This window comes from Eubalaena glacialis, chromosome 15 (assembly GCF_028564815.1).
Source record: "Eubalaena glacialis isolate mEubGla1 chromosome 15, mEubGla1.1.hap2.+ XY, whole genome shotgun sequence".
Taxonomy (NCBI): Eukaryota; Metazoa; Chordata; class Mammalia; order Artiodactyla; family Balaenidae; genus Eubalaena; species Eubalaena glacialis.
This window is the reverse complement of record NC_083730.1, coordinates 72,214,508-72,266,289: the sequence shown is the minus strand read 5'-3', so window position 1 is coordinate 72,266,289 and position 51,782 is coordinate 72,214,508. Positions and strand designations below refer to the sequence as shown.

Sequence of the window (51,782 nt, the reverse complement as noted above, 5' to 3'; positions counted from 1 at the left end):
AATGGATGTGATGCCAGAAGAAAAAAACATGGAGTTACTGGCACTTTTTTTTCTGTCCCTTCCATATCACTGGATGTTCAGTTTGCCTGAAAAAATGATGCCAATAAAGGGAAGCATTCAGTGTTCTGACACAGCTTGCAGTATTCAGCTGCAGAATTCCTCCTGGACTTGAGATTATGACTGAGTAGGTTAAGGAAGGAGGTGGAAGCCTGGGATCCTAAAGAACCCAGGTACCATACTTGTTTTTTCCAAGAGGTGGAACCATACCTGCTCTCCGCCCACCTTCCATTCTCTCTGCAAAAGCAAGAAAGGAGCTAAGGGGGGACAGTGGGCGTGGCTACAGCCAGGCTGTTCCTTGGCAGAGTCTTGCGGCTGGGGGCGTGGCCCCGGGCCCGGCTTCCCGGCGGTAGTTGGCTTCGGGGGCGGGGCCGGGCCGAGGCTTCCTGTCTGCGCCTGCGGAATCTCAGTTTGACCCCGGAAGTGCCGGCGCTGAGGGAGCTGTCATCGTGGATCGCGGCGGCTGTGGCGGCGGCGGTACAGCGCCGGCAGGGGAGCCGCCGAGGTGAGTGCGTGGCTGGGCCCTGCCAGATGTGGGGCATCGGGCCTGGGAAGGGCCGTAGCCGTGCCTTACGCGGCCTCGGGCCTCCCTGCCTACACGGCAGGGCCAAGGGTTACGCTGCCCCAGGGGCCGCGAGTCGCCCCGTTCCTCCTACCCCTCCACCGCCCCCCGCCCAATTAGGCCGCCAGAGCTTAGAGTCTCGGATTCGAGGATCGGCCCGAGAGTGACCTTGGCCTTGGACGAGTCACGATCCTCCCACTTCACCTCGAGCTTCAGTTTCCTCAGCGTTCATTAATTCGTTCAACAAATATATGTCCAGCGCCTTCTATGTGCCGGGCACAGATCTAGGCACTGGGGATACAAACAGAGCAAGACAGACAAGGCTCCCGCCCTCATGGAGCTTACAGTCTAATGGGCGGAGACAGTCAACGACAAATAAATGCGCTAGGTAATTAAAGATATGACAGTAACTAGGGGAGTGAATACTTTAGATAGGGCAGTCTGGTAAGGTCTCTGAGAAGAGTAATATTGAATTGAGACCAGAAGGGTGAAGACAGAAACTGAGGCAGCAGTATCCCTGGGGATGCTCCCAGGACTTATTGAAATTGGTCAATATGGGGCCCTTTCCTACTAATTTTTGGCATCTACTGCCCTGCTTGGCACTGAGGATGCATTGGTGGGGCACAGATATCATCATGATCATTGTCCTTATCCTTTTGGAACTTAGAGTCCAGTCGTTGCCTAGTTAATTTCTACTCATACTTGAGATGAAAACTCAAAACTTCCTTGACATCCTCTCTCCCTCAAGTTAGTTCTCTCTGTTAAATGCTGTCATAGTCCCAAGGGCCTTACCTGCATAGCATACTCACGGTGTTGAGTTTTACTTGTTTGTATGGCTGTCTGGTTCATATCTGTCTTAACCATCAAGACTGTAAACTCTATGAAGGGCAGAATCAGGTCTGTTACTTGCCCGCCTTAGGATTCTCCAGGCAGGCTTCAGTGCCTGGCACATAGTAGGTACTCAAAAACTCTTTGAATGGCCTATTAACACAGTTAATTAACACAGTTTTTGCTCTCCAGTGGTTCATAGAAGGCCCCTCCTGCACCAGGTTATTATCTTCTCTTTCTGATGGTGTCTCTCCTCTACTTAAATGACGCCTCACTGCCTTCAAATGAAAGGCCAAAATCTTCAGCATAGCATTTGAGGCTCTTTTTAAAATGGCTCCATCTTTCCTATCCAACCTCTTCTCTCCACTTCTGTCACCCCCTCTCTGACCTGTGTTTTCAGCCATCCCAAATGTCTCCCTCTTCCTTCAAAGCCACAGGCTCTGAGCCTTTACTCATGCTTGCTCTTTGCTTGGAATGTCCTTCCTTTTCATCTTTTCCTCCTATCCTTCAACAGCCAGGTTGTAAGTCATCTTCTTTGTGACATCCTTCCTTTCTCTGCTGTGCTTGTTCTGGAAATTTCCAGTTACAGCTCTAACAACACGGAATGATAGTCATTTACATGCCCAGGACCCAGAATGTATTCAGTTAGTGTTTGTCGAGTAACTGAGGAAGCCCAAAGTGCTCTGCTTATGATTGGGACTTGAATAATAACAACAAGTGAACTTTACTGAGTGCTTGTTATGTGCCAAGTACTATCCTGATGACTTAGTACTGGTTACTTCTCATGTCAACCCTGAGAGCTTATGAGATTATGTACTGTTATCCCAATTTTACAGATGAGGAAATCAAGGCTTAGAGGAGTTAAGGAACTGTCTCAAGGTTTCAACATGGGTAGGATGGAGCCAGGATTTGAACCCAGGCTGTAGAACTATAAACTTCTCTTTCAACCATCACACCAGCCTGGGTCTGAACTACCCTTACAGGCACTGGCTTGTAGGAGTAGATTTCTTCCAAAAGCAGGTGCTGTCTCTACCTGTCTAGGCCTGAACTATGGGGCCTAGAATTATAAGGGTGGAGAGCCGCCTCCTCCTTATGACTCTTTCCCCACCCTAGGTCCCCACACTGGACACTCCCATTACTGTCTTTGGAAGGTGAGTATGGAAAGGACTGGGCTTGTGACTTCTGCACTGGTGAGCCGACCACTGATGTTTCTAGCTGCCCTCCCAGCATCGCTGAGGGGTTAGGAAAGAAGTATTTTTAGCATATTCAGCACAAGAGACCCAGGTGCCTAGGCACAAGAGCTGGGCTTCAGTTTCAACTTGGCCACTCATGTATTTACCTGAGCAAATCAGGGCCCCTCTTTGGACATCTGAGCATAATAATCCTTGTTGTTCTTATCTGGGTTATTGCAAAAGGCTAGTAAGATAGTAACTGATTAGAAGTAATGTATATACAACAGATGGTGTTATCTACATTTTGCAAAGGTGAAAGATGAAAGCTCAGACACGGGGACCATGTGTCTGATCCACTATCCACTGAGATCCTAGAGCTGGAGCAAGCCTCGAGGACTAGACAGACTGGACCTCTCTCTTTGCATCCCATGTGAAGATGGATATCTTCACAGTCTTTAAAGCAGCCCCTGAACCAAGGTTCCTTGTATACCAAGCTGCTTCCTACCTCCTTACCTTTGCTCCTGCCGTTTCCTCTGCCTGGGACACCCTTCTTCCCTGGCCAGTCTCCACTCTCAAGACTCAACTCAGGTTCTCCTGAGCCTTCAGGCACTCCTCTAGAAATGCTTCTCCGACAGCCACAGCCCCCACCAGCTCAAGTGCACTAGACTCAGTACAGCGAATGGTTAAGAGCCAGCCTGCTTCACCAGCCACTAACTCTGAGACCTAGGGCAAGTTTCTTATCTTCTCCAAGCCTCTGTTACCTCATTGATAAAATGAAGGTAATAATAGTACCAACCTTAGAGTTGTTACCAGCATTAATACATGTAAAGCAACTTAAGGTGTATAAAGCGAGTTCATGCTGAGAAAAGCACTGAGAAGAGCACCAGCACATGAGAAGCATGTTTCCGCTGCTGCTATTGTCATTATTATTATTGGATCAGAAGCTCCCCCAGGGCAGAGACCCTGCTTTATCAGTCTGTCTTCATAACACCAGGGTCAGGCCTAATATCTGAGATCTGGGACTCCAGTAACTCATGGCTGACCGTGCCCCTCAGCTCCTCTGTGAGGGTTCAGGAGGTGATGATTTCCTCATCCCAGCCTTGATATGTCTTCATGTCATCATTGAGACTGTGCTGGCCTTTTGTGGCATGTCTGAGGCCTGAGTCACTTCTGTGCCATGATTCAGCCAATACGCATGTCCTTCCGCAGGTCAGGCCAAGTTGTATTGAGAAAAGAGCATTGGATGGGAAGACAGGAGACGTGGTGTCTGCTGCTCACTGACTCTGAGGCCAGTTTGTGCCTCTCTAGAAAGGAGCTTGCTCTGGCAGTTTTCTGTGAATTCTGTTGACCTCCCTGGTCCTCCTGTTTATCCATGTCCTTCTTCCCTGAAGACTAGAAAGGTTGTAAACTCTTAACTCCCTCTGCAAGTGAAGAAAGGCCCATGGCTCCAACCCCCAAAAGACTTAAAATCTGGTTAGAGTGGTAAGAAAAGTATCCTCATATTCAATTGTTCATGAAATATTTGATGAAGCCACCTCTGTATCAGGCCTATGCTTGTCACAGGAAAGGTAGCAAGAGAAGGAGAGCCCAGGTACTGTCTTCACAGAGTTCACAGGCCAAGGAGGGCACGGACCTGGAGCCATAACAAAGATAATCTAGGTACTTTTAACCAGTACTTCTCAAATTGGGTGGGAATATATCAGGAGTCACCTGGGGAGTGTTTTCCTCCTCAGCTGATAACTGCTGCTTTAGGCAAAAAAGTCACTTTGGTCTAGATTAGTAGGTACAGGAACCAGGCCTTTGAAGCCTTTGAGGCCAGAGGTTGAAGCTTCTCTCCTGGCTCTGGGATCAGCCCCAAAGCAGGCCCCTGCCCCCAGGAGCCTCTGTGTCTGCTGTCTTCTTCCCATCCATATTCCTTTCAGGCGGGTCAATGCAGCACAATGCCAGCTCTGCCCCTGGACCAACTCCAGATCACCCACAAGGACCTGAAGACAGGGAAGCTGAGGACTTCACCAGCGCTGGTGAGCCGGTGCCTTGAGGCCGTTCAGCCTGATATTATCATTCTTGCAATTTCAGAAGCAAAAAGTAAATTCCTTCTTTATCTGTTCTAGAATGACCCAAGGGCCACAGTCTGTAATTCAGTAGTCGGACGCTATTAGGTCCTTCCAGGCCCAGTGTAGAAGTTTCCTTTCCGAGCAGCTTGAATTTGAGTGGTATTTTCCATGTCACCACCCCACACCTTGCCCGCAAAGCATTTCATTTTGAATCAAAGTCTGATGGCAGTTCTGACTCAGCCTGAGTTGGCCTAGCAGTGGGGCTGGCCCAAAGCTGGGTCTGGGGATTGGACCCTGTGGGAGGTGCTCAGGTTTCGGATGGGCCTTTTTCAGAGCTGTCCCAGCTGCTATCCACTTTGGCGGGGCACACTGATTTCAGAGGTCAGTTCTGAACGGGCTGAGAAGCGCCACACACAGACCTGGCAGGGCTTGTGAGACTGAAAATTAAGGAGGCTGTGAGCATGCCGATTACCAGCTGCGGGGAGAGATTAGAGCCGCAGAGAGGTGCCAGGGTGCTGGAGAAGGAGACAGACGCGGGGACTGGAGTTCCCATACCCCCTTGCTGTTTTCCCAAGAATATGAGCTTACTTGAACAAGGTGGGAGGAAGTATTTTCTGGGAGCTTGAGTAAAATTGTGGGAAACAAGAGCTTGGTGTTTTATTTCCTGCTTTCTGGATGGCTTCCTATTATTTCCTAACTACTCTCTAATAATAGTACTTAATATTTATAGAGCACTCGCTCTGGGCCAAACCTTTCACCTGGCATGTAAGCCAAACCACAGCCCTCTGAGTAGGCATTTTGGTTGTCCCCATTTTACAGATGAGGAAACTAAAAGTTCAGGGTCATAAAACTGGAAAATTAGGGGAGCCAGGATGGGAACACAGCTAGGCTGCCCCTAGAGCCCATACCCTTAACCTTTCTGCTATAAAGCCTCTTGTTTCTTTTTTATAACTTTTTTTTTAATTGAAGTAGAGTCGATGTCCAACATCATATGTTTCAGGTGTATAACGTAGTGATTCACAATTTTAAAGGTTATATTCCATTTATAGTTATTATAAAATGTTGGCTGTGTTCCCTGTGTTGTGCAATATATCCTTGTATTCATAATCTTTTTATGTAAGGGGGTTATTGATCAGAAAATCGAGAACTGTTCTGTCCAATATGTTAGCTGTTCACCACGTGTGGTGCTTGAGCTCTTGAAATTGTGGCTAGTTCAACGGAGGAACTGGATTTTTAATTTAGTTTTAGTTCATTTAAGTTAAAATAGTCCCATGTGGTGAGAGCCTACTGTATTGGCCAGCACGGACCAGGTCTAGAGCAGTTCCGTCACTGCAGAGGTTCTGTTGGACGGCGCCGGTGGAGACAGGTTCCTTGGGTCTGATTTCCCACCTCAGTCCTTCCCCGTGTACTGGACACCTGGGCTGCTAGACTGTGGGCTCCGTGGGAGCAGGGACCGGGCCCTTCCCTTTGTTCTGGTTTTCCAGTGCCAGGCACGTAGTAGCTCTCAGGAGACATTCAGTAAATGAGTCAAGGACCCTAGCCACGCTTTGTGACAGGCACTGGAGCTACAAAGAGAAAAGACGTGGTTCCTGCCCTTGAGGGGAGAAAGCAGACTGGTAGTTCTCTGCAGCATGATCAGGATTTGATGGAAGGAAGTCCAGGCTGCTGGTCCAGACCAGCGGGGTGTATGGGTACGGGGAGGTCTTAGGGTGGTGGGAGAGCACACACTGCCAGGGACTCCTTCCAGAAAGAGGGGGATCCTGAACTGGGTATTGAAGGGTGAATAAGCACTAGCCGGGCAGAGCAATGGGAGGAGGGTGGACCTGGCAGGAGGACCTGAGTCTATTGGCCTGGACTCCTGAGAGCCTGACTCCTACACCAACCACCTGGGGTGGAAGCAGAGTTAAGGAGCCCGGCTTTGTGTTTAATGTCACACAGACTTGGCCCTGTGACTTTGGGCAAGTTACTTAACATCTCTAAGCCTCAGGATCCAAAAAAGGGTAACAGTAGAACCAGCCTTGCGGGGGTGGTTGTGAGGATTAAATGAGATGCCTGTGAATTAGCACTGAACCTAGGACATAGTGAGCACTCAATGAAGACGGTGATGACAGCTGTGACGGTGACAGCGGCATTGTGAATGGGGTGTAGGGTGGGAAGAGAGACGAGCTAAGGAAGACAGCTGCTTGATTGAGGAGCAGTCTTTTGGCTGTGCTGCAGGCCACCAGAAGCTCCTGAAAGATTGTCCTCAGAGATGTACCCACCCTGTATTTGTCTCTTTAGTCCCAACTTGGGAGAAGAAGATCTCCAGCAAAGGGACAGCAATCATGCTGCCTCTGCAGAGTGATAGCTGAAGCTAATGTTTATTGAGTAGTTACCGTGCAGATGCACATACTTACTATTGAAGATCCAAAAGAAATCAAGTCTTGGGCCAAAGTGGGTGAATGAGCTCTTGAGAAAGACAAGACTCATATAAGTGGAGCATTTGGAGAACAGTCCAAAACAGTTTCTTATCAAGATAAACAGAGCAGAAGTTTGATGGGCAGAGAATGTTCAGAAAGCTTCATGGAGCAAGTGGGACCTAAGCCAGGCCTAAAGAGTGGAAGATACAGTTGGAGCCTGCTGCTCCTCGCCCTGGAATCTTCCATGCCCCCTACTCTTTTTTTTTTTTTTTTTCTTTTTCGGCTGCACCATGCGGCATGTCGGATCTTAGTTCCCTGACCAGGGATCGAACCCATGCCCCCTGCATTGGGAGCATGGAGTCTTAACCACTGGACCGCCAGGGAAGCCCCCAATGGCCCCTACTCTTTTTTTTTTTTTTTTTTTAATTTTAAGGAGAGTTTTTATCATGGATGGATGTTGAATTTTGTCAAATGCTTTTTCTATTGTCTATTGAGATGGTCATGGGATTTTTTTAAAAATTAATTAATTAATTTATTTATGGCTGTGTTGTGTCTTCGTTTCTGTGCGAGGGCTTTCTCTAGTTGTGGCAAGCGGGGGCCACTCTTCATCATGGTGCGCGGGCCTCTCACTATCGCGGCCTCTCTTGTTGCGGAGCACAGGCTCCAGACGTGCAGGCTCAGTAATTGTGGCTCACGGGCCCAGTTGCTCCGCGGCATGTGGGATCTTCCCAGACCAGGGCTCGAACCCGTGTCCCCTGCATTGGCAGGCGGATTCTTAACTGCTGCACCACCAGGGAAGACCCATGGCCCCTACTCTTGAGCGTGGCATTGAAGGTCCTTCAGAGACCCTGGCAGGATCTGGTCCTTCATTACCTCCATGCATTCCTTTGTTCAATCAGCAAATGTATGTGGAGAGTCTGCTCGATGCCAGGCACTGTTCTAGGGGTTGGGACTGCTGTGGTGAGCAAGACTCAGACTCCCTCCAGAGACCTGCAGGGTAGTGGGGGAGAAGGAGAAGGCAGGCCCTCCCTTTTATATCACTTTATTGAGGTATCATTGGAGGACAATAAACTGCATGTATTTATTTAAAGTATACGATTTGATTGGTTTTGACATCTGCATACACCCATGAAACCATCACCATAATCAAGATAATGAACATTTCTGGACTTCCATGGTGGTCCAGTGGTTAAGACTCTGCACTTCCACTTCAGGGGGCATGGGTTCGATCCCTGGTACCCCTGGTCGGGGAAGTTCCACATGCTGTGTGGTGCGGCCAGAAAAAAAAAGATAATGAACATTTCTACTACTCCCGAAGGTGTCCTGGTGCCCCCCCTATAATCTATCCCTTCCTCTGTCCCCTTCCACAGCAAGCACGGATCTGCAAGCACTTCTGATACAATTTAACAAGTGCTACAGTCGGGGAAGCACAGAGTGCAGGTGTTGGGGAGCCCGGGTGAAACCCCTAACCTAGTCAGGGTGGGACTTGGGAGACTTCCTGGAGGAGGTGAGGTCAGAGCTGGGGTGAGAAGGATGAGCAGTGAGACCAGGGTGACACGTGGTACCTTAGGTCATTTAGTAGGTCTGCAGTGTCAGGTTTGGTTCAAATACTGCCTCAATTGCTTCCTTAGCCCTGTGACCTTGGCAAAGTTCCTGAATCTGACTGAGTCTTGGTTTCCTCCTCTGTAAAATGGGGAGAATACTGTCTCCCTTTGAAATAGTTGTTGTAGGTAAAAAAGAAATGGGCTGGGGGACAGGCCTACTCAGCAGCCGACACAGGGCAGGTCCTTCGTGAGTGATGGCTTTTATTATCCTTCTAGCATCTCTCCCTCCAAATCCATCTCCCACTGCCTGGTGCAATCTGTGCCCTTCTTTTTTTTTTAAAAGGCCCATTTTTATGCTTCCATAAAAATACTGTGTTTTCCACCTAAAAATCCTTCTCATCCTCCAAGGGCCAGCTCAGATGCTGCCAGCCCTGGGAAGCGGCCCCTCGTCCTCCAGGCGCAGTTAATCTCACAGTCCCTCTGCCGGGTTTGAGCTGTCTGTGTTGTGCTCATTTGATAGCTTAGATGTGCATCTTCCCCTCTGCAGAGTGGGCTCTGGAAGCACGCGGATGCCTTTCTTCATGTGCGCAGCAGGGTGCCAGTAAATGTGTAGGATTGTAGGGAGGTAGACTCTCAGGGGTGTGTGTATGTGTGTGTCTGCTGGGCGAGTGGGGTGAGTAGCCTGGCCTGAGAAGTGACCTAAGAGGTGAGATGTCAACAGACAAAGGCAGGAGGGGAACTCGAAAACCAAGGAGATGAAATTAGGGCCTAGAGAGTAGTTTTGAACTTGTTTCAGGCTGCAGGATTCCTTTTGTATAAATTCTGATTTAAATGGGAGGGGTCCTGAAGACCCACCTGGCAGGTGACCCCCAAGGAATTCTGCGGGACTCAAAGACTCCAGTTTGCAAACTTGCGTTAGGCAGTTGGGAGGTGTAGGTGGTTCTCAAGGAGACTGACCAATCAGCTGTGGTTTTCCTGTCCCCCCCCTGGATTGACAAACCTGGAAGTGGGTGGATTGTGGTTGATAATAGCTGAGACGCAGCCCAGCCTTCTTCCTGTTATCACCTCCCCCCCAGAGAAAGCAGCCCTTATGTAGTCAGAAGAGAAAACTGAGCTCATCTTCTCTTCTTTATGGTGAACAAAGTAAGATTTGTTCATGGCAAGGTAAGGGTTGGAAGAGAGAGCTTGTGATGCTAAGCTGAGACCTGCAATTACCTGATTAGCATCTTTGAAAAAAAAATTACTGAGGTTTTTTTCTGATTATACAAAGGGTATAGCACAGTGATATGTACAGTATGATACTGTTTGTGTCAGAAAGATGAAAATGGGCCCAAACAAATGCCTCATATGGGCACATTTTAATGTAAATACTTAGAAAAGGTCTGTGAGGATGCTCAGGGAATGGTTACCTCTGGGTTGACACAGGGGCTGGGGGTATGGGCCAGGTGACTCACCTTTCTGTACTATTGTGAGTTTTTGAAAGAAAAGATGCTCATGCCTCACTTGTATGATTTAAAAAAATAATTTAAAAAATAATACATGTTCGTTTTTTTAATGGGAGAATATAGTCAAGTCATAATCCCTTCCACTAGAGATAGCCACTGTTAGCTTTGGGGGGTTGCCACCCCCCCGCACACACTTTTTAAAAAAATCTGTACCAGTGTGTGAATGTGTTAAATATGTGTACTTTTTTTTTACTCCCCAAACTGGTTATAAAATAGAGAGGTTTGTGTCCTGCTTTTTCTTCCCTTAACCTTTCCCCATGTCATTAAATATTCTCCAAAAAACATGGTATTTAATGCCCGCCTGGTGTTCCCTGGCTGCAACCAAGCCCCCTTTGTCAGAGACACTCAGTTCTTTATGCTTGAGAGTCACCGGTTGGAACAGCCCAGTGTTGTCATTGCTGTGGGTTGGCAAATGGGCCCTCACTGACTAACCTCTGCCACGTTAACACGTGGTTTTTGGATCCGTAGCACCCCGAGCAGAAGGCAGACCGGTATTTTGTGTTATACAAACCGCCCCCTAAAGACAACATTCCCGCCCTAGTGGAGGAGTACCTGGAACGCGCCACCTTCGTAGCCAATGACCTCGACTGGCTCCTGGCCCTGCCTCACGATAAATTCTGGTGCCAGGTAACATTCTATCAAAATTCACGCTAAGACAAAGCACATGACATGCCATTGGTTGGGTGCTGTTGTTTTTCTCTCCCAGGAGATGCTTTTTTTCTCTACTTCTTACACTGGATCCTTAACAGCAAATTGTGGTTTGGATTGCTCTGACTTGTATCACAGTCTTAATGATGTTTACACAACGCCTTCCAACACGTCATTTTTAGAAACTCGTGTTTAGCCCTCGGCTCATTTATACCTCTTCGGTCCCTTGGGGTTGGAGTGTTTGCCACAGTCCAGGGCTGATGGGCCGTGAGCCCTGCACAGTCTACCCACACGCCCTTGGGCCTCAGTGACGAGCCCTTGCTGTCCTCTGTCGCCTGGCTTAGGTTGTCTTCGACGAGACTCTGCAGAAGTGCCTGGACTCCTACCTGCACTATGTCCCCCGAAAGTTCGACGAGTGGGTGGCCCCGGCCCCTGACGTCGTTGACATGGAGAAGCGCCTCCACCGAAGTGTTTTTCTCACCTTCCTTCGCATGTCCACTCACAAGGAATCCAAAGTAAGCCGCGGATCCCGTGACAGGTCACCACCGCCACCTGACACCTCTGTGCCAGGCTCTCACCCCTGGGAAGGAAGGCTCTGGAAGTATCATGTTTCCTCTGTCTCCCCTCTGCTTTTATTCCCACCATTGGGGAAGAAATCTGTGCCACCTCCCTTATCCTCTCAGTCACCGGGTCGCCTGTGTTACACCCAATGTTTTCATCGATGGGGAGCCGAGGGCCCTGTGCCAGGAGGCGCGTGACTGTGCCCTTGTGCGTCAGAGGGCGAAAACATTGATTCTGAGTTTTTAGAGGAACTCGTATGTGCTTTTTAAAAACCTTTACTTTTTTTCCCCCGATTTTAAAAATAATAATACTGTCTCTAAACAACTCAAACATAACAGAAATATTTTGTAGATAATGAAAGTCATCCACAAAATCCCCTCCCCTCAAAATGACCACTGTCAAGGTGCATGTTCCTTCAGGAAACTTTTTTCCTTTCAATGTGTGTGTGTGCGTGCATATTTATTTTAAAAATAGTATCTTGCTTTTTTGTTTTTTTAACTTGTTAGCATGGAAATTTTCAAATATACACAAAAGTATAATGACTCCCACGTACCCATTACCTGGGTTCAACAGGTATCAACATCTTGTTTGCTCCCTCCCCCTGAGTTTTCTGTTTTTCTTGGAGTATTTTAAACAATCCCAGACATCATGGTGATTCACACATAAATATTTTAGAATGATTCCCCAGCTGATGGTTTTATAGTGAGCTGTTGCTTCTGTTTACATTAAGATGAAGTGTGACCACTGCTCCAGGTCAGTCCACGAGGCTCAGACATATCCGTGGTGTGGACAGAGCTTCTTCTGTTAGCCAGGCCCCTGCTGATGGACCTGAAGGTTGTTTCTTGTGAGCTTGCTATTACCCTGCAATGCACGTGTTTTTGGAAAGTCTCTCATCCTTTCTGCACTGTTCCTTAGGATCACTTCATTTCCCCCTCTGCTTTTGGAGAAATCCTCTACAACAACTTCCTGTTTGACGTCCCAAAGATCCTGGACCTCTGCGTGCTCTTTGGAAAAGGCAACTCCCCGCTGCTGCAGAAGATGATAGGTGAGTAGGGCCTGTGGCCTGGGGGCGGCAGGGCGGGGGGGCACAGAGATGGCCCCCACATTCCAAAGGCGGGCGCCCGGATGAGCACAGGGGGATTCAGAGCAGCAGCAGTGGGTGGTGCTTGGAAATGTCTTAGTGGACGTGTGTGTCAACTCTGAAAGAAGTGACTAAGTGGCGGTGGGAGAGTGGAGACAAAAATTGGCATCACGCAGCTGCTCCAGGATCTTGGAGTCCTAGCATTAGGCCATATGTCAAACAGTCGAAGGAGTCGGGGAGTTTGCTTCAGCAATGAGAGTAAGAACGGTGGCGACAGCTAACGGTTATTTGAGTGCTCACTGGCGACTCTGCCGACACTCCTCATATGTCATCTCAGTTGATCCTCCCAGTCGCCCTGTGATGTCAGTGGTGTCATCATCCCCATTTACAGTTAAGGAAACTGAGGTTAAATGTAAGGGACTTGCCTGAGAGGCCGTGACTAATGAGTGGCCAGGCTGGGATTGTCACTTGGGCCTGACTCTCAAGCTCTTGCCCTTGGCCACTCCCTGCCTCAGGGGTGATGGGGCTGCCTCAGAAATGTCGAGATTTGCATTGCTGCTAAGAACAGATTGGGGCAGAGTTCAGGGAGGACCCTTTGGGGTTGTGAAGGGAACAGACATCAGCAGTTGGATCCCATCAGGAGGCCACGGGTTGGAAGTTTCACTCAGAGGCGGAAGCTTTGTTGGGAAGTTACAGAGGGAACAGTGCCACAGTGGACTCGTCTTTGAATAGCCACTCATGGCATTGGACTGGCACGGAGAGCTACTCACCCTGGACACCCCTGTCAGCACTCCTCACCCTGAGATTGTAGGATAGAGACTTCCAAATGCCCAGTTACAGAGCTCAGTTATCCCTAGAAATGTCTTCTTCCCTTCCTTCCTTCCTCCCCTCCGCCGCAATAATAAAGGTAATATATGTTAATTTAGAAAATTTTGAAAGAATATAAAATGTAAAGAAACAGGAAAGCAATTACTAAATTCCTGCAACCAGAGACAATGATTTGGTGATTATTCCCTTCTAGTCTTTTCTCTTTGTATTTTTTTTAAAACATATTAGAGCATAATGTGTATGAAATATCACATCCAGCTTTTTCATTGGAACAACCTCTGGTTTCTCATTCAAATCTAATTATTGCCTGATCATCAGTTAATTTCTTTTATTTTCCCTGGGAAAGACCCTTAATAATTATACTCTAGACAGAGGTTGGGGTGAGTGCACAAAAGCAGGCACGATTAGTTAGAGAAACAATTATTAGGCCGGTTTGGTTGGAGTGGAGCATTCTGGGAGGGCAGCGCAGGAGCCAGGGGAGGAAGCTGGGGCCAGATCAAGGAGGGCTCCATGCCAGGCTTTGGCACTTGGGGAGCAGTATCACTTGGTGGCTAAGAAGGCAGGTTCTAGAGTTGAACTGCCCAATCCACAGCTTTAGTCCCGGCTATGTCACCTTGACCAAGTCAGTTAGCCACTCTAAGCCTGAGTTTTCTCACCTGAAGAAAGGGAAGACCAACTTGTAGGATGGTTGTGGGGATTAAATATGAGGTGGTGCTCAGCACAGAGCCTGGCACGTTACAGGCACTTGGTAAGTGTGGGCTCTTACTGTGACGAGGCTGTGGGAGCCTCTAGGAGCTTGGAGCAGGGCGGGGAGCCATCTGGCGACAAGGTTAATCTGGCAACATGCAGGTGGGGAGGGTGGTGACGGGAAGCCATGGAGGAGGCCAGGGCTTCAGTATGGGTTTGAAGGTGAGAGCCTGCTTGGGCTGCTGGGGCAGAAAAGGACACATCTGGGAGTAAAGTGGGGCTTAGTGAGGTCAGCTGGAGGGAGGAGTCTTAACGACTCTGGAGAAAACGTGAGGTGGGGGAGCGGGTTGTAAGTAGAGGCAAGGGCAGCATTAGGTCCGTGGGCTGTAGACGGCTGTGAGGGTCCAGGCAGAGGTGCTCTCTGGCCGCATTTCCAGACAAGCGAGGGTGGTGTGAGAGAGCTCCGCCTGTTGCCGGGGTTCCTAATCTTTTGGGTCACTGACTCCTTTGAGAATCAGATGAAAGCTTGTCTCCAGGAAAACATACCCCCTCATAGAGTTTGAGCTGTTTTAGAATATTCTCATCCCCAGATTGAGAACCCTAAATTGGCTTATTAAGGAGAGCCCTTTCTTTGGCTCACAGAAGCTGGTTCACAGAAAAGAGGGCAGGATCAGGCATCAGGAGCCCCTTCATATTGTGTATGTCTGTCTGTCTGTCTGCCTCTCCGTCTGCAGGCCCCTTTTCCACACCCTTCAACACGTGTGCGCGCACGTGCGCGCACACACACACACACACACACACACACACTAGCTGTCTTTCCAACCCTTGAGCAGAAGACACGAGACACAGCAAGGGGCAGCCTCCACTTTCTCTACCACAGAAGCTCTTGAGCAAAGCAGATCAGCTGGAAGAGGGTTGACAAAGGAGACAAGGGGGGAGCAAGGGAACTGGCCAATTGTCCTTTGGGCAGAAGCCCAGTCCTTGCCCTGTCCCCGCCTCCTGTTTTTTTTTCAGCCTTAAGGCTGGTGTTGTGAATCAGCAAGTGTAATTGTGAAAGCAGGGCTCTTCAGTTAGACTCTCCTGGAGCTGCTTTGCCAGAGCAGGAGTATATGAGGCCTTGGCCCTGTGGAGGACAGCACTGATCTCTTTGGCAATACCTTGCATCCACCCTGGGTTTCTGAACTGCTTCAGTCTGAGAAGGGACATTTCAAGGGAGGCCATTGCTGTCCCTTCTTTTTTAATTATTTCTTTAAGAGATCAAAAGTCAGATCTTCAGTGTCATTGGAGTCAGATAAAGGAGAAGAAAGAGACTCCGAAAACCCCAAGGGTAGATTGTGAAATGTGATCTATTTTGATGCTTATAAAATATCCCTGTTACTCAGGCCTAAGCATGGGAAGTATTATGAAAGAGTGCCTTCCCCTGTGCCCGGTGGTCCAGGAGTGGTGAGGACCGCTGTGTGGCCTGGGAATTATGGGAGGAGACCTGCTCCTGATGCCTGGGTCAGGAGACTCTGCCTGGAGAGGGTGACACCTGCCTTATGGTGGACTTAGCTCTGGGAGGTCACTGCAGGCAGAGGGAGGGGACAGGGCTCATTGTGTGAGGTTGAGGATGGTGTGAGGGAAGAATGCAATTTGAGGGATGGGAAGAGGGTGGCCGGAAATGCCAGCAGAAGCCAGATCTTACCGGCCCTTCGTGCCATGGTCAGGAGTTCAAACTTGCCCTTGAGGATATTGCTAGGAGGGTTTTATGAGGAAGAGCAGAGGTTGGTGGGGAGACAGCTCAGTCACTCCCCGCCTGTCAGGAGCATGTGGGCACAGATGGTCAGGGAGTACCTTCACAGGTTGAGGGGTCAGATGGGAGGTGCTGAGGAAGCTCCTGCTGGTAAAACTCAGCTTTCTGGAATCAAGGAATGAAGCGGCCTCCAGGAAGGTGCTTACAGAAAGTCCAGCCACCTAGTGATTCGCTTACTCACCCAGCCCCATCTGGCCTTTGATCTCATTCATTTTCAAATCCTCCAGGATAGGGTGAGGGCTGCAGGGTTATCATTAAGGCAACCGAGGACAGACCTGCCCAAAGACAGAGGACACCTAGAGGTCAGAGCACCCTGACAGTCAGCCAGCCTTAGGTCCTGGGATTGTAGTGGGATGAGGAACCCAGGCCTCTTCTTAAGGGCAGTGGCATTTTGCATCATCATGTCCCCCAGCTAGCTGTGATCCTCCTTCCCTCCCCCCCTCCCCCACCCATTTGGGCAGCCAGGACACTCAGTTTCTGTTCCAGTTACCGTATGCTCTAACCTCTGCACTCACAGCAGCAGCACTTGGAGGATAGTGAACACTTGGAGAGGGGCTTCATTTTATAGGAATAAGTGCAAATGTGTGATAAATCTATCTCCAGGTCCCTGGCAGGCCTCTCACCTTGGAGTAGGGATTAGTATGGCTAGCAGATTCAAAAGCAGAGGGTAAGAGAATTTCTAGAGAAATTTCTCCCTAGAATCTCCTCACATTACTAGAGGCGTGGCCTGGCAAGACTCCTGGATTGTAGCACCCAGGTTTCTTGAGCAGAGTGATCCTGTCTCCTAATTTTCCTGGATGACTAGCTCCCATTTACAAAGCCAGTGCTGTCATACAAAGCACAGTGCCCAAGTGTGATCATTCCCTGGGGATGGCAGGGTGAGCTGGTTTGACCAGGGAGGGTCTTTTATGTAATTCGCTGGGCAGAGGTGCTTAAAAGGTTAACTTGTAGTGAGCAAGGTCCCTCCCTCACCCTGGGGAAGTTTCTAGGCTGGGCCAAAGCTCTGTGCCAGCGGGGCCGGGGCCAAGACTGCTTTAGTGCAGGCAGGCTTAGGAAAGGGGAGAAAGGTCACAGAACATGCTGGCAACCATTTGTACTGTGTCCTCTCCACCCTCACTGTCTTTTCCCAATTCCTACTTTTCTCTTCTCTTTTCAGGAAACATCTTTCTCCAACAGCCAAGTTACTATAATGACCTGGATGAAACCATGCCCACCATCCTTCAGGTACTGACTGACTCTCAGCCCTGCCCAGGGGAGGCAGAGCCCTTCTCCTACCTGCTGATGTTCCTCAACTTTCCTGGAGGAGTCTGAGAGAAATTCCCCCCACCCCCACCCCAGATACACCTCCAGACTGTCTCTGTGTTGCACCCCTCACCTCGCTCCTTTGAATTCATCCTTTCCTCTCTTGAACGGGACTGAAATCTAAGGGCTATCCAGCACTCATACAGAAAGAGCTTGGGGTGCATTTTGTGTTGTTTGTCAACAGCCATCTGCCTCTAAGGATACCCCTGTACGTTTCTCAAATCAGATGAAATAATGTTCACTGTAGAAAATTTGGAAAATTAAAAAAAAAAGGAGAAAAAAACAGAAAGAGGGAGATTAATCTTCCTCCATAATCCCACCACCAAGAGATAACCGCTGTTCACAGTAACTCTTAGAATTTTACATGCTAGCATACTTAAAATATAGCACAATCAGTTAAATACTTACATGATTTTATGATGGGCTCTGTTTTCCCCTCACTGTTGATTTGTCTTTTATTTCAATATAGTTCCCATAAATCGCCATCTCTAGGGGATCCAAAAACATATGTTACTGACTGTAACTCTTAAATATTCATCACCATACACTTGTCCAGTCTATCCAGGTAATATCCACAGGATTTACATACATTTGGTCATTTTAATCCTCACCACAATCCTGCAAGAAGGATGCCCCCATTATTCCACTTTGACACAGATTCCACTCTCATCCTGCTCTCTGAGAAGGTCACTGTCTCAGCTGGTGTCCCAGGAACGCTGGCATATATTCTAAAGATTCCAAGCAGTTTTCGGATCACCAGTCACTCGCTGCAGGATGGGGGTCCTAGCTGCTGGCTCGACGGGATGTGGGAGAGTCATCTCTTGTGTTTCACAGGTCTTCAGCAATATCCTCCAGCACTGTGGTTTGCAAGGGGACGGGGCCTGCGCCACACCCCAGAAGCTTGAGGAGAGGGGCCGGCTGACCCCCAGCGACATGCCTCTCCTGGTGAGGTTGCCCTTCAGCCCAGCTTCTTTCTGGCCAGTAGAAGGCCCAGCAGCTTCTTCCCCTGCTCACAGCCCTTTATCCCAACCCCACAGGCAGCTGTTCCCGTCACACAGGTTTAGAGCGTTTCAGCAGGCCTTCTCTTTTCACTGGGAGCTTCATTTATGGAGTAGCGGAGGGAACAGGATGGAGGTTTAGTCTTCACATAGTTCAGGTGGACAGGTTCCTGGGTGCGTTATTCATTGAGCCTTTCATCCACTGCGCTGATTTGCGCGGAGGAGCCTCTAGCACGTGCCAGGCCCCAGGCTGGGCCGTGAAGGTGAAGCAGTGAGCAGAAGCAGACATGGCGCCTGCTCTCGTGGAACTCAGAATCTAATGGGGATGACAGATGGGAGGTAAATGTTTAAGGAGCCTGGACGTGCGTCTGGCCCTGTGTTAAGCACCAGAGATAGAGGAGGAACGAAGCACCTGTGAGCTGCCCTCCTGGAGCTTGCGATCTTGTGGGAAAACAGGCCTTAAACAAGTGTTTCAGAAAAGGGCACACCGAGTGCTGTGGGAGCAGGGCATGTTACCCCTCTGAACCGCAGAGAAGTCTCTACAGATAAGTCTCCTCATCTGTAGAATGGAGATCCCAGCCTGCTTGTTAGCGTCATCGTGAGAATCAGGGAAGCCTATGAGGACGCACTCCCTGTTCTGTACAGGCGCTTCAAACTCTAAGGAAAGTGGAGTGGGCTATTCTTGTCCTCACTGGGATGTACTTTCTGTGCGGGACCTCAGGCGCTGTCTTCAGATTCAGGGATGGGTTCTCCTTCAACTTCCAAGAGAGAATCGTATTAGCCCAGGGGACCTCCCTGGCGGTCCAGTGGTTAAGACTTTGCCTTCCAGTGCAGGGGGTGCGTGTTTGATCCCTGGTTGGGGAGCTAAGATCCCACATATGCCTTGTGGCCAAAAAACCAAAACAAAGCAGAAGCAATATTGTAACAAATTCAATAAAGACTTTTAAAATGGTACACATCAATATATATATATATATTTAATTTAAAAAAAAAAGAGAGAGAATCGTATTAGCCCAGAGCTAGAAGTCACCCTAGAGATCCCTGGCTGTGCATCTGTTGGAACTACAGTAGCAAGACCCGAGGCTTGGGTTGAGCTCCCCAGATCGTGCTTCTAGAGATGGACCAGCCAGTCTTTGCCCGGACCTCCAGCGTTCACCTGCCTGTTGGGGACCCCCGGCTTTGTCAGCTTTGTCTCAGACCCTCTACAGAGCTGTCCCTGGGGCGGAGGAGAATAATGCAGTGTTTTCCTTTGGCGACAGGAATTAAAGGACATCGTTCTCTACCTTTGTGATACCTGCACCACACTCTGGGCCTTTCTGGATATCTTCCCTTTGGCTTGCCCAACCTTCCAGAAACACGACTTCTGTTACAGGTACAGAGGTAGTTCTGGCTGTTGAAGTCGAGGTTGGAGTTCACATCTTCGTTCAGCAAGTATTTATTGGGTGCTTAGCATGCACCAGGCCCTCTTCCAGCTCCTGCCTGTGTGGAGGCTGCATTTGAGAAGCACTGCTATTTGGGGCTAAGAACAGGGGAGGGGAGGAAGAAAAACACCAACCCAAGAGTCGGGCAGTTTCAATTCAGTCCCGTTTTGTTTCAGAGCCCCTGTCACAGGCAGGCACAGGGAGTGACAGATGATAAGGAGCGGGCTGAGGACTTCAGCCTCCAGCCCAGGGAAGAGCACACGTGAGGATGTGAGCAGATGTGCGCCCGTGTGGCGCCAGCTGTTGGGGCCGAATTATGAACACAGACGAGGGAGCAAAGTTCTATCTGGTGAAATAAGAGAAGGTTTCAGGACAACCCTTAAATGAGGTCTTAAGAATGAACAGCAACCTTCCAGGCGGAGAAAGGTTTCCATGGCCGGAAGGGCATTCAGGCTGGCGGAGTGAAGCCTGCGGAGGCCCAGCGTGTGTTCCAGGGAGAACAGGGGAGTGGAGTGTGACACGAGGGGCGGGTGTGGGCGTGGGGAGCAGGCGACAACCAGATACGGCTCCAGGGAAGTCAGACTTGGTTTGATGTGTGCTGGCAGGGAGTGGGGCCTTTATTGTGCAGGCAGGAGGGAGGCCCTGGAGGCTTTTATCCAAAGAACTCATAGAAAGATCCTGCTGTGATGAAGAAAGATACAAAGGGGGATACAGGGCGGGGAGGGAGACCCTTTTTGCCCACTTAGCACCATGGGCATCTGTTCTGTGCAGTGAGAAAGGGGTGCGCGGGGGGGTGGGCTGGTAACTGGCACGCTGCCTGACAATGGCAGAAGGTGGGGGTGGTCGAGGTGGGGTTGGGCTGCCCTGTTCTCAGTGGCCTCTGGCTGTTCTTGCCAGGCGTCTCTCCCCACCGTTTGCAGGAGCTTCTGGGAGCTGCCCAGCTCTGTCCACCCAGCCCTCTGTCCATTCGGTCATTTGCTCACCCATTCAACAAAACATTTATCTAGCCCTGGCATGTGCCAGAGATGGCAGCTGGTGCCCTGAGCCCGCCTGGATCTCCTCAGCTCCCGAAAATCAGACATGAGGATTGATCAGCCTCCCGGAGAACGTTAGAATAAAGCACTGATCCACACTTTCCCCAGAAGGAAGGGGTTAGGATGGGACTCTTAAAAATGTTGTCACAGTTTTTATAAGGTATCTTTTCTCATGGTAAATGTGACAAATGCTTGTAGGAACTTTGGGAAATCCCCAAAGGTAGGAAATGAAAATCACTATGAGAGATCATGCTGTTCTTAGACTTATTTTCATTCACCATAAGCATTTTACCATCTTGTGAAAGCATCTTCCCAAACATGGCGCAGAGGGCTTTGGAAAGGGTCTTTGGAGATGAGAGGGTCATTTCTGGAAGAGCTGACTTTCCTGCGAGGTACCCGTGGTGGCAGGGGAGCAGCTCCACCCATCTCAAGATGAAGAGGAAGAAAACACTTTTGACTGCGAGTGACCCTGCCTTTGGCAAATGACACTGCCTCTGACCCACAAACAGCCTGGGGCTGGCTCAGCCTGTTCCAACTGTGCTGGAGGCCAGGAACACCCGCTGAGCGAAGCAGCCCCTCAGTCCCAGAGGGCTCTGGTCAAGGGGCTACCTCCCCAAACAGCCCTCTAGCTAATCTCTCTCAGAACAACCTTCTCCGCCCTCCTCTCTTTCTGTCTTTTAATTCTGTGAATGAATAATACATTCACATGGTTCAAAACTCAAAAAGTATAAAATACACATTGAAAAGCCTCCCTCTCCCCCTTCCCCAGTTCTGTTCCTCACACACAAGCATCGTGTTAGGTTTTTTTGTGGAATTTTCCAGAGATATGCATGTAAATATGCACATATAAGCAAATATACACATTATAAATCTCCCGTCCTCTTTTTAATATTTAATATACTGGCATATTATGAGGACTGTATGTACTGTTTGCATTTTACTTTTAAATTTAATGTACATCTGTGCATAAAGCACCTTCAGTCTTTGGTATGGCTGGGTAGAATTCCGTTGTGTGGGACACCAGCCCCCAGAGATTTAGGTTTTTTCCAACTGTTTGCTATTACAAAAAAATTGCCGTAAAGAATAACTTTGCACACGGGTCATTATGTACCTCTTTACAAGTATATCTGAGAAATAAATTCCTAGAAGTAGAATTGTGGGAACAGATGGTATACGCATTTAAAATTTTCACAGATCTCGCCAAATCACCCTCTATAGGGGTTGTTTCAGTTAACCCTCCCACCAGCAGTGTATCCTGGCAACGCCTGACTCTGCTTGAGCCAAACTACCCTCTCTGTCGTCTTCTGGGTGCCAGGCTGTGGGCCTCGTAAGACCTGCCTCTTTGGGCCTGCTTACCCTCTGCTACGCACAGCACCACACTAGGAAAAAGTTGTCAGCGGCCAGCCGATCCACAGACAGATGTTTACAGGGTGCCTGCTGCAGATTCAGCGCTGTCCTAGGCACGTCAGCTGCATTTCTGGCTTTGGGAAGCTTAAGATGTTCAGAGATAGAATTACACCCCAGAAGAGAGGTAGCTGCATTTTAAGTTGTAAAAACGCGATCTTCTGAGTGCTGTGCATCTAGTTCCAGGGAGGAGTAATCACAGGAGTGAGCGTGATCAGGAAGCATGTGGCTGGGATGAAGAGTTTCTGTTTTCGCTTTTGTTGAAATTTTTATTGGAGTATAGTTGATTTACAACGTTGTGTTAGTTTCAGGTGTACAGCAAAGTGAATCAGTTATACATATATATGTATATATCTCCATTCTTTTTCAGATTCTTTTCCCATATATCAATAGGTTGCTACAGAATTTATTTTAAAATTTTTATTTATTTATTTATTTTTGGCTGCATTGGGTCTTCGTTGATGCGTGCGGGCTTTCTCTAGTTGTGGCGAGCGGGGGCTACTCTTCGTTGCGGTGCGCGGGCTTCTCATTGCAGTGGCTTCTCTTGTTGTGGAGCACAGGTTCTAGGCGCGCGGGCTTCAGTAGTTGCGGCTCGCGGCCTCTAGAGCCCAGAGTCAGTAGTTGTGGAGCACAGGCTTAGTTGCTCTGCAGCATGTGGGATCTTCCCAGACCAGGGATCGAACCCCTGTCCCCTGCATTGGCAGACAGATTCTTATCCACTGCGCCACCAGGGAAGCCCTGTTACAGAACATTGAGTAGAGCTCCCTGTGCTATACAGTAGGTTCTTATTAGTTATCTATTTTATATATAGTAGTGTGTATATGTTAATCCCAATCTCCTAATTTAGGGGATGGAGAGTTTAAATCTGAGTTGAGAAGGGGTGGCTGTGAGGTTGCTGAGGTGAGAAGCAGAGTTGGCTATACTGTGCCAGGTGCGGATGTACCAGAGAGGAGTTACACTTTGATGTCATAGGAGGTAGGGAGCTGCTGGCAGTTTTTGAGCAAGACAAAAGTCACCTTGTATTTGTTCCTCAAACCCCAGTGAGTCTGGGTGGCCCTCTCATTGCTCTGTTAGAATGAGCCTATCTGGGCCTTGGTTTCCCATATGAATGGGGGAAGTAGCTCCAGGGCACTTCCCACGAGGCTCTTCCTAGGACCAGCCACTGTGGGACAATCTGGGGTGAACTTCAGGAAGAGCCAGGGTGGTCCTGGGAGAAAACTGTGGTGACAATTTGGGAGCAAGAAATAGGCCTTCCCACTCCCTTGAGTTTGCTTTGCTTTTTCTAATGAAGTGTGATATTTGTGAGCTAATCCAGCCTTTTACCCACGTGTGCCACCACAGGCTAGCTTCCTTTTACGAAATAGCAATTCCCGAACTGGAGTCTGCAATTAAGAAGAGGAGGCTTGAAGATAGCAAGTGAGGCGGGGACAAAACTAAGAGTATTGTTGTGGGAGAGAGAAGCCCCAGCTTGGGCCCTGCCCTCCGTGGGCTTTGGCATCCCCATCTCTAAGTCAAGGGGGTGGGACCAAGGGCCATGCGGATTTGGCTGGTGCCTCCCTACCTAATGGCCTCCCGGCCTCGGTATTGAAGCCTTTTCCCTTCAGCTGTTGCTCCAAGCTCTTCTTGACCTGCTGGTTCCTGACCCCCTGTTTGAGCTGAGAAGTGGCCCTGGAACCAGCCGGCCTCTCAGAGCCTGTAGCCTTTTGCCAACTGCTGTCAACAGCGAACTGTGAGGCTTTCCCAGCCCCTGGGGGCGGGGGCGGGGGTTGGGGGGCAAGGGGCACCTGCAAATGCTGGGAAGAAGTTCCCTCGGTGCCTTTTTTGCTTCTCAAATCTACTTCTTTTTTCTCTGTGGCCTTCAAAGGCTGCTAGGTGACCTGTGGCAGAGGCTCTCCCATTCCAGGAAGAAGCTACTGGAGATTTTTCACATCCTCCTGAACCAGATCTGCCTTCTCCCAGTCCTAGAAAGCAGGTAAGCACTCGGGAGCCACTGCCCCACCCGGGTGGAAGAGCCCCCTCCCCAAGCCCAGCAGAGGCGTTTCCCTCACTTCATCTTGTCCTCCCCTGCTCCAGGGTTGCTGAGCAAAGATGGAAAACTGAGAAAAATGCCTCTTTCCTCCAACTGGCTGGAGGCCTGGCAGAGGGGTGGGGTGAGCGGGCGAGGAAGGGAGCTGCAGATTGTCTGCATGGAATGAGCTCATCTTGCCTGTGTCCTGTTCCAGCTGTGACAACATTCAGGGCTTTATCGAAGAGTTCCTTCAGATCTTCAGCTCCTTGCTGCAGGAGAAGAGGTGAGCGTGTGGCTGAGCTGGGACGGGCCCGTGGCACTCCCACCAGCCCCAGGAGACCTTACGTAATAGAGCCCCTGCCATGTGCTCACCACGGTCTAAGCTTCTGGCATTTGTGGTTGGGCAGCAGACATGGGGAGTGGCCCGCAGCAAACCGTGTGGCTCCAGCCCCTGTGGCTCCAGCCCTGTCTCCCCCGACACCCTCCCCCCACCCCGCCGCACTCTCTCTGGCAGGTTCCTCCGGGACTATGATGCTCTCTTCCCCGTGGCCGATGACATCAGCCTGTTGCAGCAGGCCTCGTCAGCCTTGTATCCTTCCACTGCAGCCCCTGGGACGGGCCTGGCCTGACTGGGTCGGACCCACAGGAGTGGAGGGACATTTGGCCCCAGAACACGCGGCCAGCCTTCCCTAGATGCCCGCCGAGGCCCCGGCCCCAGTCTCTGGAGGAGGTGACTGCTCTGATCCTTGGGGCAAATACAGCCCTACTTACCCTAGTCTTTGCTGAGCATCTGGGCCTGTGTGACCAAGATGGACTCAGCCCTGCCCTTATGGACCTCACTGCAGGATGAGAGATGGATAATTAAATAGGCAGTTAGAGTGTCATATGGGAGAAATTCAGAGTCAGGGGAAACCAGGGGGGCCTTCAACCCAGTGGAGCTTGGGGTGGGGGTGTCACACGGAAGTGAAATCCAAGTTGAAAACAGCGCAAAGAAGAGGAGGTGACCAAACCCTGAATTAAGTGTTCCCAGGGGACAGCGGACAGAGCAGGCCTATCTGAGGAGCCCACAGATGTTGTGTGCAGATTGCAGAGGGCTGAGGGGAAGGGGTCTAGCGGGAGGGGGTTTAGGCCATGGCAGATGAGCTGGGGCCGAGCAGACCTTCATGGCCCAGGGATGGCCCTCACTGAGAAGTTTGGGGTCAACCCTGCAAGTGCTGGGGAGCCATGGAAGGGTGTGAAGCAGAGGGTGACATTGTCAGTTTCATACTTTGGCTGGTGGGGGGTTGGGTTAGAGGTAGAGTGAGGGGGTCTAGGGCAACTCCCCAGCGTCTGGCTTGGCAATACCCAGGGTAGTGGAGAGGGAGGAGGGGCAGGAACGAGCAGGCCCAAGGGCCATTTTGGTGGCTGAGTAGGTTGCTCAGTCCTGTCTCAGGGACACCCTGTGGGCCCCCAGCCTTTGCAGAAAGCACGCAGCTGGTTCGACAGGAAGCCCAGTGGTAGTGTCCCCACCGGGCCTTCCTCCTGGGGGTCAGTGCAGAGGAGGAGCTGCTGGATCGTCCAAATGCCATGTCCCAGGATGCTCTGCTGCCAGCCCCTGGCCCTTTCTTTACCCAGAGCTGCTTTCTGCTGAGTGGCAGGTACCGGGTTTTCAGGCTAGTGTGGCTATGGTGTGCCTGGCCCGTTTCCTCATGTAGCCCAGGTGCCCGTGATGCCCACTGGATGCAGCCCAGACAGCCCCTGGCCGAAGCCGTACAGTCAGATGCTGGGGATGGATTGCGAAACAATGCTGCCTCAGAGCTGCCCTCCCAAGAGACTCCTTAACACGTCCTCATAGGGACGAGACTCGGACCGCCTACATCCTCCAGGCAGTTGAGAGTGCATGGGAAGGGGTGGACCAAAGGAAAGCCACCAATGCCAAAGACCCACCAGTGGCTGAGAATCCTAACAGGGTCGTGGAGGCGGCGGAGGCGGTCAGCAGACCGTCATCGCTTCCCCAGAACTTGGAGGAAGAGGAGGTGTGTGACAGGAGCGGTGCTTCCCCTGCTCCCCAGCCCCTCCTGGCCCCATCGAGAGGTTGGGGCAGCGGGAAACCTCCCTTCTTTGTTCCTGCTCTGAGGGAAAAGGGTTTCTTTTGGAGTTGACAGCCTCGAGCTGCTGGTCAGCTCTGCGTGGCCTTTAGAGGGTTCTGAGCTGCGGGCATGCTGGGCGGGGTGTGAGGAAGGCAAGTCGCTTAGCTGTCAAAGCCTCAGTTTCCCCTCCATAAGATGAAGCAATGGAGCTTTTTCCATGTGAAATCCTTGTTGGCACTCTCCTCTAAACAGAGTGGAAACCTCTGATCTAGTGCTTTCACTCCAGGCTTTTCCAGAACTCACCATCGCCAAGTCTGTGGCCGTACTGATTGGCCACTGAGCCAATGTGGGGGGCAGCATGATGTGGGGATTAAGACCACACAGTCTCTGGGGTCAGGCAGCTCAGGGACGTATCCTGGTTCTGCCACCCGCCAGCTGTGTGGCCTCAGGCACGTCCCTCACATCAGCCTTGGTTTCTCACCTGTAAGGTAGGGACCGCCACTGTCCCCACCTCCATGTGGCTGTGGGATGATGCTCAGAGCTGCTGTGTGGAGTGAGTGCTCTGAGCCTGGCTGGCCCTCGATGCTCCATTGACAGACGCTGCTGCTCTTCCTGTTAGACCCCAGGCCCCGTGACTGCTGTCTCAGGACCTTGGAGAATGACAGCCCCTTGTGCCTCCCCGCCCCCCCACCTTTTCCCCGTTTGGCTTATTTCAGACATGGAGGAGTTTTACTGTTGTTTTTTTGATTTGTGAATTTCCTTAAAAGCCTAAAAAATTAAGCCACTTCGAGCTTTCTATACACTGAATCCCCCTCATCGAGGCGGAGATAATCAAAGGAGAGCATCTCCACATAGTCAGGTCTGGTGGTTGCTGTTCCGCTCTGACCTCAGTCATCAACCTGTCCGAGCAGGAAAAGGACTTGATTCATAGAAGCCACGGCCATTTATGGAGAGCCTAGTCCATGCCAGGCACAGGGCTCTGTGTTTTTTGTGCGAAAGCGCCCTGCCCCAAGTCACACAGCCAGAAGTAGCTCAGCTGGTAAATCGTAGAGCCCCCTTTCACTTAAGTGACTTGGCTCAGGCCCCTCGGCCAGGAGGGGCAGGGCTGGGACTCAAACCAGGTCCCCTGACTCGAGACCAGCACTGTTGGGGGCCGGTTGCCCTGTCACTGGCCCAACCTAGCCTTCCCCTACTTCACTCTGGCTCTTCCCACAGTGCCTGGGGGCAGCGGCTGCTCCAGGCCCCGCCGTGTGTGGCGTGGAGCTGGACTCACTCATCTCCCAAGTGAAGGACCTGCTGCCAGACCTTGGCGAGGGCTTCATCCTGGCCTGCCTGGAGCACTACAGCTATGACCCGGAGCAGGTGATCAACAACATCCTGGAGGGGCGGCTGGCCCCTGCCCTCAGCCAGCTGGACCACGGCCTAGACAGGTGGGAGAGACGGGTGGGAGGAGGCTCACGGCATCCAGCCTGCCCCAGGGCCCTTGTCAGGGGCCCCTCTTAGTTCCTCTGCCTCCCACGTGTCCCGGGACTCAGCTCGCTTGCTCTTCCCCACAGCAGAGTTTCCCAACCGTGGAAGCTAATGTCCTCTTTGAGGAAACAGAAACCTCAGGCCCCGGAGGTCCTCACATGCCCCCTGCAGGGCAGAGTGGGCACCGCTGGACTGCCCTGCTCCACCTCGTAGGAAGACCCATTAGAGCCACAGGGATGTGACCGAGGGGTCGAGAGCCTTCAGAGCTCTGATGTTGCTGGCCTGCCGTGTCATTGCCACCTTCCCAGTAGATTCCTGAGGGAGGACAGCCAAAGCTTCTCACTTCCTTCAGAACCACCCTTCTTTTTTGTTTGGCTGCACCGCGCGCCTTGTGGGATTTTAGTTCCCCAACCAGGGATCGAACCTGGGCCCTCGGCAGTGAGAGCACAGAGTCCTAACCATTGGACTGCCAGGGAATTCCCCATACCCACCTTTCCTGAGTTGGGCCCACTGCTTCCCTGAAGGCCCCGGGAGGCAGAAGGAATGAGTGCAGGAATGGGTGTTTCTTCCATGAATAAATGTTGTTTATTGAATGAATGAATGAAGTTAGCTCTGCCTTTGGACAAGCTCCTCAGCCTCCGTGTGCCCATTTTACAGGTGAGGGCACTTGAGGCAAAAAGAGCTTGAGTGACCTCTGACTATCTATCTCATAGGGCTGTCGTGAGCAAAACCTGTGTGAATGGCACGCAGGACCAAGGGACACTTTGTATGAGGGGTGGCCGCCTACCCAGGCAGGGACAGGATTGGGCAGGTTTTTAGGCTGTGTCCCAGGTGTGGCTGTTGAAGGGGGGTGGAGTCTCTGACGGATAGAACATGATGGGGGGAGTGGGTGCAGGTAGACGTCCACTAGCAAGGCCCCCTGAAATGGATTTCTGTGCTGCCCCCCAGACAGCTGAAGCCAGACCCGACTCCCCTGCTGGCGTCTCGTCACAACATCTTCCAGAATGATGAGTTTGACGTGTTCAGCAGGGACTCAGTGGACCTGAGCCGGGTACACAAGGGCAGGAGGTGAGTGTGGTGGGCCGTGGGGTTCCAGGGACCCCAACTCTGCAAGTGCAGAGAGAAAGCGAGAAACTCAGGGCCCCCATCTTGATGGAATTGGTCATGGAGCTTCTGCTCGGGGCTCCCCCCATACTTGGCACCCATGTGCTCCCAGCAGCCGAGCTCAGGGTCTCTAATGATCCTGCTTTAGGCTCCAACTCTGCACACAGAGTTAGTGAGTCCTTGTTGACAGCAAAAGGCCAGCGGGACCAAAACCAGCCCTTCTTCCCTTCTTACATCTTTGGAGGTGTCCACCTCCAAATCCCTGGATGGGAGAGCTGGGCAGTGCTTCCCAGCAGCTGCTCCTTGACCTGAATTTTTCCATCTGGTGACAAAATGAGCAAATGAAGGACCTGTCCTGAGTGAGCTTTTCAGAAGTGAATGTATTCCATTTTAAGACCTTTCCACTTATGTTTGGTCTATGTCCTTCTTACTTTTTTGGCATTGAAAAGTCCATTCATGATTTATTCATTTATTCAACAAATATTTGCCTGGTGCTTCTAGGCCCTGGATTTATTAGGTGCTGGGGATGTGGTGGGGAGTGAAACAGACAGGGCCCCTGCCCACGTGGAGTTTGCACTAATCAGCTTGGCAAACAAGGAACATGAAATTGCAGATGAAAAAGATTCTCCAAAGTGGAGGTGCACAGACTTCCAAGCCTCTAGTCGGGGCTTCAGTCCAGACAGAAAGGCTCCTTGGAGAAAATGATGTGGGACTGACTGTGGAAGGACGAGGAAGGGTCAGTTGTGCAAAGGGGGCAGGAGAAGCTTTCCAAGCAGAGTGAACAGCAGGAGTGGTGGCCCCGAGGACGTGGGAGCATGGTGAGGGTCGCCTGAGCCGATACATTATATGTTTTGGAAAGATCACCTGGCTTTGGAATGGAGACCCCTTGGAGGGGCTGAGAGTCAGCAGCCACATGGCATGATGGAGAATGGCGGGATCAGACACCGTCAGCCCTGCACTAGACCCCCAGCGTTCTCCTGCATGGGGCTGCTTCGCGGAATCCAGAAATCTAGGAACCGCTGGATGAGTCCAGCCCGCCCTCTCCCCCAACACATAGATGAAGGTGGTGAGGGTCAGAGAGGGGAGAGGACCCGCCCCGTTCTTGGGATAGGAGCCTCAGTGCCAGAAGCTCAAGCTGTTCCCCATTCCCAGGGCTGTCCAACGCTAGAAGCGTGGCTGACTGCTGGCCTGGGTACCCGGCACAGGGCAACTATAAAGCCATCTGGCTGGCTGGACAGGAAGCATTTGCAAACTGCTTAGTCACGCACGTTGCAACATCCCCAGATCCCAGGCTGGCGATGTTCTCCTGTATCAGTGGCCACTGTTCCAGGCCAGAATGACCCTGCCATGGGGAGAGGGGCAGACGAGGGGGGCTGTACCCGTGCTCGAAGGAGCTCCCGGCTGCCTGGCAGAGAGACCAGGTAGCAAATGTTTACTGAACTCGTTGTGCCGGGTAGCCCGGGCAGAGTCTCTGTTCATGTGTTCATTATTTATTTATTCATACAGCAAATATTTATTAAGTGATTCACTATCTCCAGATCCTGTGCTAGAGACACCAGGAGACAAGGTGAGCAGGGTGCCCAGGCCTCATCCTCAAAGGACACAGAGACCGTGGGAAAGACTTAGGACATTAAACAAGCCGTGACAGAGTGGAGAGGTGCCAGGATGGGGCACGGAGGGGCCTCAGTGGGGACCCCTGTCCTGATGCGGGCAGGGCAGGGGGGCTTAGGGCCTTGGCCCTGCCTTCACGGAGCACGTGAGAAATTAAGTAGCACAAGGCAGGTCACCGTTGAGTTAAAATGTGTGTGTGTCATTAAACCAGATACGATATACTCAGTGGCTCAAGTAATAAGGAAATCTGTCCCCTTGCGTGACAGGCAGTTACAGGGTAGGGAAGTCTAGGCTTGGTTGACCTGTGGTGCAGCCACATCATCAAGGGTGCATCTTGCTCCCTCAGGGCCACTGGGTAACTGCAGCTGTTTCAGCTGTGACGTCCAGAAATGACACAGCCAAGAGGAAGTCTGGACCAGGTCTTTCTGCATCTCTCTTAGAGGCCAGGAAACCTTTCCCAGAACTCCCCAGATTCCCCTCACATCTCACTGGGGAACTGGGTCACAGGGCCGAGGTCCAGGGCTCCAAGAAAAGGGGGAAGGGGGAGGACCTGAGCAAAATGAGGGTCTGATAGGAGTGGGGGTGAGGTAAAGGGGGGTTGTTGGGTAGACGCCGAGCACATGTGCCACAGGTGTATAGTAGCTAAGGAAGGAGGCGGTGTGTGTAAGGTGGGGTCCCCTAACTCCTTTGGACTGGACAGTGGTGCCCTGGAAGATAATAAGTGTTCTCTCTCAAATTAGTTCTATTGCCAAAAATGTCTGTGTACCCTGTGTGCCTCCTGGAGAGTCACAGGGCACATTAGTACATTAAAGGCTCTGACAAGTCCTGTAGTGAAAGAAATAGGATTCCCTTTGCTGAGCTCAGCAGGTGCCAGGTCCACTTCTGCTCATTGTCTGATTTCATGCTCACATCATCCCTGGGAGGCAGAACTAAGTCTTGTCAAGGATAAGGGGCCAGCCTATGATCACACCACTCAGGAAGTAGCCAAGCAGACTTGAGTCAGGAGGCCTGTGTTATGGCCCTGGCTCTGCTGGTAGAAGATGTGTGACCTTGGGAAGGTTACATTGCCTCTCTGGAGCCCCTGATTCCTCACCTGGAAAAGGGGGGCTTTATTGCCTCTTCAGGCTCTTTAGAGGTTCAAAAGTGGGTGTCACCCCACTAAGGGCCAGTTTGAGTTGGGTCTTGAAGGATAGGCTGGAGGAAACAAGGGGGGAAAAGGTGGCACGTTTCAGGAGAGCCCGCGTGTTCTCTGGGCTTGTAGGAGGCCAAGGAAGCAACTTGCTCCAAATATGGTCTCCGAAGCTACTGCTCCTTGACTGATGTTCTGGCTCTCAGATGGATCCTTTTTTTTTAACATATTTATTGGAGTATAATTGCTTTACAATGTTGTGTTAGTTTCTGCTGTATAACAAAGTGAATCAACTATATGTATACATATATCCCCATATCCCCTCCCTCTTGTGTCTCCCTCCCACCCTCCCTATCCCACCCCTCTAGGTGGTCACAAAGCACCGAGCTGATCTCCCCATGTGATACAGCTGCTTCCCACTAGCTATCTATGTTACATTTAGTAGTGTATAGATGTCAGTGCTACTCTCTCACTTCGTCCCAGCTTACCCTTCCCCCTCCCCGTGTCCTCAAGTCCATTCTCTACGTCTGCATCTTTATTCCTGTCCTGCCCCTAGGTTCATCAGAACCATTTTTTTTTTTAGAGTCCATGTATATGTGTTAGCATACGGTATTTGTTTTTCTCTTTCTGACTTACTTCACTCTGTATGACAGACTCCAGGTCCATCCACCTCACTACAAATAACTCAATCTCGTTTCTTTTTATGGCTGAGTAATATTCCATTGTATATATGTGCCACATCTTCTTTATCTATTCATCTGTCAATGGACACTTTGGTTGCTTCCATGTCCTGGCTATTGTAAATAGAGCTGCAATGAACATTGTGGTACATGACTCTTTTTGAATTATGGTTTTCTCAGGGTATATGCCCAGTAGTGGGATTGCTGCGTCGTATGGTAGTTCTATTTTTAGTTTTTTAAGGAACCTCCATACTGTTCTCCATAGTGGCTGTATCAATTTACATTCCCACCAACAGTGCAAGAGGGTTCCCATTTCTCCACACCCTCTCCAGCATTTATTGTTCGTAGATTTTTTGATGATGGCCATTCTGACTGGTGTGAGGTGATACCTCATTGTGATTTTGATTTGTATTTCTCTAATGATTAGTGTTGAGCATCCTTTCATGTGTTTGTTGGCAATCTGTGTATCTTCTTTGGAGAAATGTCTATTTAGATCTTCTGCCCATTTTTGGATTGGGTTGTTTGTTTTTTGATATTGAGCTGCATGAGCTGCTTGTATATTTTGGAGATCAATCCTATGTCAGTTGCTTCGTTTGCAAATATTTTCTCCCATTCTGAGGGTTGTCTTTTTGTCTTGTTTATGGTTTCCTTTGCTGTGCAAAGCTCTTAAGTTTCATTAGGTCCCATTTATTTATTTTTGTTTTTATTTCCATTTCTCTAGGAGGTGGGTCAAAAAGGATCTTGCTGTGATTTATGTCAAAAAGTGTTCTTCCTGTGTTTTCCTCTAAGAGTTTTATAGTGTCTGGCCTTACATTTAGGTCTTTAATCCATTTTGAGTTTATTTTTGTGTATGGTGTTAGGAAGTGTTCTAATTTCATTCTTTTACATGCAGCTGTCCAGTTTTCCCAGCACCACTTATTGAAGAGGCTGTCTTTTCTCCATTGTATATTCTTGCCTCCTTTGTCATAGATTAGGTGACCATATGTGTGTGGGTTTATCTCTGGGCTTTCTATCCTGTTCCATTGATCTATATTTCTGTTTTGGTGCCAGTACCATACTATCTTGATTACTGTAGCTTTGTAGTATAGTCTGATGTCAGGAAGCCTGATTCCTCCAGCTCCGTTTTTCTTTCTCAAGTTTGCTTTGGCTATTCGGGGTCAGATGGATCTTTTCCTGGCTGGTTTTGCCCCTGATTTTCATTTCCTTCTCTGGCTCCAAATGAGGTCATGGGGCCAAAGCCACACCTTCTTGGATGGGGTACCCAGGGCACCAGGCTCCTCTGTCCTTACCCATGTCCTCTCCTAGGACCCAGCTGGGGCAGGTGCAGTTTGCCAGGCTTCTCTGTGGTCCTTCTGGGAGCAACATAACCAGAGGGCGCACCGTGTGAAAGAACCTCCCTACTGCCGGGACTGAGGGCCAGGTAGACCGGGAGCCATGGGATATGGCAGAGAGAACAGTGACAGCTCTCATCCATCCTTGGTCCCCTGGCCCAGCACAGGGCCTGGCACCTAGCAGGCCCTCAGGAAACGTGTGTTGATTGAATGGGTGTGCTTCTGCCAGTGGCACCAACCACCTGGACATGCTTGGCCCCTTTCATTTCCTCTCTGCCTCTTTTCTCTCCAGCCCTCAACGTGGCAAAGAGAGCCAGGTAAGGGCCGAGGCCACAGTCACACGCCCCCTCTCCTGGCATGAGCTGAAACTTTCCTGTGGACCAAGATTTTTCCCTGGTCCAGACAAACGTCTCTGCACCATGGAGCCTCCATTACCCCTTCTCCAGCCCCCCCGCTAGGCCCCCTGCACCCCAGTTCATTTCTCCTTTCCTTGTGTTTCCAGGACATGCTTACCTTCATCTAGCACACTTCTGCTCTTTGCCACTAGACTGAGCTCCTTAAGGGCAAATCCAGATCTTACTCTTTTCTGAATCTCTCCCCAACCCAGCTTTAGCACCCTGCCCAGCATATAGTAGGCCCTTTATAAAAACTGTCAAAGGAAGCAAATCCTAACCCGCCATGCTGGAGGCTGCAGTCCTGACCTGCACCAGGTTCCCAGGCCAGACACAGCCCTCCAGACTCAGGCGCCTGCCCCTCCCTGCACCAAAAGCCAGTTAATAGAAGATTTTTATGAATGCTATGGACTTTGTGTCTCTTCTTTTTTTTCCCCTTACCCTTGATACATTCCAGAGGCCCGATTTCACAGCTAAGCTGGATTTTCTTTCCTGGCATCTCATATTGATTTCCCCTGCAGGGCTAGAAACTACATTCCACAGGCCTGTGTGTCTGACAAACCAGGTTTTCTACAGATTTGCAAAACCCGGAGTCAAGAGGCCTGAGTCCCCACTATGGCTGTGCTACAGCTCACTGTGTTCCCAAACACGTCTCTCCCCTTCCCTCCCCTGCCCCCGACTTTCCTCCCCTGTGATATGACAGGAGTTAAACTTTCAGACTTTTTCTTGCCATGCAATCTGACATGGAAGATTGAACTGCAGGACGGACGAGGCCCTGTGCTAAAGCGGGGGTGAAAGTGAGAGACTGGGACCCCTCCTCGCCCCTCACACCCTGAGGCCGCCTAGGGCTCCCCTGAGCTCACTAAGAAAGCGACATGTGGCCTTGCTCTTTCTTCAGTTTGTGTTTGTTTTAAAAGATTTGGATAACCCCAGGCCCCTCCTTGGAGTAACCAGGCATTTGGCAGGGGGCTTACTAGCCCTCTCTCTGTGCATTTATGTGCATAGATAGGTATGTGCCCACAGGAGGAGATAGTTGTTCTGGTTTGCTTTCTGCTTTTTATACAGATGGGATCATACTGTGCGTTTTTCTCTGCTTGTTTTTTTCCTGGAGAATGTCTTAGATTTCTTTCTCCATCAGCACAAATAGATCACCGTCATTCTTGAGAGCTGCCGCCCAGCATTCTGTGGCACAGAGGGAGCACATGTCCTTTGGCCGTTTCACCCGTGATGGACATGAGTTGCTCTCCGTTTTTCACTGTTACAAACGATGCTGAAAAGAAAATCCCCAATCAGACCTCTGTGTGCACATGGCCAGCGTTGCTCTAGGGTGGACGCCTTGAAAGGGAGTCTCCCGGCTGAAGGGAGGGGCATGTTTTCCACTTTAACAGCTGCTCCTGGGGTGCCCTCTAGAGTGGCTGGACCCAGTCACATGGGCACCAGCAGCGGTGAGCCCCACGCCCCCACCGGTGCTTGATCTCAATTTGTGGCAGCCTGAGGCAGGGAGAAGTGAGCCATGGAAGCTGCAGCCCCTTCCCATGCCTTCAAAGCCTAATGGTTTTCCTTTGTGTCTCCTTGCTGTTCCCTCTCGGTGCCAGGAAGGAGGAGAGCGCGCGGAGCCTGCTGAACGACAAGCGGGAGGTGGTGGCGCAGCGGCGGCGCTACGAGCAGTACAGCGTGGTGACGGAGGAGGTAGGCATCCCCAGGCCACCGGCCGTGCTGCGGGGGGAGACCGGCCAGCCCCGGGCCCCTCGGACCCACACTTCTGCCGTCTCAGGTGCCAGTGCAGCCAGGGGAGGACTCGCCTTACCGCGGTGACGACTATGAGGATGAGTATGATGACACATATGATGGCAACCAGGTGGGCGCCAACGACGCAGACTCAGATGATGAGCTCATCAGCCGCAGGTGAGGCTGTCAAATTCCAGGGGCAGAGCGGCCTCCCACAGCCTCTTGTTTATACAGATCAGGGAGCCAGGGCCCAGGTCACGTGAGCAAGTCAGTGGCAGAACCAGGGCCCGAACCCAGGCCTCCTGACTCCTAGTCCAGTGGTCCCTCCACCCCAGCCACCCCCTTGGCCGGTTGGTCCAACCTACCCTGAGTGAGGCAGCATTTATTGGGTCTCATGCAGGAGTTTTACATTTTTCTTCCTAATTGCAGAAAACTTTTCCCAATGGGATCTTATGGAGATTCCCCAATTCCCCGGTAAAAGCAGAGCTGCCCTGACTAGAGAGAACTGGAGACCCCCACAGCCCCAGCTCAGCCTCCCTGAAGCCCCCGCGTCAGACCCTGGTACCCACACAGAATCCAGGGGCTGGAGCAAAGCTGGCTTCAAAAGCACTTTGGTTTTTCCCGGCCTCCTGAGCCCTTCCCCGTCCTGGCAGCCCCTCTCACCCAGTGGGGTTCCCTCCTCCCTGAGGCTCACTCTTCAGATTTAATCTAGTCTTTGATCTCACTTTCTCTCTAAACCCTCAGGCCCTTCACCATCCCTCAGGTGCTGAGAACCAAAGTGCCCAGAGAAGGGCAGGAGGAGGATGAGGAGGAGGAGGAGGAGGCTGAGGACGAGGCCCCCAAGGTACCTCCTTGGCAGATGGCAGGTGAAGGGGAGGGTACACTTCTGAGAGGTGAATCGGGATCTGCACCCAACTTCCCTGAACCTGGCATTGAGGCGGCTCCAGCATCACTGTCCGGGAGGGTGGGGGTCCCTCTGAGCCCAGGATGTCTGCTTGGAGAGCTGCTGGCTTAGAACCCGCCTCTGCTGCCCAGTGAGGGCCCAGGGGATGGATCAGAGGCAGGGCCTTGGAGCTGCTGGGTTCATTAGGCCCAGGAGCCTGGGGCCCAGGAGAGGGTCAGCTGCTGGCCTCCGTGCCCAGGTTGGCAATTCTTGAAATCAGAGAGGCGTTAGAGCCTAAGGGCCCTTTGGAGGTCATCTGGGATGATGGGTTAGAAAATTCTGGTCTTTAGCCGCTAAACTTTTTCTTCAAGTGAAATCTTAACTAGAGCCTCGTATAAAACAGATAAGAGCAGCGCTGCTCAGGTTGAATGGGGCGGCAGCCTGGGACCCCTGGATTCCCCCATGTCCTCCCGCCAGGGTGACAAATTCAGACGTGTCCGGGGCCAGGCCACCAACGTAAATGAGTAGCGGGGCCTGATGGAAACTGAGGTGGGGGGACACACACGCCCTGCCCAGGGGCTCCTCAGCACTGTGGAGGCCCGGACCCTCCAGGACTTTCCCTTCTTCCAGGCAAGGGATCAGCCTGGATTTTTATGTCAAATCCTGAAGTTTTCAAAAGTTACTAATTCCCCTTGTTTTGTTTTTGTTTTTGTGAAACAGCTCGGGCCCCCAAAGCCTGTCTGTGGTCCTTGGGTCCCGCTTTCTCTTGCTAGTCCAGTCTCTCCCCACCTTGGCACAGGGCGGGCACTCCTGCAGCCCATTGCTTGTGGCGCCAGCGGGGGGAGGAGTCGGCTTCCAGGGCGCTCTCTTGGGTTTCCAGGCCCCGTGTGATCTCTCGTGGCGGCCATCCTGGCCTTCCCCCGTTGCTCCCACCTGTCATCATCGTGCTCCTGCTATGATGGAGCCATCTTTAGCTGCCTCTCTTCTGGAAATTGGTGGGAGGGTCAGAGGAGGGGCTTCTGGTGGAAACCTTGGACCGTAGCAAGCCGGCTCCATTCTGGGGCATTGCCCAGCCGCACTGTGGCTTAGCCCCACTTCTGGCATGGGGGTGTCACCAGGATTGGGCCAGGTGCAGCCTCACCTCAGCTTAGGGAAATGGGGCAGCTCATGATTCTTTTCTCCCCTCCCCTCCACAGCCTGACCATTTTGTGCAGGACCCTGCAGTGCTGCGGGAAAAAGCAGAAGCCAGGCGCATGGCCTTCCTGGCCAGGAAGGGGTGAGCATTTAAGAGGCTGTGTTGGTGGGAAGGGGAAGCCCAGCCAACCACAAAGGAAGCCCACACACAAACCCCAGGTGCTTTACATGTGTTAATTTTGTTCTGGCAACAGACCTATGAAGTAGCTACTATTACCATTATCCTTGTTTTACAGATGAGGAAACTGAGGCCCAGACATGTTAAGTAACCCACCAAAGGTCACACAGCTAGTAGGTGGTGGAGCAAAGATTGAGTCCAGGTGGCCTATCTCTGGGGTCCACACTTGTAACCATTACTTGATAGACACTCCAAGGGGTTTATCACCCAGTGTGGGAGCATGATGTGTCCACAGCTCGCTGGTGTCAGGCAGAGTGTAAAATGTGGAAGAGCCCAGACAGACAGACAGACACGTATCCTTTATGGCCGAGAGAGGCATGTTAGGGACGGGGCATGTGAGCTGGGCCCTTAAAGGTGGAAAGTGTGCAAAGGAGTTTGTCATGTGAGGGGAAAAAGGCAAGAAAGCTCAGGGTGGTCAGGGAGGGGGGCCTTCGGAGGGGAGCTGGGAACAGGTAACCAGAGACTCCTCTAATTCACCCCCTTGTCTTCCTGGGGGTGGGGTGTGGTCCAGAGGGCCCAAGGACCTGCCCCAGGTCCCTCTTCTACTTAAAGCCAAGCCAGGGGTTTCAAGCCCAGTCCCCCATCCTGGCCCTGGGACTCTCACAGCCCTGCCCACTGGGTGCAGGGGGCCTAACCAAGTGGGGAAGACATTGGATCTCATTCTGAAGGCAGCCGGGAGCCACAGAAGGTTGTTGAGCAGAGAGCAGAGTGACTCTGACCTCTGATCCATCACAGCCCCCTGAGCACAGAGCTCTGGGTAAACCCAGCAGCTGATGTGGTCTGAAGAGGCCCGAGGTCATATCTGAGTGCACTCGGTCTTGGGAGGCCACCAAGCAAGGCCCTGGGGTGTAGAACTGGAGTCCTACCTCATCTGTATCACGTGGCCCTGGGTGGAGAAGAGAGGGGCCCATCCCCAGGCCCTCGTCCTCTCTGCACTGTGGGCTGCGTTCATCCCGCTAGCTGGTCCACCCTCAGAGCTTAGCCAGAGGCCCATCGGGAGGCAGGGCTCAGAGGAGAGTAAACAGAGGGCACGGCGCTGGCCGGAGCGCCCACAGCCCTGCCCCTGCTGGGCTCCATTTCTCCTCCCCCTGGAAGCTGGGACGGGGGTATCCCGGCCCAAGCTTTGTGTCCTCTCCCAGGGACCTCCGAGGAAGGCAAAGGGCTCTTCCCATCAGGGCCTCCTCCTTCGGCTGATGGGTTCTTGTGGGGGCGGGTTGTTGCTCCCTCAGGTACCGGCATGACAGCTCGACGGCAGTGGCTGGCAACCCCCGGGGCCACGGGCAGAGCCGAGAGACAACACAGGAACGCAGGAAGAAGGAATCCAGCAAGGCCACACGAGCCAACCACAACCGGAGAACCATGACTGACCGCAAAAGAAGCAAAGGCATGATTCCATCCTGAGGCCACTGCGCCAGGGCCAGCCGGACCTGCCAGGCTGAGGTACCGTAGCCTGGGGCCTCCTCGCCAGTTGGCCCCCTGCCAGGCCCCACGTTCAAGTCCACCCCTCGACAGCCTCAGCTTCGCAGCCCCTGAGAAGGCCGCCTCGTCGTCTGCCAGCCAGCCGTGAGCGCCATCCTGCAGAACACACAGTGCCTTATCCACAGCAGAGGAACCGAGCGGCCAGCGCGCAGGTGCAAGGGACGGGGTTGGAGCCCCAAGGCCAGCCCCCAAACCTCGTGCAGCCGGACACCACGTCCCTTTATCCCTGGACGGCAGGAAACCTGTGTATTCAAAAACAAAAAAAAACACACAAAAAAAAGCCCTGCGAATAAAGTTTTGACCCTTTCAAGAAATGATCCGTGCTGGACCTGTGACCCGCTCCCCCTGTGTCCTAGTGCTTCGATGACAGCCGCCGTCAGGAGAGGAAGGCGGCAGGGCGGTGCTCTTTTCATCAGCCTTTCATGCTTGCCTCTCATTTTCACCCCTCCTGATCTCGCTTTGCCTCACTGTGTGGCCCAGAGAACATCACTCCCTTCTCTGAGCCTCTGGTCCCTGCCTGCGGAAGCAGGGGCTGAGCGTGTGAGGCCCTGCAGTCCTTTCCGTGAGCTTGTTCAGTCCCCACGACCGCCACCGTAGGAGGTAGGTAGGTACGATTTTCAGCCCCATAGTACAGATGAGGGAGGCCAGGCACTGAGAACTGAAGGTGGCTGCCCGCCCACAGCCAGGAGGTGGGAGAACAGGGATTTGACACCCAGTCTGACCCCTGGCCTTTTCAGGGTCCTGGGCCCCCATGGGTGGTGTCATCTCCATGTCATAGCTGCCCAAGGATGGTGGGCCAGTGGCCAAGCCAAAACCAGAACTCAGTGCCTCCTGGTTGCACAGACGTTCCATTAAATCCTCCAAAATCAAGGGGTCGGAGACAGGAAGAAACAAGTGACGATGTCACTACCAAGTCCTGTTGAAGCGAGTGGGACTTGGGCCTTGTTCCTCAAAGCCCCCTCCCAGGCATGGCCAACCAGCTCCTAGCATGGCCGCAGCTGCCAGACATCCCGATTCTTGGGCCGCCCAGAATGTGGCTGATCGGTGGCGGATCAGCAGCAGGGCATTTGCTGGGCTGACCCCCCACCAGCCTGGCCTGGAGCCATCGGTGGAAGCCAGGGCCCCTGCCCAGCTGGACCTTGACAAATCACCCTAGATGCTAGTGCAATTTATTTGCACATGGTTAGGATGAGAGTCTGAAGCAGCGAGGCAGACAGGCACTTGATGAATTGGTTTTGTTAGGTCAGCCTGCACAAGTGGAAATCAATAGCAATTCCTCTGTCGAGCCAGTTCTCTCGGTGTGTTTGAGATGCAGAGCAGATATGGAGGTGGTGTCCTCTCCTCGCGCTTTCAAATTAGCTGAGATCAGGCCCAGGGACCGCCGTCCTGACAGGCAGCAGGAAGACTCTGTTTCCTCCTGGAGGCATTTGCCAGGGACCCAGCTCAGTGGCAGGCCCATTTTTTTTTCTCTCTCTGAGCTGCTCAAGCCCAGCCCTTGGCCCTGGAGCGAAGTAAGGTGGGTTGGGGGGGCTCCTGGGCTTTACCTGCCTTACCTGTTACTGTTTATACAGCCCCTCACACCTTCACTTGTCATCTGTACCTCCTGACCACCTGGAGTTCAGGCTTCACATTAGCCTCCTGGTTTAAAGGATTTGAGAAGACGGGGGATTTTTGAAATTTTCCAGAAAGTAGTGCTAGGTCCAACTTAGTCTCCCTTGAAGAATCACCTCAAGGTGATTTTCCATTTCAGATCATGAGGGCATCCTTTCGGGCTTGCTTTGGAAACAGCTCAGGGGTCATCCAGAATAGTGCTGGCAGACGTACCCCTTCACCTCTTGGGGCCTCAGTTTTCCTATATATAAAGTGGGTACATTGGACCAGATGAATGGTTTCCACTTGGTGCCAATTAGATCCACCGAGGAGGCCCCAGGGTGTAAGATGGGCAGCATTATAAGTGAAGTGGGATGGAGGCTCTGAACCCTGCCCACTCAGTCACTGGGCCCTACCACCCCCATGACTGCTCCTAAGCAGGAATTTTCTAAGTGCCTTCTCTGTACCCTGGCAGAGAACATGACTATCACAGGCATTTCCCAGGAAGCTTTTAAGACCTTGTGCCTCCAAGAGGACTTAAGACTTGAGTGTCTTTGTCTCTAGTCCATGATTGGCAGTGACGGTGGACATGTCATTTTGAAGAGTGCACCTGTGCCTCTGTGAGGTGGGTGGGCAGAGCCATTCAAAGGGGCCCTGGCAGCCTAGGGAGGGCAAGTAACATGCCCAGAGCCCATGGATACAGATCCTTTCTGAGTGGCCCTCTGAGATGGCTAGGTGCAGTTTGGAAGAGTAAATACTTGGCAAGAACCTGCCTATCCCAGCCACACCAGAAGCTTGGGTTAAATAATACAGGGAGAGAAACAAACAAACAAAACTAAAAGTTAAACCCACCAAAAATGCAGGGGGGTGTTGTATAGCCCTTTAACATGATGTCAATGAATACTTGGTAGCAACATAAGAAACTAAATATTCAAGAATTTTAAAAAAAAATTTAAGAATAAATGTGAAAGCAGAGTACATGGTAATGCACCATGATTGTGAAAATGTTAGGAAAAAATTTTTTTGCATTTTTCCAAGTCTGGAAGGGAATGTACATAACTGAAAATGATGATAAGAGCATGGATGACGATGGTGGTGAGACCACAATTATTTGTAATTAGAATAAAAAGCACTTAACCGTGGCCAGAGTTTCTGCCTGGCTCATTCCTTGCATTATCTTGTTTAATCCTCACACAGTAGGTACAGATGAGAAGACCGAGGTACAGAGAGGGTAGGTGGCCTGTCCAAGGTCACACATTTAGCAAGTGACTGAGGGAGGATTTGGTCCCAGGATTGTCTCCTAAAGCCAACTCTTAACCCCGAAGCCACCTACCATTCATTTCCCCCACACCCGCATCCTCTTTACTACTGTTCTTACAAAGAAAGAAAAATACAAGTAGCAGCTGCAGAACAAGAGGATGGGAAATGCCATTTCAGCAGACCAAGCTGATGGGACTCTGATTACATGTATGTTGGACTGTTTGATATTGTCCCCCAGATCTCAGATGCTCTGAGTTCCATTTTTAAACTTTCTATTTTCAAATTCATGTATCCTTTCCTCTGTGTGTCCAGTCTGCCATTAAGCCCACTGAATGATTCTTCATTTTTGTGTCCAGTCTCTCTAAGGCTGGAGGCTAAGATGGGGCTAGCAGAGGCTGGGGAGCACTGAGACCTGCGAGGGGGCCAGGAGGTGGGAAAGTCAAGGGATCCAGGGTGAATGTGGAAGGGGGGCAGAGAAGAGAGAATGCAGTGTTAGGCCGCAGTCTAGAGGTCAAGCAGGCTAAGACAATGGGGCTCACTGCCCAGCTTTTCCAGGAAGTTGTGGGGAGATAGCCAGTGGGAAGAATGGGAAATGAGGAAGAGGAGGCAGGAGAGTGGGCCCACCTAAGAAGGAACTTGATATCAAAGAGAAGGAAGAGGGGGCTCAGAGGTGAGGAGGGAGTGTTGGCATCCAGAGCATGTTTATGGGATCTTTAGAAGGAGCGGGGGAGGTGCCTAGGGGACCCACCTTGGGGAGGCTAGTCCCCAGGGAGGGGAAGGGTGGAGCCAGGGCCCCCGTGGAGCTCTCAGATCAGCCCAGTGGAACGAGGGGCAGCCTGGCATCAGCTCTTACCTAGATCTCTGTGCCGGGGCAGCAGGGAGGGGCCTTGACCTCAGTCAGAAGCTATTGCAATTCTGCAGGCTGAACCGAGATGAAAAATTCAGTCTAAAGGTTACCATCTCCAGCCCTATGTGTGTGTGTGATGAGGGGTGGAGGGATTGTAAAATGAGCATTAAATTCCAACTTCACATCATACTAGAAATTCTCTTTCAACAATCGATAATCATCAAGAGAATTTTACACAGACTGGCAGAACTGGAGAGCCTTAAAGGGCGTTTAGTCCAGAGTTTTTCAACCTATTTAAAACCCCTAACCTGCCTCAATCTCAGGCCCTGGGATTTCAGATTCCACCTCCTCCCCCAGGGATGGGGAAGTTTGCCCTGCTTAAGAATTCACTGGGCTGCTGGGGGTCTCTCCCAGCCCTGGAGGTGGTGTGGAGCTTCACTTGCTTTGGTCTGAATTACAAAGCAACGGGTCCTTAATTCTAGTTCTCCACATATGAAAGTATGACATTGAATATGCTTTGTCTGGCTGCATGAGCCCACCCTCAGCAATCTGACATGTCCCTTAAGTGCTCTGCCATCCCGAGGGGGTAATTATGGTTTTCTCCTCCTTAAAGTGGTTTTCATAGAAGAGCCTGGCAGAAAAAGAGCCTCCAGTGGGATGAGCACCAATCATTCCTGTACACTTAGGAATTTTATTTACAGAGATTACACGCAGGCACCCACCCTCTCTCCCATCTCATGGTCTGATCTACTTAGCGTTCTTTCACATGCACGTTCCCAGGCCTCACGTGTCCATCCTTTTTATTTTTAATTTGCTCATAAAGGTGGCCGGGGTGGTGAAAAAAAGCACTGGATGGAGGGTCAGGAGGCTGGGGCCCAGGTTCTAGACTTTCAATAAGCTGTGTGACCTTATGTCAGTCACTCGGACTCTCTGGGCCTTGATTTCTTCTTGTGCGAAACAGGGATGATCATTCTCTAAGCCCTCTTGCCTCGTGGGGACCAGTAACTGTGAGGGTCAGATGAGGTCACAACTGGGGGACACTCTGAGAGCCGTGAACTTGTTCAGTTGGGAGAGAAGAAAACTGGTGGGCAGCCCTGTCCACTCTGCATTTGTCCAGCCCTGCATTACTCTGCTCTCTTTTAATCACCCTGCCACAAACCTCTTTGCACAAATCACCTGTTATTTCCAGGGGGAGCACATTTCTAAACGTGGGATTCTGGGGTCCCAGGGCCACGAACAGTTTTAGAGCTGCCTCTATCTGTATTTTTCCTGACAGCTCCCACCAGGAGGACAGAATCGGGGATGGCTTTTACCTCCATGGGCAAGTTCTGTCATGAAACAGCCTTCCCCACAGGCCCCTGCCTCTAGGGAGCCTCGGGAACAGTCAAGCTGAGACCCTTTCGGATGGGAGTTTGATTAGTGGCAGGTGAGGCTGCCGTCTGTTCCTGTGACAGGCTCACCAGGTCCACATGACGATGGGCAGAGCCCCGCCCCCAGGTCCAGTCAGCCTGTTACAGGAGAGGAGCAACAGGTGAGGACAAGCTCGGTGACCTGCTAAAGGGGATGCATGTGGCTTGTTACACCTGGAAAACCAGACTCCCCCGCTCAGGAGGGGTCTGCACAAAAAGGCATTGGTTCCTCCCTGAGAGTCGTAACTCAGAGTAACATGCAATGGCCAGGCCAGAACTTTTCCTTGGGGATCTGGGGCTTCTGAATGGCCAGTGGCCTGTTTCGCTTTTGCCATTCAGAGCAGGGGCCAGGCTCTGGGGTCAGAAGCCAGCTGGTCTCAGCCACTGTCTGTCTGTGTGACTCTGAGCAAGGTGGCCTCACCTCTCTGAGCCACAGTTGTCTTGTCTGTAAATTGGAGATGCTGGCAGGATGGCTGGGATAAGGCGTGTATAGTCGTGGCCTGCTGTGAGGTGACCAGTGAACTCGCAGGGCCTTGCTCACAGGGAGCCAGGTGAGGGGTGGCGGGTGCCTCCCACCAATGCTCCAGCCAGCTTTCTGGGCACCCCACGTCTCACCCCCTCAGCACAGCTGCCCTGACTCGTCCAGGGCAGTCTTCCCAGAGGCCTCTGGGCTCAGGATGACCTAGACACACAGGAGCCAGAGAGAGAAGAAGACAGGCACAAGTCAGCCTGGTAAGTATGTGCTGGGTGCCCTGGGAGCCCAGAGGAGGTGCCCAGGGGACTGTAAACTACCTCACTAAGTCCTTGAAACAAAGCCAGTGATAGGTGTGATTATAAGCCTCATTTAGCAGGTTAGTCGCTTGATCATGGCTAAGTCAGGATTCAAACCCAGGTTTGCCAGCCTCCAAAGTCCCTATTTTCAGCCTCTTGGTTTTCCTACCTCTCTACAGTTTGGCACTTGAACCGGAAGCCACAATACTCTACATGCGGTTGGCTTAGCATCAAAAAGAGGATCTATCACCTCCTTCGTTCTAAACACCATACTTCTGTTGATACAACCCCTCTAATAGACTCATTCCATTGACAGAGGGGCAGGGGAAAGGAGAGGAGAGTAGAAAGCCGGGCAGGACCTATTTTCCAAATCCCCACTCTGCCACAGTCTCCCCTGTCTGCCAGTGGAAGGAAAGGATGATCATTGGAGGGCGCAGTTTGAAGGAGGGGTTTCATAAGGAAAGCTTAGTGAACCAAGGAGACAAGGCATCTCGTGGAATTTCAGCCCCAGGGCAGGAAGTGGCTTCTCTGTTGGAAGCCTATACAGGAGGAAGACAGAAGTCTGCTTCGACATCAGGAAGGAAGGAAGATGGACGGAGGCAGAGGACTCTGTTACACAGTGAAAGGTGTGGGGAAGAGAAAAGGTCTGCCTGAGGAAGACACGAGGCCGCTGGGTTTACAACAGTGTTAGAGACACTGAAAACAAGATTGTCAAGGGACACAGAGGGGGACACAGAGGGGAACACAGAAAGCGATCCGTCCTCAGAGGGATGGAAAGGAGGTAGGGAACATGGTTTTAAAGCAGCTGGGACAACGGCGGTGTCGGGGAGGGCTCACTTGGATGATTCAGCTGTACAGTCATCCCCAAAGCTCTCAGCCATCATTTTGTGGACTGAATATGCTAATTAGGTGCTGGTCCCTGAGACTGTGCAGGGAGCCTCCCCACCCCCCCCCAACCCCCCCACACCCCCAACCCCCCCCCCCCCCCCGCCGTTAACTTGCTCGCTGAAGCAATGTAACAAAACTACCCCTGACAGGCCTGTGCTAAGCACAGCACAAGCCTTATCTCGCATGTCTTCCCAAGCACCCTGTGAGGTCTCATTATCGTTATCCCATTTTCCACATGAGGACACTGAGGCTCACAGAGGAGAAGCAACCCGCCCAAAGTCACCTGGCTGTAGAGGCGCAGAGCTGGAGTTCAAACTCGGGCATGTTCTGTTTCCATAATCCATGTGTTTTTGTTGTTGGTGGTGGTGGTCATACCGCGCAGCTCGCGGGATCTTGGTTCCCCGACCAGGGATTGAACCCGCGCCCTCAGCAGTGAAAGCGCAAAGTCCTGGTTAGGACTAGACCACCAGGGAATCCCCATAATCCATGTTTAAGCGCAAGATGAGAGAGCAAAGGGCCCTATTTGGAAGGTGTATTAAGTGAGGTTTGAAGTAGCCTGGATCTTAAATGTCAGGCTGAGGAACTTGAACTTGATCTTATAGGTAGTGGGGAGCTATTAAAGACGTTTGAGCAGGGGAGTTGACCTGGCAGCCTTCTGAGGGTTCAGTGGAGAGGAAGTGTCCAGAGCAGTCGAGGAAGTTTCCATGTAGGAGTCCTGAAGGCAGGATAAGCCAGGAGCAGCAGGAAGGCAGTCAGCACCCTTGTACTCACAGACTGTCGATGGAAGAGCTCCCAGCCGCCGCTCTCTGCATTCCATCATTGCCTTGTCCTTGATGCCGGCTGGAGCCTGCCCTTGGCTTTCAGTCTGTGCATAAATCCAAGCATATCAGGCCAAGGCCTCAGTGAAAAGAGAAAAATGATTTTTACACGGTGTGGAGTAGTGGATATGAGCTCTGGAGCCAACTGCCCTGTTTTTGAACCTCTGCTCCACTCTCACTAGCTGTGTTACCCTAGGCAAGACACGTAACCTCTCTGAGCCTCATTTTCCACCTGTAAAATGGGGTGGAGAGCAGTGCCCACCTCAGATTGAGGATCCAGTGATACAGGGCGTGTTAACGGCATGGGGCCCAGGCCTGGTCCTGGGTGAATGCCTGGAAAACGCAGCTTTGCGTGCGTGTGTGTATGTTTGTGTGTGTGTGTGTGTGTGTGTGATCTTCCGAGTGGGCCAGTGCCTGCCCCTGGTACAGAGTGTTCATCCTTTCCTAACACTCAAGAAGCTGCCATTACTTCCATCTTGCCTGGGGAATTTGTATTCCCTCCAACTTTGCACATTGCTCAGACATTTATTTTATTTTATTTTATTTATTTATTTATTTATTAACATCTTTATTGGAGTATAATCACTTTACAATGTTGTGTTAGTTTCTGCTGTATAACAAAGTGAATCAGCTATATGTATACATATATCCCCACATCCCCTCACTCTTGCGTCTCCCTCCCACCCTCCCTATCCCACCCCTCTAGGTGGTCACAAAGCACGGAGCTGATCTCTCCTCCCCGTGCAATACAGCTGCTTCCCACTAGCTATTTTACATTTGGTAGTGTATAGATGTCAATGCTACTCTCTCACTTCGTCCCAGCTTACCCTTCCCCCTTTCCATGTCCTCAAGTCCATTCTCTACGTGCTCAGACATTTTAAATTCATTGATTTCTGTCCCTTCCTCAGAAGACTTCAAACTCATCTGTAGGACAGTCCTTGTTCCTTGTTGTTGGAAGGGCTGGCTGCGTTATGGGATGGAATCTATTTCTTTTTAGTAACTTACATTGGCCCCCCCTCTACCTTCGTACAAAAGCAGTAACATGCTTGGTGTGGGTCACACAAATAAGCAAAGAAAGAAAAACCAGCAGAAATAATCGCTGTTAGGATTTTAGTTCTCATCCTTCTAGCATTATTTTAGAAAAAGGAATATAAATATTGGTTTTCTACAAAAATGAGATCATTCGACACATGCTGTTCTCACCATTTTTTCAGTTAATAAGACATTGTGAACATTTTTCCAGTTCTCGTCTGCATCCTTTAACAGGCAAAAGCATGTCTAGTTATCTTTATTTTGCAAATTGGATCTTGCAGAGCCCCAGGGAGTGGATGCAGGTATACAGGGCCCGAGGCCTCCATTAAGACAGCATTTACATCTGGCTTCTCCCTCTGGTGGCCCTATTTCCTATCCTTCCTTTGTCAGCCTGAAGGATATTGACCCCAAGGGCACTCCTTAATAAACTTCCTGCACCCTAACTTCCAGCCCAGAGTCTGCTTCCCAGGGAACCCAGCCTGTGATAGGTGGCATTCTTGTGTTTACTGTGGACTAGCCTAGAATGTTCTGAGGGCTGGGCCTTCCTTCTTTCTTTGAGCTGCCGGGACAAATTGGACTCCATCCAGAGCTGAAAAGTTTTGAACCTTGGCAGGCTGCCCTGGAGTGCCAGAAGTTTCCAGGGTAGCCCCTAGCTGGGTTAATTAAGCAGACAGCTGGGTGAGGATTTACTGTACAGTAATCTTTACTCCCCTTGACACCCCTCCAAGATGACAACATCTCCAGAAATAATAAGAATCATAGCTGTCATTGTGAATATCACGGTGAGTATTTTACAGATGAGGAAACCAACTCAGAGAGGGTAAGTAACTTGGCTGAGTTTACACAGCCAGTGAGTGGTGGGGCTTGAATTCTAACGCAGGACTGTCCATTCTAAAATTAGTGCTCTTTACACTTCACTAGAGCTATTCAATAGGAATAATATCAATAATATGACCTTTTGGATTGTTGTTATTGTTCAAATTAAATGACATGTGAACTGCTGAGCACTGAGTACAATGCCCGGCTCATAGTAAATGGTTGATAAATGTAAATCATTAATCAGAACCCCACCCCCACCCCAGGGGCTTCCCTTTCTTCTTAGAATGAAATCCAGGACTTCCCTGGTGGCGCAGTGGTTAAGAATCCGCCTGCCAATGCAGGGGACACAGGTTCAAGCCCTGGTGCGGGAAGATCCCACATGCCGCGGAGCAACTAAGCCCGTGTTCCACAACAAGAGAAGCCACGGCAATGAGAAGCCCGTGCACCGCAACGAAGAGTAGTCCCCGCTCGCTGCACTTAGAGAAAGCCCACATGCACCAACAAAGACCCAATGCAGCCAAAAATAAACAAATAAATAAATTTATTAAAGAAACAAACAAAAAAGAATGAAATCCAAACTCTTTTAGTGTGGCCTACAAAACCACATAGCATCTGACCCTATCATTCCCTCTTTTCCTTCAGTACAGTGACTAAACCAAACTCACATCTACCTCAGGGCCTTCACACTTGCTGTTCTCATTTACTGGAATGCTCTTACTCTGGGTCTTTACCTGACTGAGATTTCTCTTCAAATCGCAGCTCAAATGTCATCTCCATAGAGAAGACTTCCTTGACCATTTAATGTTGCTCTTCAAACCTGAGTCACTCCCTATATGTTACCCAGTTTTATTTTCTTCATAGCCCTTAACATGAGCTATAATTCTTATTTACTTTCTTGTTTACTGTCTGTCTCACCTACTAGAATGCTTAAGCTCCAAGAGGGTAGGGGTCTTTCTGGTTCTCCACTATTTGCCCAAGGTCTAGGACAGTGCCAGGAAGAACAGGCACTCAACAGAGATGTATTGGTTGAATGAATGGTTTCTACCAGTTTGGAGAGATGTTTCTGAATGCAAGAGAGAAGCTAGAGGAATAGGACATCAGCATAAAACTCTTTGCCCAGAGAGCAGTCCTACTCGCTCAGAGCTATACCAGATGCTAACTTCTGAAGACAATTTCAGAGACCTTCTGGAACTTGCTTTATGAGGCACCTAAGCAATTAGCTTTTCCTGACACCTGTGCAAGGGGACCAGGTGCAGAGTCCTTGGGGCTTTCTAACTGTAAAGACAGCTCTCGTCTCCAGAACACGCCTCCGGCTGAGCTTGGGACAGAGGTGAATTTTTTTCCAGCAATAAACAGCTTCTCTGTGTCAGTCTGAGGAGGGTGCTAATCCTCACTTCCCCCACCTGCTGGCAGACCCACCCAGCCCTGGGTAGGTCCAGCTCCCATTTGGCAGTGCCAGTCAAGGACAAGTGCCCACTGGGACCTCAGGAAGAGGAGCCCTGGGCCACCCAGCAGCCGGGTTCCAGGCCTGGAGCCAGGGCTGGGGGCTCACATTTTTCGTCTCTCTGTGATCAAGCTCTCTCCCCTTTACTTATACTCCCCCATTATGAAGAGAGTACATGCTTGATGCAGAAAACTTAGAAATCATGGGGAAATACAATGGAAAAGAAAATAGTTCAGCCAGTTCACCACTGTGAACAATTTGGTGTGAGCATTTCCTTTTTTTTTTTTTTGGCCACACCTCACTGCTTGAGGGATCTTAGTTTGCCGACCAGGGATTGAACCCAGGCCTACGGCAGTGAAAGCGCTGAGTCTTAAAAAATGTATCATGCTTGGGCTTCCTTGGTGGCGTAGTGGTTAAGAATCCGCCTGCCAATGCAGGGGACACGGGTTCGAGCCCTGGTCCAGGAAGATCCCACATGCTGCGGAGCAACTAAGCCCATGTGCCACAACTACTGAGCCTGCGCTCTGGAGCCCGCAAGCCACAACTACTGAGCCCGCATGCCACAACTACTGAAGCCCGTGCGCCTAGAGCCCGTGCTCTGCAACAAGAGAAGCCACGACAATGAGAAGTCCGTGCACTGCAACAAAGAGTAGCCCCCGCTCGCCACAACTAGAGAAAGCCCGCGCACAGCAACGAAGACCCAACGCAGCCAAAAATAAAAACAAATAAATTAATTTTAAAAATGTATCATGCTTTATAGGAATTTGTGACCTCTTTTTTTTCACTCAGCTTTATATTTTGACTGTTGTATCTGAGCATTTGCCTTAAACATTTTTTACTGAATTGCTTTCTTTGCTATAAAATATTTTTATTAGAACGTCAATATCTGCTTGTTGCAAGAAAAAGTCAATCACTGTTGCACAAAGTGAAGGTTGTTTGAAATCCTAGCCCTCAGGTGTGTGTTTTCCCAGGAAAATTTAGTGCACATCCTGCAGTACTCTGTGTGTACCCTTATCAATGTGCGTGTGTCTACATAAGTGAGATCAAACTAAACAACTAAACATACCGTTTTGCAGCTTGATTTCGTTTTCACTTTATTTTTCTTTTCAACTACACGCTGAGTCACCTCAGTCTTTTTTTTATTGTCTGCATAGATTTCTGTGGTATGAATCTACCTTGTATTTAACCACTCCCCTATTGAAGGGCGTTTTTCTTCTTTTTTAATTCCAAACAATGCTCCAATGACTTTTTGTGTGGGTTCATGTGCACATGGGATTCTGGAGATATTTTTCTAGATGTGGAAGATCAAGGTCAAAAGGAACAAACATTTAAATAAAATAGATATCGACAAAGTATCCTCCAAAATCACTGTCCCAATGCCTGTGGGCAGTGCCTGCTTCTTCACTAAACTACTGGTGCTGCTAATCTTTTCCATCTTTGTTCATCTGATGCACAAAAAATGGTATTTCATTTTGTTTATTAGTGAAACTGGGCATCTTTTCATGTTTGTGGCCATTTGTATTCCTTAATTGCCTATTCCTGTCATTCACCCCAGCTTCTACTTAGTCTTATGGATTTGGAAGACTGCTTCATATTAGTGAGGTTGGATATGCCATGTTTGTTGGATATTTCCTTCATATTAATGAGGTTGGATATGCCATGTTTGTTAGATATTGTCTCCCAGTTAAAACTTGGTTTTAAATGACTGCATATTTCACCTCAATAGTAATTCCTATTTTAGATATTTCATCCCCCCCCTTCCCGCCCATTA

At 50.8% G+C, this 51,782-nt stretch overlaps 1 protein-coding gene across 8 annotated transcripts; it reads left to right on the top strand.

Annotated features, from left to right (window-relative positions):
* The first annotated feature begins 471 nt into the window (after positions 1-471).
* Positions 472-41,865, top strand: ASCC2 (activating signal cointegrator 1 complex subunit 2). Of its 8 annotated transcripts, none has more exons than XM_061168933.1 (21): positions 486-562; positions 2,561-2,598; positions 4,542-4,640; positions 10,663-10,748; positions 11,114-11,284; positions 12,246-12,375; positions 16,875-16,942; positions 17,855-17,965; positions 19,278-19,390; positions 23,219-23,293; positions 23,742-23,849; positions 24,100-24,168; positions 24,400-24,474; positions 25,720-25,900; positions 27,170-27,384; positions 28,373-28,492; positions 35,267-35,360; positions 35,446-35,576; positions 36,144-36,243; positions 37,479-37,558; positions 38,884-41,865. In XM_061168933.1, the coding sequence occupies exons 3-21, from the start codon at positions 4,550-4,552 to the stop codon at positions 39,053-39,055; spliced, it is 2,190 nt and encodes a 729-aa protein (XP_061024916.1). In that variant the 5' UTR covers positions 486-562; positions 2,561-2,598; positions 4,542-4,549; the 3' UTR covers positions 39,056-41,865. The 8 variants fall into 8 exon arrangements, with proteins under 8 accessions (XP_061024914.1, XP_061024920.1, XP_061024915.1 ...); XM_061168930.1 differs by having other exon boundaries at positions 10,590-10,748; XM_061168931.1 differs by lacking the exon at positions 2,561-2,598 and having other exon boundaries at positions 472-562; positions 10,590-10,748.
* Positions 41,866-51,782: the final 9,917 nt, after the last annotated feature.

What these genes read in the sequence shown, in the direction of transcription:
- ASCC2 (XM_061168931.1), top strand. Translation starts at nt 4,560, where the DNA reads ATGCCAGCTCTGCCCCTGGACCAACTCCAGATCACCCACAAGGACCTG. An exon ending in CCATGCCCACCATCCTTCAG is followed by an intron (nt 16,943 to 17,854) that starts GTACTGACTGAC and finishes TGTGTTTCACAG; the next exon opens with GTCTTCAGCAATATCCTCCA. An exon ending in CGGGTACACAAGGGCAGGAG is followed by an intron (nt 28,493 to 35,266) that starts GTGAGTGTGGTG and finishes TCTCGGTGCCAG; the next exon opens with GAAGGAGGAGAGCGCGCGGA.